Source organism: Schistocerca americana, chromosome 8, assembly GCF_021461395.2.
Source record: "Schistocerca americana isolate TAMUIC-IGC-003095 chromosome 8, iqSchAmer2.1, whole genome shotgun sequence".
Classification (NCBI taxonomy): domain Eukaryota; kingdom Metazoa; phylum Arthropoda; class Insecta; order Orthoptera; family Acrididae; genus Schistocerca; species Schistocerca americana.
Window position 1 is genome coordinate 82,325,177 of NC_060126.1, and position 72,089 is coordinate 82,397,265.

A 72,089-nucleotide genomic window follows, 5' to 3' on the forward strand; every position below is an offset into this window, starting at 1 on the left:
ACTTGGCATGGTTTGAAATGAAACAGAAGTGAACAAATACTAAAATCAGCAAGAACTACAAACTAGACTTCTTATTAAACAATGAGAGACGACAGCACCGGTTACACGTCAGACATTCACTGTTGCATTTCAGATTGTTGTGGTCCTCAGTCCTGAGATACGCTTGCAATCAAGATGGCGGTGAAAAAAGGTTCACGAAAATCGAGTTCCGCGAAAAACGTAAAAAAGAATGAGTCTTTATGTATTCAGTGCAAAAAAAGTATCGTTGTTCGACCTGGAAAATGTTACTGCTGCGAAGTTAAAGCAAAAAACGCAAACGAAATCATTACAAGATCAAAATCTAGTGAAAAAACCGTAGCAAATGCAAATTCAGTGACATCGACATGTAAACATTGCGATGATTTTCGTCTCGTTTTAACTGCAAAAAACAGTGAAATCAGTGAACTTAAAAGGACTGTAGCCTTATTGGAGAAACAGCTGCAACATCTTGGCTGTAAAACTCAACAAACAGAGCATGGTCTGAACCTGGAAGAAATATCAGCTACGAGTGATGTAATCAAAGGAAGAACTACTGTGGAAACCAGTACAAAACTTGGAAATAATAAAGTAAGTGCATCAAATAGTTATAATGACAAACGTGATTCCACAAACAATGTCAATCAGGAACATATGAGTCCAGATAATAATTACAAACAACAACAGCCGTCCACTGTAAATTTTTCGCGCATGTCGCATCCTAAACAAAGAAATATGATTAAAAAATCAGTCGACTGGCCTCAAGTGTGCAAAAAAGAACAAAAAGTGTTGATTTTTGCCGATAATCATGGACGTCAGATAGCAGAAAAGGTAGCAGATACACAAACTAACGCAAGTGTCCAAGCCTTTGTCAAACCAGGAGCAGGCATTGCAGAAGTGACAAAAACAGTGGTAAAATCGTGTGAAAACCTTAACACAAAAGACTGTGTCGTAATTTTTGCAGGTGCGAATGATGTTGCCAGAGATAAAGGTAGTGAACTCATCACTGTTCTTGAAAGTGTGCTACCCAAATTAGGCAACACAAATGTAGCTGTTGTAAATCAACCACACAGATACGACCTTCCTCCTTGGTCATGTGTAAATAAGTTAATAGAAAGAGTAAACAAAGAGATAGATACTGTATGCAAAAAGTTTCTGTACGTGAACTTAATAAATGTAAGCACGTTAGACAGGTCCATGCACACCAGCCATGGCCTTCATTTAAATCACATTGGGAAACAATTTTTGGTTGAAGAAATCTGTCATCTAGCAAATTGGAATCACAATAGGCCTAATATAGAAGCAGTCCAAAGTACTTTGGACAAATGGGTCATAAAGAAAGATGCAATGTCTTATAAAAAGGGTGAAAGGCATTTTTTAGGGAAGTAGACTGTATCACAAATAAATGTGATGCAGAATTAAATTGCAAATATAGACTGAAGATTGTACACCAGAATGTACAGTCATTAACAAACAAAGTTGATGAAATAAATATACTCCTCAATAGTGAATGGAAAGATGTTTCAGTGTTATGTTTTTGTGAGCATTGGTTACAAAATGAGTATTTTCAGTACTTAAAAATATTACATTTTAACCTTGCAAACTGCTTTTGTAGAATGGAATCAAAACATGGGGGAACTTGTATATATGTAAAAGAAAATGTAGATTATAAGAGTATAACATGTGTTTGCAAACTTGGTTGTGAAAGAGACTTTGAAATCTCAGCTGTAGAGTTAATGTCTGAAAACACTATTATTTTATGTGTGTATAGATCTCCTGTTAGCAAGATAAGTGTTTTTTTCAAAAAATTGGACCTTGCTTTAGGCAAACTTAAGACAACTGGGAAAACAGTGGTACTATGTGGTGATTTTAATATTGACTTTCTGAGCCATAGCCCTCACAGGGAAACGTTTTTAAATATTATAAAAGCCTACAATCTTTGTCTTACTGTTAGCTCTCCAACACATGTAACTAAAACTAGTGTCACTCTCCTTGATCAGGTATGTGTAAACATGGACAAGGGTACATCAGAAAACTTTGATACCGGCTATAGTGACCACCTTTCACAATTACTGACCATACCTGTAAATCACACTTCGACCAGTATAGAAAATGTTATCCATAAAAGGATTTATAGTGGGAAAAATATTGAATGCTTCCAGTACCTAATCAGTGAACAATCTTGGAGAGAAGTATATGATACCTCTAATACTAACGAAAAGATGGAACATTTTTTGAACATATTCAAGCATAACTTTGACATAGCTTTTCCACAAAGGAAAGTTATTTCCAAGAGCACAGATAGATTCAGAAACTGGATTACATCAGGCATCAGAGTATCTTGTAAAAGGAAGCGGGAACTTTTTCTGCAGTCAAAAACTAACAGCAGTCCAGAATTTATTAATTATTTCAAAAAATACAAGCTAATTTTGAAACACATCATAAAGGAGGCAAAAATTAAGGAAAACGACAAATATATTATGAAGTCATCCAATAAAACTAAGTCCATGTGGAAAGCTGTGCAGGATCTTACTGGGAAGAAGACAACTCACAAAAATATTGTGATATCACATGATGGCAATAATGTCACTGACCCTAGGGAAGTTGCAAATAGTTTCAATTCTTACTATGCAACTGTTGCTGGGAAATTAGTGAAGGAAAAATTTGGAAATCCACCTAATACAACATGGAAAGAACTTTCATCTATTGAAATAAATAATATATCCATGTTCCTCAGTCCAGTAAGCCCAACAGAACTCCTAAATACCATTAATTCACTAAAGAGTAAGTACTCAACTGGTATTGATGATATTCCAGATTATATTATAAAAATAACAGCAAGACAAATACTTTCACCTTTATTGGACATATGCAATTCATCCTTATCATGTGGTGTCTTCCCTCAGCAACTGAAAATGTCAAAAGTAATACCCCTATATAAAAAAGGTGATCATCAATGTATGGGTAACTATAGGCCTGTGTCTCTATTGTCAGGGTTTTCGAAAATTATTGAAAAAGTGTTCCTTTCAAAACTAATTACATTCTTCGACAAGAATAATATTATTTCTGGGTGTCAACATGGCTTCAGACCACAGAGATCAATTGAAGCTGCCACTTTCAATCTGATAAACCATGTCGTAAATGCAGTGGACAACCACAGAAATATCTCAGGTTTATTTTTGGACCTAACAAAAGCTTTTGATGTGATTGATCATTCTATACTCCTGAGGAAGCTCGAATGGTATGGTGTAAGAGGTGTGCCAAATCAGTGGATCAAATCATATTTGGAATATCGTTCTCAGGTAACCGAAATTAAGTACACAGAAGGAAATGAACTCCAGGTACACGTTTCAGAACCATGTGGACTAACTCATGGTGTTCCACAGGGCTCCATTTTAGGTCCCTTTCTTTTTTTGGTCTACATTAATGATTTCCCATCACACGTTAGGGATTCTGAACCAGTACTGTTTGCAGATGACACCAGTCTATTGATTGAAGGGAATAATGAAGAAAATCTTACTGCATCTGCAAAAGATATTACAAAAGGAGTGTCTGAATGGTTTACCAGAAACAGGCTATTAGTTAAACCCCAAAAAACTGTACTAATGAATTTCCACACTGATCAGAATAAAAATCCGGCACAACCTGTAATATGTATGGATAACCAAAACATTAGTTCTGTCAATGAAACTAAATTTCTCGGGATTCATATCCAGGAAAATCTTAAATGGAACACTCATATCACAGCCCTAAATTCAAAACTAGCAAAAATGAGCTATGTGGTAAGAATTCTCTGCAACAGTACTAGTGCAGAAACAGTTAGGGCTGTATACTTTGCTCGTGTACATTCAATACTGAAGTACGGTATCATTTTCTGGGGAAATGTACATCAGGCCATAACAGTTTTCAGGAAACAAAAGGCAATTATAAGAATAATGAAACAAGTGAGCAGCAGAAAATCATGCAAACCTTTCTTTAAAGATCTAAAGATCCTACCCCTTCCCTGCATTTATATACTGGAAATAGTCACGCATGTCAAAAAAAGCATACTGAGAAAAGAAAACCTTTTTCCTCAAAACAAAAGTGTCCATGATTACAGTACCAGGTCAGACAGTGACATACACGTCAATCATTGTAACACCACATTATTCCAAAAAGGTGTATATCATGCAGGAACAAAACTTTACAACAGATTACCAAGACATATAAAATCTCTTACTGAACTACAAAGCTTTAAAAAGTCTGTGACATCCTACCTTCTGAAAAACTGCTACTATTCAGTCTCACAGTATCTTATGCAAGAAAAAATGTAATTTGTATCTTTAATTGTAGAAATAAGTTATAAATATACAGTATTTCAAAAATTTGTAATTATTAACTGTATAGATCCAATTTGTCATAAAAATTTATAAAATTTATGTTTGATATTTGAAAATCCAATAGCCAAAAAATGTTTTCTGTCCAATATCCTGTGTACAATATATGTACTTAAAAAGAGATTTATATGGACAAATAAATAAATAAATAAATAAATAAATAAATAAACATTAGTTTTGCACCGTTGCAACGTTGCTCATGCTGCTTGCTCGTGCACATTTAGTCATTGGCTGGCTTCCTGCGGTCGCAACGAAACGACGCTGTCTATCTCCCAGACAAAAGACTGTAAGAAGGACGAGGAGCGGCCATCCTATGTCCGTCACAGATAAGGGTTAAGCTCTTCACTCATTTCAAAATAAGAAAAGAAAAACCGAGCAACACACAACAGAAAGTAAACCCACGGCCTAGACTATGGTAAAGCGCAGTACTCAAAACATGCGCAAACGGCTATAGCGCAATTTTTTGCTGAGGTTGCGGTATCGTAAATATGGTACGTTAGGCCCGACACCTACCGGTATCTTAAAAAAACAACCACAGATAAAAAACTTCCTCAATAAAGTGTCTGCATAACAAAGGCTGCTCTCCAATGTTATACGGATCCTTCAGTAGCACATCTTTTAAATGAACGCCCACGCACCACTGAGACGCCTGGAAGCGTGTATTTTCCACTAAGCGTGTTAACAATATAGCGATTACAGACATCAGTAACCAATGTGAACAACGCAAGAAGCCCACACCAACAGAATATACGTATATCAACACACACCGCACTGCTAGACGCAAAACCCAATTGGATTATAATCGAACTAGGTAGGTTGAAGAGGGAAAAAGATCTTGGGAACTGGGTAAAGGTAACAAGTAATGAACGAACAGGGTACAGTTCTTTAACTCCAACTACATTCGAGCTTATAGGTAGCTACTATCTAAATACTCTTCAAAACACGGAGAGGTGCATGGCAGAGGGTACGTCCCACTGGACCAATTATTAGGGTTTCTTCGTGTTCCATTCATGTACGGAGTGCGGGAAGAATGGTACGTTGTTAGAATGCCTCTATGTGTGCAGTAATTATCCTAATCTTATTATCATGAGCCCTGTGTAAGCGATACATAGGAGATTGTAGTATTTTTCTAGAGTAATCCTTTAAAGCTGGTTCTTAAAACTTTGTCTATAGACTTTCTCAGTATAGTTTATGTCTATCTTCAAGAGTCTTCCAGTTGAGTTCCCTCAGTATCTCTGTGACAACTCTCCTGTGTATCAGACAGACTTGTGACCATTTTTGCTGCTCTTCTCTGTATACTATCCACTGTTAGTCCTATTTGGTACAGGTCCCACACACTTGAGCAATATTCTTGAAGTAGTCGCACGAGTGATTTGTAAGCAGTCTCCTTTGTAGACTGATTACACTTTCCCAGTATTCTACCAATAACCTGAAATCTACCACCTGCTTTACCCATGACTGCATCTCTGTGATCATTCTATTTCATACTGCCACAAAGTGTTACATTCAGGTATTTGTATGAGTTGGCCAATTCCATCAGTGACCCGTTGATATTATAGTCACTGAATACTGCATTTTTTCGTTTTATGAAGTGCACAGTTTTACATTTCTGAACATTTAAAGGAAGTTGCCGATCTTTGCAACACTTTGAAATCTTATCGAGATATGACAGAATTTTTATGTAGCTTCTTTCAGACAGCACTTCATCATAAATAACTGCATCATCTGCAAACAAGTCTAAGGTTAATATTAATATTGTCTCCAAGGTCATTAATATACAACATGAACAGCAAGGATCCCAACACATTTCCCTGGGGCACACCTGAAGGTACTTCTACATCTGATGATGACTCTCCATCCAAAACAACATTCTGCATCCTAGATAACATTCTGCATTCTCACTACCAAAAAGTTCTCAGTCCAATCACAAATTTCACTTGATACCCCATATGATCATACTTTTGACAATAAGTGAAGATGTGGTACTGAGTCAAATGCATTTCAGGAATCAAGAAATACTGCCTCTACCTGATTGTCTTGGTCCAAAGCTTTCAGGATGTCATACGAGAAAAGTTGAGTTTCACATGATCAATTTTTTCAGAATCCATGGTGGTGGGCAAGATTCCTCATTATGTTTGAGATCGGAATATGCTCTAAGATTCTACAACAAATCAATGTCAAGAATATTGGTTGGTAGTTTTGTGGATCAGTTCTACTACATTTCTTGTAGGCAGGTGTGACCTGTACTTTTTTCCAAGAACTGTGCATGGTTTTTTGTTTGAGAGATCTACTGTAGATCAAGGACATTGTTTTCGTCGTCGCCGGCGAATGCTGGTTTACAAATCACTTGTCAATGTGGACGGCACTCTTGGTGCTCCGACATCTTCTGCGAAGGGTAAAAAGAATGAAGTAAGAGGAGTAGGTAAAACTACTCAATTTGTTCTTATAAATGGACCTACTTTATTTTGTGGTGCGAGGTTAAATTTTTCTTTAATGAAAGTTTCTTCTTCCTCTAGAGGGGCTAACTCAGCCGCAAATTCAATATAGAACCTTACAGAAATTCCATCAAGTCTTGGAGCTTTGTTCAATTTTAAAGATTTCTGGTGTTTCTCTTTTTCAGTGGTACAAGGATTAAATTGGGGCAATTCTCCTTTTTTTTTAGGAAAATGTGCAAATTACATTAAGCATTTCAGATTTTCCTCTGATGCCCTCAGTTTCAGTTCCTGTCTCATTTGCTACGGACTGGACACCTACTTTAGTGCCATTAACAACCTTTACATGTGATCAGAATTTCTTTGGGTTCTGCAAAATATCATTTGATGATACTTTTCTATGGTAGTCACTGAAGCCATCATGCATTGCTCTCTTGATGGCCAAACGCATTTCATTCAGCACCTATCTATAGCCGTACACTTTGTTTTAAACCTATTGGGAAGATCAATGTTGTGTTAAAGAAACTGTGGTGAAACCAAAACAATGTATGGTGCCTAAAAAGACATTTAAAACAATGAGAGGCATTTCAAAAGATTGTTCATCAATTAGAAGGACAAGCAACAGGTTTGAAGTTCTTCAAACAGAGGACAAAAATAATATTTCTGCAACTAGGCGTAATGTGAACAGTTTAGTGTTAGAGGAGAGTCCACAAAGCAAACAAATGGTGGTAGACCAAAAAAATTCATCCTTGCCATATAATACACAAGAAAAGCCTGTAGGTTTAAGTACTGAAAAATCCGGTTTGTTAATAACCAAAAAAAGTGTAGACAAGGACATTGTCACAAAAGTATCTAAAATCGCGACTGATAATCATGGATCTGTATTGAAATTATGTGACAGTAACATTGTGGACAGAAGTGTAAATATTACTATGAAAGCAGGACACTGTGAAACATAATGTTAATGGGTCAAAAAAGATTCTGCTGTTGTCAGATGCTCAAGGCAGACATTGTGCTTCAATTCTAAGGGAAACTCTGGAGACACAGTGCAGTGTGTCTGCAATGATCAAACCAAATGCATTGTTTGGGAATGTGATCAACAATGTAGACAAGTTAACAAAAGACTTTACCTTAGATGATGTAATTGTAATTCTTTCAGGCTCAAACAACTTTGATAAAAGCAGTAACAATCTCATGATTACCACAAAAAGATTATGTTCAGTAATTGCCAATACCAGAATTGTGATGTGTACAATTCCCAATCATTATGATAAATCAGAAAACAACCTAGCAATCTATACACTAAATAGTGCAATAATGGACGTGGAAGGTGTGTACTCCAATGTCAGTGCCTTGGATGTGAATGCTATATTGCACAGAGGGCACTTCATACATCATGGTTAAATAGAAGAGGAGCAAGGAAACTATGTGCAAGCATTGCCATATTAAAGAGGTCCTGCTGGAAGGTAAAACATACCTTAAAAACTATTCACCTACAAAAAAAAGGGGAAGACATTAGATTGATTGATTGATTTATTTTTATTGCCCAAAAATAAAACATTTACAGGGATGTAAAGCTTGTATAAGCAACGTTAATAAATGTACAAACAACAATGATAATTAATCTATGTTAGAAATTATGCTCACAGAAATCTTCCATCGTATAAAAACAATTTTGAATTAATAAAGTTCTTACAAATATCTTAAATTTTTTCAGCTCCAGACTCTTAACTGACTCTGGTAGTCTATTAAATAGCTTTGCAGATGTGTGTTTGAAGCTGTTTAGAGTTTTGGTATATGAGCAGTAGTCTTTTCTTACATCATTACAGTGTTGTGTGTTATAACTATGTACATCAGAATTCAGATCAAAACTAGACAAGTTCTTTTAAATGTACAGTAGACATTGAAATATGTATATACATGGCAAGGTCATAATACTAAGTTTAATAAATAATTCTCTACAGTGAGTTCTAGGTGGTGCTTTACATATCAGTCTGACAGCTTTTTTCTCGGCTGTAAATAAGAGAATTAGGCCTAGCAGTACCGGTAATAGTAGTATTAAATGAAAAACAAGAAACCACAATGGAAATGGTGAATACACTAGGAACAACAGCTACAGTATCAACAACAGCAGTAATACAACCATCAGATGCCACAACAGAATCACCGTCCGGAGCAGAGGTTAGTCAAGCCACAGCAGCAGTGGTGGCTTCAGCTCAAAAAGCAGTAACTGCAACAACAGCAGCAATACAAATACCAGATGCCACAGCAGAACCACCATCAGCAGCAGTAGCAGCAGAAACATCAGCAGATAGTCAAGCCACAGCTTCATCTCATAAAGAATTAATCACAGTGGAAACTGTGATATCACCATGAGCAACAACAGCAACAGTAGGCATAGTCACAACAGTAGCTGACAATCCACCATCAGCCATGGCAGAACCACTACCGCCACCAGCAGTAGCAGCAGTAGATGAATCAGCATCATCACTAATCCCAGTAACAAGACCAAATACTAACAGGGTGAGCAAATAGAAAACAGTGCTTCCCTCCCATCTAAATGATTTTTTAGTGGTAGGCTGAAAGGGGAGGAAGATCTCAAGGTAAACAGACTCAAGCACAGATCAGAGAGTTTTAATCTGCTTCATTGGAATGTACAATGATTATCTAATAAGTTGGAAGAAGTGGAAAATGTCATAGAGACTTACCACAAAGATGTAGTCTGTCTCGTAGAACACTGGTTTAAGCATGATGAAATAGGTCTATACTGCCCTGAGGCCTACACCCTAGCTCACAAATATTATAGAACTAATAAAATTCATGGTTGATGTGTGATATTTCTAAGAAAAGGGATTAAATATGAACCAATAGCAAAAGTTAAAGCATTATCTTTAGAAATGTTCTGTGAAATTGCAGCTGTTTGATTATCAGATTCAAATGTAATAGTTGTAGCTTTGTTCTCAGCTAATACTGGAGGCAATTCAACACATGATTTTGTTAACAAGTTAGTGTCTTTATGTGAGACAGTCTGTAAGTATAAGTGTAGGATAATAATCTGTGGAGATTTAAATTTGAATTTTCAGTTGTCCACTATCTATAACTCATATGTAAATAATTTATTAAATTCTTTTGGTCTTTATATTACAACCACTGAAATAACACATACTGTACATATTTAAAAGAGAATTAAAAAACATGTTATTAAACAATAGTTTTTACAGTATTGAAGAGTTTGTGAATCGTTGACAATAAAAGCGCAGTTAATATTTCCCTGACATACTAAATATGTGTAATTGCTCACATTTAAATACTTTCTGTTTCTATGAAAGTGTGAAACTGTTAATGTAAGAATGTAAATAATCTTTGATGTGAGAATCACTAACGTTTTTTTTTTTTTTTTTTTTTTGTACGTTGTTATCCTACTTGTGTATTTTTATGTTAATGTTCTAAAAGTTCTATTAAAATTGTAATGTCTAAGTGACATGTAAATTCAATTACAAATTTTCATGTATATGTATTTTAAATTGTAATGTTTATTGACAAGTCCTATATCATTTCGATGATGTACTACAAGGACGCTAAGAAATTGAATTGAATTGAATTAATACAAGACAGAAAACTGACTTTCATGTACTCCATACAAAAACCAGTTTGTGCCAAAAAGGAACATTACACCATGGAAAAATTATCTACAATAAATTGCCAAGAGAAATTAAAGTAAAGACTGATGTAAAAAATTTTAAAGCAGCATTAAAAGAATATCTGTTGACACATTGCTTTTATAGCATGGAAGAGTTCCTCCAAAATCCTCGAGAGTGTAAGTGATGATTATGCAAATACTGTAACCATTAATACTGGCCTATAAATACATTCAGATGTAATTCTCAAGTTTCTAATGGGGTTCAAGTATAAGTTGTATACCAACTTGCCCAGTATATGAAGTAAAATTCTGTGAATGTAATTCTCTAGTGTACATGTAAATTCATAGTGTAGAAGAGTTCCTCAAAAATCCTTAGAGCTTAAGTGAGGATCATGCAAATACTGTAATCGTTAATATTGGCTTATACATGTATTCAGTTGTAAACTTCAAGTTTCTAATGTGGTTTAATTATAACTTACACATTGACTTGCCCAGTATATGAAGTGCTGTAAAATTTTGTGAACATAATTTTCTAGTTTCTAAAGTGTTTTAATTGTAAGATATACTTTGACCTGCCCAATATCTGATGTGCTGTTCTGTACATGTAAGATTTACTGGACCAATAAATACAATACAATACAATACAAGGCCACATTATAAAGGTACAGGTACCTGTATTGACAATATAGTTGTATCAAATGAGTTAATACGCCTCAAGTCAGAAGTAATTAATGCCTGAGTATCTGACCACTGGCCACTATTTCTTAGAACAGATATAACAAGAAATTGTAACACTGACTCAGTGCACATGGCAGGAAAGAAAGTATGTGTAGTTAATTATGATAATCTAAATTTGTGTAAGTCTCATATTGATAAAAGTAATTAGTTACAGGTTTACCAAGAACATGCAATAGATGAAAAGGTTGAAGATCTTAATCTACTCTTTCTGTATATGCTAAGATGTTCTTTCCCAAATGTTGAAGATCAAGAGGGAGTGTGATCAATATTATGACTTGTATAGAAGTACAGGTTCTCAAGTCATTAAAAACATGCTCACGGTGGAAAAGAAAAGATTAAGACAGGCCTTAAAGGAAGCTAGGTGTAAAAAATGAAGATATAATATTAACATCTTAAAATAAGACATGTGCAGTGTGGAAGATCATTAATAGTCAGTGCAATAGGAAAATGACTTCACAGGCTGAAAGCAGTAATCTGAATGCTGCACAGTTAAATACATTCTTCCCTGAGAAGGTGCAATAAATAATAAAGGTGATTGGCACTTCCAATATAGCCACTGACCATAATTATTACCTGAGAAACACCACAAAGCCCGAAAGTACATTTATTTTTAAATTGGTCAAGGTACAAGATGTCACTAATATACTGAAAAAAATGAAGAACAGTTTCAGTAATGATGTTTATGGTTTAAGTTCAGCCATGTTAAAGTGTGATTCAGTTCGACTGGCAGATTTGATAACACATGTAGTAAATACATGTATATTGGAGGCTGAGTTCTCAAAGGCACTTAAGTTTGTTAAAGTCACTCCAATACACAAAAAAGGCAGCGTTTCAAGTTGTGGTAATTTTAGGCCTGTTTCAGTTGTGCCAATCTTGTCTAAAGTGATAGAATCTTTACTAAATAATCAAATAGTAGAATACTTTGAAGAAAACACAATCTTCACTGATAGTCAATTTGGCTTCATGTAAGGGTTAGGAACTTTTAAATCTGCCTTATCACTTTTAACACAGTGTGTGAAGCAACTAGAAAGCAAGCTAGTGGTTCAGAATAAACTCTGATTTATCAAAAGCTTTCGACACTGTGCCTCATGGAATCTTATTGAACAAACTGCAAATCTATGGCTTTACAGGACATGCTCTGGAACTGATAAAATCTTATCTAAGTGATAGAGTGCAGAAGGTGGTTTTTAATGTTACAGAATCAGATTACTTACCTGTGGGCAAGGGTGTCCCACAAAGTCCTGTACTTGGCCCAATTCTATTTATATAAATGACTTACCATGTAACATAGTTGGGCTGTCAACTAGGACTTACTTATTTGCAGATGATCTTGCAGTCTGTATGACTGCAGAAACAGCACAGAAGGTGAAATATGAAGCAGACCAAGTTGAAAATTGGTGTAAAGCTAGTTCCCTTTGTGTCAACCGAAAAAATACAAGACCTGTATGTATCGTGGAATAATAACACTGAATTTGAGCAGAGCTCAAATGCTGTTAATTTTATTGGAATATTAAGTGATTCAAAATTATCCTGGGGCAGCCAAACAGAAAAAGTGGAAAGCAACATTAGCAAAGGAATATTTGCTCTAAGGAAGTTTTGTCTTTGTCTAACTGTGCCAGTACTTAAAGTGGTTTATTTAGCTTTAATACACACTCACATTTCCTATGGCACAATACTGTGGGGACATCAAAGCAGGGCAGCTAATGTCTTCAAACTACAAAAGAAGGCAATAAGACTGATATGTAGCTTGGCACCCAGAGCTCGCTGTGGGCCAAGCTTTAAAAAATTACAGATCGTGACCCTACCATCCATATTTATATTACAGTGTGTAATGCATATTAAGGAAAACTATTCCAGTTATCAACAGTATGACATGCAACATAATTATAACACAAGAAACAAGCAGGACATAGTTTCTTTCCAATGTAACTATAAAAATACACAAAAATACTTCCTATACAAGTCCATAAATTTTTTTAATGCCATACCCCAACATATCAGTGATTTTCCAATCCAACAATCCGAAAAAAAAGTAAATGAATTTCTTCTTGAGCTCAGCATTTCTGAAACTGATGAGTATATGAGAGAGGCAAAGAATGTGGTATGACTACACTTTATGTGATCAGTTTGTATATGCTTCTATATCTGAGTAAGTCTGTAATTGGCTAAAATTACTATGCAATATCAATTTGTACCAGAAGTTTCTCTGTTTTGTATTTGTGTGAAGGTACTATAATTATTTGTGTAATATTTATATTTTGTAATAGTTTTCTCGTTTTTGTAATTATTTGTGTAACATTTATGCTGAGTAACATTGACTTCCGTAATGCCTCAGATGATCTCTGAGGTCTCTACAACAATAAAAATCAAATGAAATCAAATCAAATAATTGCTGTTTCTTTAGAAGCATCTTTACAGTCACTGTTTACCATGGAGGTTTCCTCCCATTACAAACTGTTCTACTGGTACATATCCATCTTGTGCATGGTTAACTATTCTTTTAAATTTGAGCCATAGTTCCTCTACATGCTTGTGCCCTGTGCAGAAAGTTTCAAGTTCCTCACCGAGATATAACACTATTGATTTTTTTTCTAGTTTACTGAACATATATATCTTTCTGCTTGTTTTAGTTGTCCTTTGTATTTTGACATCATTGTTGCTACAACCATGTCATGGTCACTGATACCAGTCTCAATGTGAATATCCTCAAAGAGGTCAAGTCTATTTGTTGCCATTAGGTCCAATAAATTTTCGTTATGAGTGGGGTTCCTAACTATCTGTTGGAGGTAGTAATGTTTAACAGGTTGACTCATCATGCCCACCACTAAAAAAAACCGCAATTTACCCAATCAATTGTTGGGTGATTAAAGTATCTGCTGATGATTACAGTATGACTAAGGAACTTACATACATGTGAACTGAGGTTTTCTCTAAAGTTTTCGGTTGCATTGGGAGATGAGTCTGGTAGGCGACTGAAGGATTCAGTTACCATTTTATGCCCTCCCCTGGCACTGAGTCTTGCCCAAACAATCTCAAACACGGATTTAATTTCTATCTCGGTGGATCTGAGTTTCTTTTCTACTGTGACAAATACACCACCTCCATTTCCCATTTGCCTATACTTTCAATATACTCTTAAATTTTCCCCAAAAATCTCACTCCTATCAATTTAAGGTTTCAGTCAGCTTTCTATATCTACTATTATGAGAGCTCCATTGCTTTTCATGAGCACTTCAAACTCTGGCATTCTGTTGTGAAGGCTTCGGCAGTTTACCACTAGGATTTTAATACTCTCATCTGTGGGAGGCATGTCCTTCAATCTTACACTGATAGCTCCTCTATTCCTACAGCTATCATTATCTGGATTGGATGGAGAGCAACGTAATCTAAAAAAAAACCTTTGTTCACCCCATGCACAGTCAGCTACCTGAGTAGCAGCCTTCGCTGTATTGTGCACAGCTGAACCATTTAGGGGGATCCTACAATTCTCAAAGCTGTGGAAAAGACCAGCAAGTCACCTAGTGTGTCATAGAACCTTCATAGTCTCTGGTTCAATCCTTCCACTCAACCCAGAATCAAAGAGCCACAATTAGTTCTTGGGACAATGCTGCAAGTTGTGAGCTTCATTGAAACTCCATGTGAAGGCTTGTCGTCTCAACCTTGTCTGCCAGTCACTGGAATGACCTCATGACCCAAGTATGACCTTACAGCCCAGACAACAGGCATCATTTGTTCCAATAAGTGCCACAGTCTGCAGTTGGTTGCACCCCGTTCCCTCAATGGCTGGAATAGAGGCTTCAACATGTTGAATGAGGCCCCAAGACATACACACTGAGTGCACCAGGTGTCCTTTCCTGCCCCTTGCTGTGGTTTGCCTAAGGGATACTACCATTTGCTATATGTTTCAACTGCTGGTGATTAATAGACTCCTTCCCTTTTGTGTTTGCCTCATCTTGACACTGGACAAAACAGGTTTCCCCAAAACAAGTGAAGTGAGTTCCATTGGCTCAGTTTCAGTTTCAGTGAAAGACAGAACCTCAAACTTGTTTGTTAGGGGCATTAGTACAACACCCTAGTCCTACCTGCTCCCCATCCACACTGCACAGGATGCCTGGATCTACCATTGACACGCTACTTGCAGTCAATTGGATGAGTAATGGCAGACCCTGTACTTTCTGCAGAGGAGACAGTGTACCTCAAGTGCCATCATCTCCTGTGGATCCTATGTGATTGAAAGTATCCAGACACTCACAGGCTTTAAATGTGGTCAGGTGATTGGGTGTCACTTGTGTCATACATCTGTATGCGAAATTTCCACACTCCTGAACATCCCTAGGTCAGCTGTTACCAATGTGATAGTGAAGTGGAAAAGTAAAGGGACACATACAGCACAAAAGCATACAGGCCTACCTATGTTGACTGACAGAGACTGCCGACAGTTGAAGAGGGTCATCAAGTGTAATAGGCAGACATCCATCCAGACCATCATACAGGAGTTCCATACTGCATCAGGATCCACTGCAAGTACTATGACAGTTAGGTGGGAGGTAAGAAAACTTGGATTTCATGGTTGAGCGACTGCTCATAAGTCACACATCATGCAGGTAAATACCAAACGACACCTCACTTGGTGTAAGGAGCATACACATTGGACTATTGAACAGTGGAAAAACATTGTGTGAAGTGACGAATCACAGTAACAATGTGGCCATCCAATGGCAGGGTGTGGGTATGGCGAATACCTGGTGAATGTCATCTGCCAGGGTGTGTGGTGCCAACAGTAAAATTCAGAGGCGGTGGTGTTATGGTGTGGTCGTGTTTTTCATGGAGGGGGTGGCACTCCTTGTTGTTTTGAGTGGCACTATCACAGCACAGGCCTACTTTGATGTTTTAAGCACATTCTTGCTTTCCACTGTTGAAGGGCAATTTGGGATAGGCGATTGCATCTTTCAACATGATCGAACACCTGCTCATAATGCATGGCCTGTGGCAGAGTAGCTACATGACAATAACATCCCTGTAATGGACTGGCCTGCACAGAGTCCTGACCTGCATCCTACAGAACACCTTTGGGATGTTTTGGAACGCCGACTTCATGCCAGATATTACTGACTGACATTGATACCTTTCCTCAGTGGAACACTCCATGAAAATTGGCCTGCCATTCCCCAAGAAACTTTCCAGCACCTGACTGAAAGTATGCCTGCGAGAGTGGAAACTGTCATCAAGGCCAAGGGTGGGCCAATACCATATTGAATTCCAGCATTACCGATAGAGGGCGTCACGAACTTGTAAGTCATTTTCAGCCAGATGTCCAGATACTTTTGATCACACCTTTGGTACTGATAGCACAGGTACATGACTCTTGGGAGCTCTTTCAACACACCGATTCACAGCAGCTGCCTATCATTTGACAGTAGTCTTGGTGATTTCCAGCTGCTTACAAATATCAACTAATGTGACTGACTTTGTAGAGTCTTGTACCATAGGGAAGCAAGGGAGAGGATGTTATTAGGGGTAGCTGATGTCCTCTTTCTACAACACAAATGCACATGTGGGTTAACACGGTTCTTTATGTATGAAAACAGGAAGATACTTGTCTTGAATAGAGTCCATGTGTTGTGGTACAAGCTCAGTAATAATAGTCCACTTGCAGACAATATCGGTAATTTGGCTATTACACTAATCTGGTCCTGCTATGTACTCTCACAGCCTAAGCTTGCTCTGGAATGAATGACAGACATCAAACTGGAGAGCAAGTTAATGCATCAGTGACTGAGTTAGTGAGGCTTTTCGGTCAGTAGTGGCAGCAGCCTAAATACTTGTGGCCGAGAGGGCACTGGTGTGTTGCTGGCCTCTCTTGTGTTACACATGCTTGATCAAGCACCTACTATTGATCTTTGCACTACATCTTTGGTGACCGGTGTGCTGGAAACATCTTACACCAAAACAGACCTGTTGCCTGAAGTAGGAAAGGAAGAGCCTCATCAGACTGTTAGTCGCAGTAGGGTGCAGCAACGTCAGGCAAAGAAACTGATGGACGTGTTTAGGAAGAAACAACTCTTTAAATAAGTTGAAACAACAGATAAGTCTTACAAAATGCTTAAGAATGCACAGAAAAGTAAAGTTGGCTTATTTCATCTGGATACTGGAGGACTGAGTGATAAAATACAGGAACTTTCTTGAATGTTTAGAAAATTTAGAAAGCTCTTAAAAGAAAAATATCCGGTGTCTATGTGAACATTACATAATCACAGCGTTAGAGAAGTTAAATATTAAAAAATATACTCCAGCATCTTACTCATGTAGAACTAATTTGGGAAATGGAGGAGTTGTTACATACACTCCAGGAAATTGAAATAAGAACACCGTGAATTCATTGTCCCAGGAAGGGGAAACTTTATTGACACATTCCTGGGGTCAGATACATCACATGATCACACTGACAGAACCACAGGCACATAGACACAGGCAACAGAGCATGCACAATGTCGGCACTAGTACAGTGTATATCCACCTTTCGCAGCAATGCAGGCTGCTATTCTCCCATGGAGACGATCGTAGAGATGCTGGATGTAGTCCTGTGGAACGGCTTGCCATGCCATTTCCACCTGGCGCCTCAGTTGGACCAGCGTTCGTGCTGGACGTGCAGACCGCGTGAGACGACGCTTCATCCAGTCCCAAACATGCTCAATGGGGGACAGATCCGGAGATCTTGCTGGCCAGGGTAGTTGACTTACACCTTCTAGAGCCGTGCACTATTCAGTGTCCCCTCGACGATCACCAGTGGTGTACGGCCAGTGTAGGAGATCGCTCCCCACACCATGATGCCGGGTGTTGGCCCTGTGTGCCTCGGTCGTATGCAGTCCTGATTGTGGCGCTCACCTGTACGGCGCCAAACACGCATACGACCATCATTGGCACCAAGGCAGAAGCGACTCTCATCGCTGAAGACGACACGTCTCCATTCGTCCCTCCATTCACGCCTGTCGCGACACCACTGGAGGCGGGCTGCACGATGCAGTCCTGATTGTGGCGCTCACCTGTACGGCGCCAAACACGCATACGACCATCATTGGCACCAAGGCAGAAGCGACTCTCATCGCTGAAGACGACACGTCTCCATTCGTCCCTCCATTCACGCCTGTCGCGACACCACTGGAGGCGGGCTGCACGATGTTGGGGCGTGAGCGGAAGACGGCCTAACGGTGTGCGGGACCGTAGCCCAGCTTCATGGAGACGGTTGCGAATGGTCCTCGCCGATACCCCAGGAGCAACAGTGTCCCTAATTTGCTGGGAAGTGGCGGTGCGGTCCCCTACGGCACTGCATAGGATCCTACAGTCTTGGCGTGCATCCGTGGGTCGCTGCGGTCCGGTCCCAGGTCGACGGGCACGTGCTCCTTCTGCCAACCACTGGCGACAACATCAATGTACTGTGGAGACCTCACGCCCCACGTGTTGAGCAATTCGGCAGTACGTCCACCCGGCCTCCCGCATGCCCACTATACGCCCTCGCTCAAAGTCCGTCAACTGCACATACAGTTCACGTCCACGCTGTCGCGGCATGCTACCAGTGTTAAAGACTGCGATGGAGCTCCGTGTGCCACGGCAAACTGGCTGACACTGACGGCGGCGGTGCACAAATGCTGCGCAGCTAGCGCCATTCGACGGCCAACACCGCGGTTCCTGGTGTGTCCGCTGTGCCGTGCGTGTGATCATTGCTTGTACAGCCCTCTCGCAGTGTCCGGAGCAAGTATGGTGGGTCTGACACACTGGTGTCAATGTGTTCTTTTTTCCATTTCCAGGAGTGTATATTAAGACAGAACACAAATTTAAAAATGCCGAAACAATTCTTTTCTGTAATGATCAGCACACAGAAGTGTGTGCTTGTAAATTAATACCAAAAAAAGTGTACATTTGATTGAAACTGTATTTGCATCCCCATTGCAGAATTTTGACCTATTTATGAGGCATATGGCTTTCTTACTGTGCTAAATGTTAGTCAACAGTAAGCAGTAAATAGTCAGTGCATATTTTCTAAATGGTTCTGAAAGGGAAAATGGTCTGTAAACCTTATTTGAGTTCCACAATTTGATCTCAGTAATTAACTTTCCAACATGTATCAATTTAGGCAATAGGATTCTAAATGATATTTTCTTCTTTGATTAAGGTGAAAGCAAGAAATAACTTATAACCATAATTAGTTAGGATAAATAACGTAGTGCCTTACAGCATGGTTACTATTCAGAGGAAATCATAATAGTTAATGATTCCAGGATAAACATTTTTAATAGTAGTTTAGAGGAGATGACATGGCCTGAAACTTGTAATGAACCAAATGCTCCCCTAAAATTTACTCTATAAATTCATATCGTTATTCTGAAAATCACTTCTTGCACAAGCAAATCATAAAGGACATTCATCCCTCCAGTGATCCATGTTTTTTTTACATGGGTGTTTAAAGTATCTTGTGAAACTAAAAGGAAAATGTATCTATTGGCAAGAACCAGTAAACAACTTGCAGTAGCAACACACTACGAAGACTACTCAAAATTACTAAGAAAACTTATTAAGAAATCAAGTAACATGCACATTACCTCAGAAATCAGTAATTCTTATAGCAAATTTCAGGCTGTATGGACTTAAGTAAAATAAGAGACAGGACAAGAAGCCACAGAACAGGGTAGCATCACTACTGATTTAAGAGGAAGGGCTATAAATGCAGGAACCTAACAGTTCCTATAAACCGATATTAAACACTTATAGCAGTATTGCTGAGAAAGACACTTTGTAATAAATAAATAAAGAATAAGTAAAACATGCAGTGTCCATCACATGCCGCAGGCTTCTGAATCTGCACATTGTCATTAAGTAGTGTTTACTTGTGAAAAGATGCATAGTGTCCTTTCCCCAGCATTTTCTCTCATTTGGTGCTGTCATTAACACCATTTGCACTGCTCTTCTTCATGCCACACTCTTATAAATTAACTTTTTTTTGCTTTGTCTGTAACTTCTTTTAAGTTTTGCCTCTCACTGATGAAGCCATAATCGAGAGTGAAATTTTCACTCTGCAGCGGAGTGTGTGATGATATGAGACTTCCTGGCAGATTAAAGCTATCTGCCAGACCAAGACTCGTAATTGGGACCTTTGCTTTTTGTGAGCAAGTGCTCTACCAACTGAGCTAGCCAAGCATGACTTGCGACATGCCCTCACAGCTTTACTTCCACCAGTACCTCGTCTCCTACCTTCCAAACTTGAGAGACGGTCTCCTGTGAAACTAAAATGACTAGCACTGCTGGGAGAAAGGATATTGCACACATGGCTTAGCCGCAGCCTGGGGGGTGTTTCTAGAATGAAATTTTCACTCTGCAGCAGGGTGCGCACTGATATGAAACTTCCTGGCAGATTAAAACTGTTTGCTGCACCAAGTCCTGCACTCAGGACCTCTGCCTTTTGCGGGAAAATGCCCTACCAGCTGAGCTGCCCAAGCCCACGAAACGCAAAGGTCATGAGTTCGAGCCCTGGTCAGGCACGCAGTTTTAATCTGCCAGGAAGTTTCATATCCGTGCACACTCCACTGCAAGGTGAAAATTTCATTCTGGAAACATCCCTCAGGCTTTGGTTAAGTCATGTCTCCACAATATCCTTTCTTCCAGAAGTGCTGGTCTTGCAAGTTCCGCAGGAGAACTTCTGTGAAGTTTGGAAGGTAGTAGACGAGGTACTGGTGGAAGTAAAGCTGTGAGGACTGGTTGTGAGTTGTGCTTGGATAGCATAGTTGGTAGAGCACTTGGCCACGAAAGGCAAAGGCAAAAGAGTATTTCACAAACTGCTGAGAGGACTTCAAAATCCAAGATTACTCACTACATGCTAATGAACTGGCAAACCAACTCATTATAAAAAATGTAACCATAGGTAGTAAAAAACAGACTCACAAGAGGCAGAAGCAGAAACAGTTCCAGTATGGAGGAGAAGATGAGAAAACTGAATATCTGGAAATGTATACAAAATAGAATTACTTTTTAAAGTACTAGATGTTACAATACATGCTATTAGTGAGAGATTTCAATAGCTTAAAAGTCACAGTAAATTTTTTAATTGTTTGTAAGAGATTACTTAAGTCAAGACATGTCCTGACATACTAAATGACATCTGTTCCAAACTGTAAAACAGTTTTAGTCATGAACAGGCCAAGGACACCAGCCTAGCCAATTTTAAAGATTAACTTAAATTGGTCTCCGCATTGGTAAAACCTGCTTGCACACGAGGTGGAACTTTGAAACTCACACAAAGAGAAAGAATTTGTGTGTAAAGTAAGTATAACCTTACAAGTTCTGCTAACTCAACTGGTGACAATGGCTAGTGTTGAAAGAAGTTTCTTGAAGCTTGAGCTGACATACCTGACATCAAGATGGGCCAGGTGCAATAATATGGGCTAGCAACAGTGTCGACTGAAAGTGAGCTGAATGTTTGGATTTTGACAAGGTCATACAAGAGTTCACTGATGCCAAAATAAAATAACTATTATATTAATATAATAGAGGGAAACACTCCACGTGGGAAAAATATATCTAAAAACAAAGATGATGTGACTTACCAAAAGAAAACGCTGGCAGGTCGATAGACACACAAACAAACACAAACATACACACAAAATTCAAGCTTTTGCAACCAATGGTTGCTTCGTCAGGAAAGAGGGAAGGAGAGAGAAAGATGAAAGGATGTGGGTTTTAGGGGAGAGGGTAAGGAGTCATTCCAATCCAGGGAGCGGAAAGACTCACTTTAGGGGGAGAAAAGGACGGGTATACATTCGCACGCACACACATATCCATCCACACATATACAGTCTGTATATGTGCGGTTGGATATGTGTGTGTGTGCAAGTGTATATCCGTCACCAGTTGAGTTAGCAGAACTTGTAAGGTTATACTTACTTTACACACAAATTCTCTCTCTTTGTGTGAGTTTCAAAGTTCCACGGGTATACACTCGCACGCACACACATATCCATCCACACATATACAGTCTGTATATGTGCGGTTGGATATGCGTGTGTGTGCAAGTGTATATCCGTCCTTTTCTCCCCATAAGGTGAGTCTCTCCACTCCCGGGATTGGAATGACTCCTTACCCTCTCCCTTAAAACCCACATCCTTTCTTCGTCTTTCTCTCTCCTTCCCTCTTTCCTGACGAAGCAACCGTTGGTTGCGAAAAATTGAATTTTGTGTGTATGTTTGTGTTTGTTTGTGTGTCTATCGACCTGCCATGGCTTTCTTTTGGTAAGTCACATCATCTTTGCTTTTAGATATAACTATTATATTAGTAATATGAGGTAAGTGTGTAAACATATGTTTGTCATTACTTTTGTTTTGATTTATTTATGTGTATTGTGCATTTTCGTTCATTTACTTAAGAAAGATTTTCCGTAGGGTAGGCCTACACTTGTGAAAATAGGTTGCATAATGTCATCCACCTGTTCAAACCCTGTGATGGAGGTGCTATTTCATATACTACAGCCTGATTACTTTCCCTTCTTTGTTGAGTACCTTAGTTCTGCTTGAAACTCACTGACATAATTTGGGACGTTTTGTCCGTTTCGCTACTTCTGCCAATGTATGCTATCTACCAATGTTCAGTACTACAGCGAACAGTCGCCCAGTGGTGTGTGTGTGTGTGTGTGTGTGTGTGTGTGTGTGTGTGTGTGTGTGTGTGTGTGGAAGATAAATGTCCATGTAAATACACCATTTATGTAAATACACCATTTCAAACAACCTGCCCCTTCTGCATGTCATTTACACCATAGGAAGCAGTTGACAAAGCACAAACAGTGAGCATTGGAAGTACTGTGAGAACTCTGCCCTCCTCTACCCATACTTGTGTCTCTCTCTGGGGCAGTGTGGTCCTTCTCTCTCCACGCTACATGCTCCCCTTTCCTCATGGAATGAGACAAAGTGAACAGATTATTGTTTGCCTACATTCTCTGAGAGTGACTTAGCGTGATTTTTGTTGACATAATTAGCTTTGGAGATATAACTCAAAATGTATTACACTATAAATGTTTCAGACCTGCTTCACTGCCTGGTAGCCAACTGGCTGTTGCCTTAAAATATATTCATGTCAGAAAGATGTGTGGATAAGTGTTATATGCAAAAATAAGATATCACAGGTGAACGACATTGTGAAAAAGGTTGATTGTGTTTGAAAATGATTGAAAAAATGGGGTGGAGGGGCGAGAGAGTGGCAGCTGAAATTTGTTTACTTCAGTGCTGTTAAATAAAAGAAATTCATAATGATCGGTATTATGAAGGATCTATGCTTTCAAGGACTGGAATACTCTCTTTCAAATTCTAAAGGTGGCAAGGGTAAAATAAAGCGAGCAAAAGGCTATTTACAATTTGTACAGAAACCAGATGGCAGTTATAAGAGTTGAGGGACATGAAAGGAAAGCAGTGGTTGGGAAGGGAGTGAGACAGGGCTGTATCCTCTCCCCGATGTTATTCAATCTGTATATTGAGCAAGCAGTAAAGGAAACAAAAGAAAAATTCGGAGTAGGTATTAGAATCCATGGAGATGAAATAAAAACTTTGAGGTTTGCCGATGACATTGTAATTGTGTCAGAGACAGCAAATGACTTGGAACAGCAGTTGAACGGAATGGACAGTGTCTTGAAAGGAGGATATAAGATGAACATCAACAAAAGCAAAACAAGGATAATGAAACATAGTCAAATTAAGTCAGGTGATGCTGAGGGAATTAGATTAGGGAATGAGACACTTAAAGTAGTAAAGGAGTTGTGCTATTTGGGGAGCAAAATAACTGATGATGATCGAAGTAGAAAGGATATAAAATGTAGACTGGAAATGGCGAGGAAAGCGTTTCTGAAGAAGAGAAATTTGTTAACATTGAGTATAGATTTAATTTAGCATTGGAGGGCAGTGTGGAGGGTAAAAATCGTAGAGGGAGACCAAGAGTTGAATACACTAAGCAGATTCAAAAGGATGTAGGTTGCAGTAAGTACTGGGACATGAAGAAGCTTGCACAGTATAGAGTAGCATGGAGAGCTGCATCAAACCAGTCTCAGGACTGAAGACCAAAACAACAACAACAACAACAACAACAACAACATGCTTTCAAGTATTATTTGCCATTTTAGAGTAGAGGAAACTTGTACTTTGATGACAGTGCACCTTAGAATTACTTTTGATGATCACCTGATGCTGCCTATGGCGGTCAACCTTCAGACCATTTCAGGCAAAAATTTTGATTTCGCTAGTGAAGATGATATAAATAAAAAGGAAGAAGATTATGACAAAAGCAATTAAAATAGGATAATCTCTGGGCTGTGGTGACAAAGATGTTCAAGAAGAGCTTCTTTTTCAAAGAAAGTCATCTGACACATGATGTTAAGCGTAAGCCAGTTACTTATCACTATGTGCGAAAATTGGCAGTAAAGATGTGGACAAGATAAGTTTTACAGTCACCAGATATTCTGATAAATTTCTGGCTGAGTACAGTGAAATTTATAATGTAAATGATGAAGCCATCCCTTCTTAAATAATCAAAACCAGCACATTTTTCAGTTTCCTATATTCAGTCTGAAGAAGTAGATTAAACCTGTCTTCAAGAAAATATCCATTACCTGCATTAAATATTTGTCCATATTAATGATAGAGCAGTTTGAGGCAGATAAAATGTTGTAGTTTAACTACGATATTTATTCTTGTCTTTCCTTACTGTGCACCACTCGAGTACAGTATGTGGTGATTCAAGGTGTCTGAGTGCCTCGTACCACTGATTATTTTAGAAATAATATTATCACACTATTTGCATAGTAACATTAAAAATGTTTTTCACAAGTGTGGAGAATATATCACACAATGACAAATTTCATCAACATAGGCACATCAGTAGTGTAGTGAGACGTAGCTGATGCTTTGTTTGCCATCTTGATTATGGTGCACAGTGATGCTGTATACAATCAACAAGTGTTAATAGTACACTTAACAAGATTACACACAGTGAACAAGAAAATCCACTGATAAGAAAGGAGAATATGCCACTGGAGGACAGATAATTCTGAATCTATGCCTCAAAACATACTGCACACACAAAATTATTTGACTAGGCAGGATAGGAGATAAATGTGTGCCATAGCAAGGGCACCTATATGATAGTTTGTAAGCATTTGCAGGGGTCTAGAAGTGGGGGTAGGAAGCATTTTTAAATATTGTGGAAAAGACTTGTAGTTAGCCACAAAAAAGTTCCAGTTCCAACTCTGTGAAAAACCTTCATGATATCACTTCTAAATCATTTTCTCAAAATAAAAACACCTCACTACACTATGCTATTTCCTTTCCCCGAATTCTCTGGTGACCCAATCACAACAAGAATTGCAGCCTTCAGAAATTCGGCTTCACAGAACGTCATGCGAAGCTTACCTAATGTAAGCCGATCTCTCAAATTATAACAACTGTGTATGCTTGATTTGAGGAAACCAGTTCCATACCTCCAGTACGTGAAGTGTCAACTACCAAGTAATTTTCATGGGACTATAGTGATTGCCGAATGCAATCAGTTGTGTTCCATTTTACTATAACCGACAACCATAAATTTTAATCAGTCATTTCTATGACAGGTATTTCCTGAACAGCGGTCAAGCACATTCCAGCAACAAATTTGTTTGGATTCTGTCCTCAACAGCGACCGCAAAAACAGGAAATGCGGTTTACCACCGCAGTGAAACGTTTGAAATATTTCCACAAACAGCTTGCACCTCACAGCTTCCTCGTTTTCCTTCTATTTCTGACCACATGAAACAATCTCCCCGTTTTGATAATACGCCGTACACTGTTACTGCTTGTAAAACAAAAGAAAACACTGTAAGTGGGATAAGTTGGTGCGAACAAAAGTTGCTGGAGATAAAAGCTGCAACTTAACAAAAGTTCAATCTGAGTTCTCTTCTGGTTCCCTGTCTCGGTTCTTCTCCTCTCAAACAGTGTCTTTTGCTAAAAGTCAGTATTGTAATTATAATAATTTATCTTTCTAGACCGCAAAAGCGTTGCCACAGTGGATACACCGGTTCCCGTGAGATCACCAAAGTTAAGCGCTGTCGGGAACGGTCGGCACTTGGATGGGTGACCATCCACGCCGCCATGCGCTGTGGCCGTTTTCCGGGGTGCCCTCAGCCTCGTGATGCCAATTGAGGAGCTACTGGACCGAATAGTAGCGGCTTCGGTCAAGAATACCATCACAACGACCAGGAGAGCCGTGTGCTGACCCCATGCCCCCCCCCCCCCCCCCCCCCCCCAATCCGCATCTTCCCCTGAGGATGACACGGCGGCCGGATGGTCTGGTAGGCCACTCGTGGCCTGAAGACGGAGTGCTTTATCTTTTTTGACTCCAGGGTTACTGTAGGCCAGGCACACAAGACACTGGTCAATTTTGGGATGATGAATACCGAAATTGTAATCCTCTGAAAACATCTTCCAGTAAATAGCATTAACTGCTTCAAGATTGTGTCGAGTGGTCGGGAACAAAGTGAAAACTAGGAAGCTGTGAGATAGCAAACTGTTTGTCTAGTAGGTAACTTGTCATCTGGACAAGTGCAGCAAGTACATATCTCGTACTTTGTTATAAGAAATCAGTTTTGAATGGAAAATCAGAACAAACGTTTAAGCACTGTAATTTTACAAGTAAATAAGAGCTTCAGATCAAAATTATTTCAAACACTTTGTCTATGGTACAATGAAGCTTCATAATTACGAGAAATTTTCAAACTCGTTTCTTTCAATAACAGCTGTTTTAAGTTATCTTAGTTGTTATATTAAGGTAACATTCCGAGCGCAGCGACAGGCGACAGGCGACAGTCGACACAGAGAGGCGACAGAGACAGGTGTCGCCCATGACAGCGACATGTTGCCGTACCCAGCGACAGACTCTACAGTGTGTCGTTCGAATTCGACGACGACGGTTGTCTGCGAAACATGTCGACTAATGAAATTGTGAGTTTAATTTTTGAAGAGGAGGTTGTTGATGATTTGTTTTTGTACCAATATTTAAAGAGGACACGCCCTGTTAACTCGACGTTCAAGGAACGACGCTAGGAACGCTTCTACATGTTAGAAAAACATTTACGAAGTGATGAAGAAAAATTTAGATCTTATTGCAGATTAAATAAAAAACAATTAATTTTATTTTGAATTTAATTTGTGAAGAATTACAACCGAGAACTACAAGAGATGTGATTACAGTCGAAGAAAAATTATGCTTAACGTTAATGTATTGTGTTTGTATCGCCTTGTATCGTATTTTCAATTTCTTCTACATTGAAATTACCGGTATGCTGTTCTTGAACAGGTGGTTGTGTCAAATCAGTAGGATTTGAGGCGAGTATGCAAACATGGCAACGGAATTGGTGGAAATAGAAGGCTCTGAAATTATGTAATCAGGAGTGCTCACAGTTTGACATGGGGAATCTGAGTGACATGAACTAGAGTTAAATGACACTTTGGTACTGAACTGTTGAATAGAAGGATCAGGATTCTCAGCTGCCATCATTTGATAATTAATCAGGATGTTAAAAATTTCTTGCTTCGCTTTAAGTTTGTAAATTTGTGGTACCGAGCCCAAGACATCTCCAACGTGATTGCCAAATGAATGTACCGCGTGATCAAAAAGTCAGTATTAATTTGAAAACTGAATAAATCACGGAATAATGTAGATAGAGAGGTACAAATTGACACACATGCTTAGAATTACATGGGGTTTTATTAGAATCAAAAAAACACAAAAGTTCAAAAATGTCCGACAGATGGCGCTTCATTTGATCAGAATAGCAACAATTAGCATAACAAAGTAAGACAAAGTAAAGATGATGTTCTTTACAGGAAATGCTCAATTTGTCCACCATCATTCGTCAACAACAGCTGTAGTCGAGGAATAATGTTGTGAACAGCACTGTAAAGCATGTTCGGAGTTATGGTGAGGCAGTGGTGTCGGATGTTGTCTTTCAGCATCCCTAGAGATGTCGGTCGATCACTATACACTTGCGACTTCAGGTAACCCCAAAGCCAATAAATGCACGGACTGAGGTCTGGGGACCTGGGAGGTCAAGCATTACGAAAGTGGCGGCTGAGCACACGATCATCACCAAACGACGCGCACAAGAGATCTTTCACGCGTCTAGCAATAGTTTGTGTGGTTTTTTTTTTTCTAATAAACCCTATGTCATTCCAAGCATGTGTGTCAGTTTTTACCTCTCTATCTACACTATTCCGTAGTTTATTAACTTTTCAAATTTATACTGACTTTTTGATCACCCGGTATTTCAATATCATGTTTCTGTGTTATTTTATTCAACAACGTCTGCCGACTGTCATTCCTCTTTTTTAAGTAATTGAGAATGGTATCGTCTTTTTTGTTTCAGCGTCGTCGTTTAGCATTAGCAGGCTCAGTCCTTGTTGTAGGTTGGCGGTCTGTAAGAGTTTCATTCGCAGCTCCTTCCTCATTCACCTCCCTGTAAGCGACCATACTCTCACCCCCAGATTGCTCAGCAGTATCATCTCCGACTACCATGCCTTTCACCACGTTAGTGCCGCCAGTTCTATGCTGAGATACGGTCTCAAGAAAACTCATCTGTTTATATATTGTCCATTTAGAGTTCTTAGGTGCATCAGATCCTGTTAGTGATTTATTGTTGCGCTTGAATCTATTGTAGGAGTCCTTAATATGTTTCCACCGCCTTTTACAATCCTCACCTGTAACGAAAATTATGACATGCATTTTACATGTTAACATTCAAATACTAATCACAGTTTCTTACGTATGTAGTGTACATTTACAAAACACGTATTGTCTATATAAATAATGATAAGGAATTCTTTTTTTCCATTTTTGCAGATTCATTGCCACAGGAGAAACGTTTAAGCCTTTGTCATATGCCTATTGCATATCAGACAGCTATATCTCCCGGATCGTTAGGAAAGTTTTGAACGTATTGAGACCAAAACTGATACTAGCCTAGCCCTCGCTAAATGAAAATACTTTTGAGCACTTCGAAAAAGATTTCTGGCAGAAATGGAATATGTGGGTAGTACCGATGGCAAAAATGTGTGCATAAAAGCACCAAGAAACAGTGATCTCTTTTTTTCAACTATAAAAATTGCTTTTCCATTGTTCTGCTTGCGATAGTTAACGCCAATTACAAATTATTTGTCGTAGATGTTGGTTCTTATGGCAAATAAGGTAAAAGCCGTATTTTTCAAAAAATACGAGATGGGGAAAAAGACTGCCACAAACAATTTTAATTTCCCTGCATATAAATGCCTTCCCAACACTGATATTTTAATGACGCACTTCATAATCGGCGATGAAGCATTTGCACTTAGTAATTACGTGATGAAGCCATATTCTCGAAGAGTTGCACGATTGGATTGGGAAAAAGAAATTGTGACGTGCTTGTCGAGCAGTAGAAAACGCCTTTGGGTTATTGTCTCAAGAATTTAGAGTGTTTTATACACCAATTGCAATTTTACCAGAATCAATTGAAGACCAAATTATAACAGCTTGTTGCCTACATAATATTCTGCGAGATGCTTATCTTGAAGATCAAGCAATTCCCTTCTATCAATGTGAAACACCGACTCAGTCAACAAGTATGACAGAATTGGCGCTTAACGGAGGTTTTGCAAACGGTGTTGGATTTGAGGTGAGGCACAAGCTTAAACGGCTCTTTTGTAGTACACAGGGCGGAGTACCATGGCAAGATATGCTGTAAATAATGCTAATTGAACTTCCGTGGTTAATTTGGATACTATTTACAAGAAACATACAAGAAACATATTTTTTTAATTTACGAAATTAATTTGATTATATATCACACTTGTACACACTTATATAAATGCGAGTACTTGGCAAATAAAATGTGTAGTTAAATAAATAACACTCACTGTTTTTATTGAGCTCCTTCCCTACAAAAATGGTTCAAATGGCTCTGAGCAGTATGGGACTTAACATCTGAGGTCATCAGTCCCCTAGAACTTCGAACTACTTAAACCTAACCAACCTAAGGACATCACACACATCCATGCCCGAGGCAGGACTCGAACCTGCGACCGTAGCGGTCGCGCGGTTCCAGACTGAAGCGCCTAGAACCGCTCGGCCACACCGGCCGGCCCTTCCCTACATCTTTCCATATATTGTCCTTCGCAAGCGTATTTTTGTATGCATCTAATTTGACGTCATATACCTGGGGGTTGACACAGACCAAATTGATCAGTTTTTCGTCTTCTTCGCGAGTAAAATCCATATTTACGCTCGGCGACACGCGACACTACTGGTCTGGCAGCAGCAGTGTCGCCCGTCGCGTGCGCGACAGGTACAGGCGTGACGTGCAGCGCCACACTTGTCGCGCCCTGCGAACGAGCTCGCATAAGAAATCATAGAAACCAGCAGTGTCGTTGTCGCCGGGTGACACTTCCTCTCAGTCGCCTGTCTCTGTCGACTGTCGTCGCTCCACTCGGAACGTTACCTGTAAGATGAAAACATGTTGCAAGTTTCTACAAGAAATAAATGTCTATGATATTGGAGGATATTCTGGATCATTTCTGCTGCCATTATTGTAGGCAAATGTGACCAGTGTTTGCCCCCCCCCCCCCCCCAAACTATAAAAAAATACTGGAAAGGTTTTTTGTTCAAAATAACTGCGGTAGATTATAGTTAAAAGACAGGTAAACTTAGCCGCAAATTCGTTGTTGGGCTTCAATCAACTCTGGAGCTTCCCTCAATTTTAGTGGTATCTGCTGTTTCTGAACACCATTGATATCTATCTACACAACTCATCTTTCCAGTGGTGCGAGGATTAAGTTGGGGGCAATACCTTTTGGATTTTAAATTGTAAAGGAATATAAATGAAACGTCACGAAACATGGGATGCTTATGAAAGCAAATAAATAAATAAAATATATAATAACGCTTGTGTGGTGGAGCGACACAATCGGCGTACTCTGCACTGGTTTTGAGTGCGCACCGTTTTGACTCAGTGGCAACCCCGAATTTCGTCTTCCCGAAAGACCTGATAGCACAGTGATTACAGGTCAGTTTCTCGACCACTGCCACGGAGTTGCTGTCTATTGGCTTATGAAGGAATCATCATGAGTTCATCGCCTCGGTTTCCCGAAGATGTGTGAGTTTTTGTCTTCTCTGATTTGGAACCGACGGCTCACCAAAATTTTCTGCGCTGTCATCTTCTGGAGTCCACCGCTGGACGAGGCACCGCGGGCGCTCCAGAGCTCAACGGCACGACCGAGACTGCGGTTAGACTACAGATCTCTCACACGACGGCTTTCCAGTCGCCTGGATTACAGGAGTATGCCCAACTCCCAATGGACAGCACAGCTCTTCTTATCGATTGACTTGACCGTCCCGCCTTTCAGAACATCCTCCCCCCTCCTGAAACATTCCATGGCGTTCACGTAATTTCAATTATCATTAACTCTATTGGAACCACTCAAAAAGTCAATATCGAGTGCAAGTAATGAAAATATAATGCAAAATTAAAAAAAAGAGTTATAAATACACAAAACTGGCGCTCGTCAGCATTTTATCCACCACGCAATACATTCATGTAGTATGGTACTCCGCCAAGAGTGCAATGTGTGTTTCTCGAAATATGTAATTTTCTTTCTGTTCCATTTGGCTGTTTCCACTGTCACCAACTATATAATATGGGGAGAGCGAACCGTGACGGTTGAGACTTGTGGAGTTTACAACGACGGCAGGAAGATGGCGCGCGCGTCGGCGCGCTACTAACGAGAGTCCCTGGTTCGTCCAGAAAAGTACTCACTGTTTATTGCAAACTTCGAAAGGACACTATAACGGCCCTTTCACATGGGAGGCCATGCATCCAGCTGCAGAGAACTGAAGCGATTCGCCTTACATTGGACCTTACTCCTCGTTTCCTGTGAGAGACTCAGAGCTTCGAATTCGGATCACTGAACCATAGTGTACGTTATCAAATGTCAAGTGAATCGCTTTACTCAGAGCATTATGGGAACTTTTACACAAGACACAGTGAGCCTCCTGTCTCCCTCTGCACGCTGTTTCGATATACGTTATTCATTCGGCCAGATTTTAAGTGCATGTAAGAAGAATAGTTTTACATAAATGTATTTTTACAGAATGATATGCGAAAGAAATGGAAGAACCTGAGATTATAGTACGAAAGCGATATTAAAAGATCTAGAGAAGTAAAGACTGGTTCTGCAGCAACTGACAAGACTAAATACACTCCTGGAAATTGAAATAAGAACACCGTGAATTCATTGTCCCAGGAAGGGGAAACTTTATTGACACATTCCTGGGGTCAGATACATCACATGATCACACTGACAGAACCACAGGCACATAGACACAGGCAACAGAGCATGCACAATGTCGGCACTAGTACAGTGTATATCCACCTTTCGCAGCAATGCAGGCTGCTATTCTCCCATGGAGACGATCGTAGAGATGCTGGATGTAGTCCTGTGGAACGGCTTGCCATGCCATTTCCACCTGGCGCCTCAGTTGGACCAGCGTTCGTGCTGGACGTGCAGACCGCGTGAGACGACGCTTCATCCAGTCCCAAACATGCTCAATGGGGGACAGATCCGGAGATCTTGCTGGCCAGGGTAGTTGACTTACACCTTCTAGAGCCGTGCACTATTCAGTGTCCCCTCGACGATCACCAGTGGTGTACGGCCAGTGTAGGAGATCGCTCCCCACACCATGATGCCGGGTGTTGGCCCTGTGTGCCTCGGTCGTATGCAGTCCTGATTGTGGCGCTCACCTGCACGGCGCCAAACACGCATACGACCATCATTGGCACCAAGGCAGAAGCGACTCTCATCGCTGAAGGCGACACGTCTCCATTCGTCCCTCCATTCACGCCTGTCGCGACACCACTGCACGATGTTGGGGCGTGAGCGGAAGACGGCCTAACGGTGTGCGGGACCGTAGCCCAGCTGCATGGAGACGGTTGCGAATGGTCCTCGGCGATACCCCAGGAGCAACAGTGTCCCTAATTTGCTGGGAAGTGGCGGTGCGGTCCCCTACGGCACTGCGTAGGATCCTACGGTCTTGGCGTGCATTCGTGCGTCGCTGCGGTCCGGTCCCAGGTCGACGGGCACGTGCACCTTCCGCCGACCACTGGCGACAACATCGATGTACTGTGGAGACCTCACGCCCCACGTTTTGAGCAATTCGGCGGTACGTCCACCCGGCCTCCAGCATGCCCACTATACGCCCTCGCTCAAAGTCCGTCAACTGCACATACGGTTCACGTCCACGCTGTCGCGGCATGCTACCAGTGTTAAAGACTGCGATGGAGCTCCGTATGCCACGGCAAACTGCCTGACACTGACGGCAGCGGTGCACAAATGCTGCGCAGCTAGCGCCATTCGACGGCCAACACCGCGGTTCCTGGTGTGTCCGCTGTGCCGTGCGTGTGATCATTGCTTGTACAGCCCTCTCGCAGTGTCCGGAGCAAGTATGGTGGGTCTGACACACCGGTGTCAATGTGTTCTTTTTTCCATTTCCAGGAGTGTACATTTATCAGGTTGCCCTCCATGGGGTGGGTGCACGCAACGACTGTGGTTATATTGGGTTAGTTAGAGCAGCAATCAGTCGTAGAATTAAGTTGCTTTAATATGAAATTTATAGTCACAACGCAGATCAGATTTCGACCTGTGTCAGGTCATTATCAATGCTAAAACAAATACAAGAGTATATATTACAATGTGATTTACAAAAGTTATAAGTCCATCACATCGTTGTCTTTTAATGTTAATATTACCTACCAGTGCGGAATTGTAGCAGTTGTTCGTGCTCAAATGAATGCTTACACTGTTCAACCATTACTGTCGTAAAATTATATGTTGGTTTCACAGTACACATCGGTTTTGCGTATGGCGCCCTCTATGAGCTGCGCCTGAAGATTACGGTTTTGACGACATTTATTGTAATATTTATGTTGCATAGTAACTAAGTAGTAACATGAAATTATTATGAGTAAAACTATGTAAAATTACAATTCTTACTTTTTCTCACGCCTGTAATGTGCTCGGTGTTTAAAATTACTATAGCACGTAACACTGACTGTTTATGCCTCATGGGCTAAAATTAATTGTAAAACTGATATGACTACGTAATGCACGTTATAGGAAGTATTGCATGTTTTTTCGTGTTGGGACTTGTCCTAACTTAATTAGTTGTTACTTGACAAAAGATCTAACGCGAACTTTATTTACAAAATGCACTTTGTTGGCGCTAGTAGCGCTTGTAAGCATCATTTCAATATGTCGCACTTAGGGGCCGAGAAATAACAACCATATGATAAAGCGTGATCTTTTGAACACTTATTTTGAAAAATGACAATTTTACGTATTAATTGTTGCCTATAGTAACCCTCATGTGTTTGTGTGTTTTTCTAATGCAATAAGTTATGTAAATATAGTGTTATGAAAGTGGTACTCGTTTAGATCTTATGCAAGTGGCTGCTACATAATCCTGATCTCCTGTCATTTTTATCACCTGTTATAAGTAAAAAAAAGGGTACTTGAGTATTATCGTATTCTATATAACTGAACGCATTTAAATTACTTTCTTTTTTAATACTGTACATATATGATTCTTTGCAGAACATACTGTAACCTACACAACACGATTAGAAGCGACGAATCTGAAGGGGACAGCGATGAATACCGAGATGTATTTGTGAGGGAGAAAGGATCCCTTCAAAAACGAGGAGAATTACAGAGCAAGGTCCAAAATCAGATAGACGAGTTGTGTAATATTTTACATGGAAGTGGAAAGCATAATCTGATAAGGATAAATTTTTTTATTATTTTTGCTGAAAGACTTGGCAGCTATTCCAGAACACGGAGAGCTTCAGGCAAAATGTGAAATAAAGCAAGTGATTGCTAAGTGTAAGCTAAAGACTTCTAGGACTAGGCATCAGCCAGATTATCAGAGCTTCGCAGCACACACGCTACAACGATGTGATGGTCGCCCAGTCGCTTTTTACCCACCCCAGCGGTTTCTCACAAACGCCTTTGAATTGTATCATCCAACTTCCTACTTCCCCCTTCCCACCCCCCACCACTCCTCTCCCACCGCTCCACACCAATCGGTCCTCAGTAATGGTAAATAACAGCTACAATGTTCCTCTCAATCCTCTCCACCGAAAACATACCTGATAATTCGTCAATTCTGAGCCTTTGAAAAAAGTCTTGCCCTGTTAATGCATACAATTGTCGCACAGTTCGTAAAAACTTCTGTTTCGACATACGTGTATCTATGACAACTAACTTGTTACAATTCCAACAAAATCTTCGAGGTTTTTGCGATAAAGAAGTTCGGTTTGCATCCACCTAAAAGTAAAATGCACCCACCCTCTCTTCCAGTGTTAAATGCTTCCTCGTGTTGGTGTCCACCAGCTGGAGTGTCTCAGTGTTGCACGCAGTTCATCGAATGAAGTTAATGATATACGACAGAAACTGCAAAATTTCTCAGGATCTGCTCGAAGTGTCCTGTGAAGGCAATAAAAAGCTCCTAAGCTTAAGCGAGAACTATTTATTTGGTGGCACCAATGTTTTCTCTTCAGTATATTGCGTTTTTTCCATAGCAACTGCAGCAGCAGCAGCAACAACTGCTTCTTCTACAGGAAACATTTCGTTGCTGACTGGTTCTAGAAACAACACGTCAACAGGCGAAGACAGGCTGTAGTGAGCGGGACATAGTGTCTGTGTGCCGAACTCTGGCGCCGAAAAGCGGCTCACTGCATCCGGATGCGAGACCTCCCGTGAGGGGCCGACCGCGCTGGCATAGCGAGCACACCCGCTGTGCCACTGAGACGCCACGCAGAAGTATGGGACGCAACTGCAATCGCTTTTAAGATATTGTTAAAACTAACAATATTGTTGCTGTACTTATTATTATTATTGTCATTGTAATTGTTATTATGTTATTGTTTACGATTATCCGTTATTGCGTTGCATCACGCGCTAATATTACACTGAATAATATAGTATGCCGTCTATTGAAGTACAAGGCACAATCTTGTAAAGATTAGGCCTACTGAACGATACCGGATACCCAGAAAATATCTGTTATCACGTCTAAACAAATAAGGATAATATTAAAATTTCCGGTATTTATATTTGTATTTGAGGTCAATATTGTGATCCTTCTTGTTGAAAACTTTAAATCACGGAGTCGCAGAGTGACACTTGTTGCTCCTCGAACTTGAGCAATCGTTTCTCAATGGAAATCAATGGAAGGTGAGAAAGTTTGGTTTACGACTGTGCATTTCGAAGATTAGTTTCGATTATCTTTAGCGCCGAAAATTATCTTTCTGCCGAAGCATTGTTTGCAGGAAAGGTTATAATGATGCTGCAGGTACCGCTTCACTGAAATTACAGGAGGTGAGACGTTGATTGTGTCTAAATACTGGCTGGGTTCGGAACTCGTGTCAAGAATATATCACAGGTAGTTCCGTCCTTAGTCGAGGGATAGCAAAATGTCCACCGTAGGATACCTCCAACGAATTAAACGCAGCCTCAGGGAAGTCATCTGTACATTGGTTTTACTTTTCATAATTCATAGGTGAAAGAAATTCCAAATTATCCAATTCAGCACACCTATCAGTCGACTGCCGCGAGACGTTATCAACGAGTTCACAAAACAGAGCGTGGTAGACTTACGATGTGTCTCTGCACGCCATCCCATGGCTTCTTTCTTCGAGGCTCACTGTCGCTTTCTTCTGACCCGGGTTTAGACAAAACTTCTTCAAATTTACCGAGGAGTTCCTGCAGTGTCAAACTGGCCAACTTTCTTCAAACAACGGTCGACACCCAAGTTTTTACGTGTAGCATTTTGAAAAGTGCTGCTTACTTGACAAGTATACACGAAAAAACATTAAGTAAGTAAATGAAACTAAACTGATAAAGTGTCATGTAAAGGCCTTTGGCACACGCATTAGTATCATGTTTCATAGACTTCAAAAGTTCTTCGAGGCCAGCCTCATAGTTCGCCACTAGCTCTATTAATCTGCTGTTATACAACCGTCTGGCGTTGGATATTTTAGACGATGTGAAGAAAAAAAGAGGCAAAACCAGAAATTGCCTGAAAAAGTATTTTGCATTCCTGTATGCGTTCAACAGACTGTTTCAGTACGAAATTCAGTTTATGAGCATAGCAATGTACGAAGAGAGATGGGTATTTGCCTCTAACAACTTGTAGCCCATTTTGTTGCTCAGCCACGACAGCATAGCCGTCGTATGTCTGAGCTACAAGTTTTCTGTCACACTCAGATTCACTCATGCAGCAAAACAGGTGCTCCGCTAAGCTAGCAGCATTTCGGTTATCGCAGACGTAAAAAAATCTCAAAAATCTCTCCCACACTTTAGCAGTGGATAATGTTGTTGTTGTGGTCTTCAGTCCAGAGACTGGTTTGATGCAGCTCTCCATACTATTCTATCCTGTGCAATCTTCTTCATCTCCCAGTACCTACTGCAACCTACATCCTTCTGAATCTACTTAGCGTATTCATCTCTTGGTCTCCCTCTGCGATTTTTACCCTCCACGCTGCCCTTCGATAGTAAATTGGTGATCCCTTGATGACTCAGAACATGTCCTACCAACCGATCCTTTCTTCTAGTCAAGTTGTGCCACAAATTTCTCTTATCCCCAGTTCTGTTCAATTTATGAAGTAATGAAAATTCGGAAACAGTTTGGGGTTTCCAGGGAAGCTACGTAACTACAAGTTTTTGTAACATTGTTGTTTGTCATAACACCATCTGCTTTATTTATTCAAATGTACATGTGTGAACGTGACCACCCAACAAATCAAACAACTAACAACAACAAAATTGACTCAAAATTATTCCCTGTTGGCATAATTTCAATGAATCAACTCGTTTTGGATCAAGTTTAATTCGTCTATCCGAGATAGCATTCCAGACCACAATGAAATTTCTTTGCTATTCTATTTTAGGCTGGAACACGAAACATTTTTTCGCTAGATCTGGTAGTTTGGGAAATAAAATATGGTTACTCTTTCACCCCTCAAGCGGATGTGCGTTGTCACGACTGTCGAGTCAGGTTAAATACTCATCACTCATCAACACGTCGGCAGATCGAGTGTGAAGTAAGTATTAGGGCAAGGCCAGTTCTGAGCCACTCTGCATTGTTGCGAGATGTATTCAAGATGGCGGCGATGACGTCATTCCAAATGGCAGCGTGCAGACTTGGCAACAGTGCATGAGGTCATCCAAGATGGCAGCTGTGACATCATCCAAGATGACCGATTTTGGCGGGAAGATAGGATAATTGGACAACCTCCACTAATCTAACACCTCTCTCCTCTCCTCCCTCAGAAGAATGGCGGGAAGTTCAAATTCCAACAGGATAATGAATCACACCACAGTTATCACTACTAACCTAAGAAAAATCGTGGGAAGATAGGTCACCTGGGATACCTCCACTAACCTAAGTCACCCAACTGCCACCTCTTCCTATAGATTGGGAAAAGGACTGACCCTGCACTGGGCTGCTGGAGAGAGGAAGGAGTGTACTTTATTTATTTTGTAACAATTTATTTAGTGATGGAGTATATTTATCAGAGTGATACAGAACACACGCTCTGACATGCCACAAAGCATACAGACCTGCAAACTACTCTTAAATAACTCACTTACTGGGTGACACATGGGAGACGGACAGTTTTGAACTGCGTAGTACTGAGGACGCAGTGGTGGGAGGTGGTCGTGGTGGGTATAGTTCTGATCCACACACGACACCATTTCATTTACTCAGTCACTATGGAGCAGTGGGACTTATAATGTCGAGTGTTTGTCTATGACAGTTTCGAGAAAAGTGGTGAGTCCGTTATTGCTATGCAGCGATTGTTTTGTGCACGGTTTAATGTCAGTTGACAAGGTGCTGTACCGAGCGATGGGTGGAAAACTTCAGATCAACTGGAAACATACTGGATAAGAAGGATCCTCGCCCGAGACGCAGAGTAACGACACCAGAAAATGTTGAAAGAGTAAGGCAAGTACAGTCAGAAGCCCAGGACGGTCAGCTAGACGTCATGCTACTGAGTAACGAATCAATCGTGAATCGTTTAGACGAATTTTGCATAAAGAATTAAAATTCCATTCCTACAAAATGCTCATTGTCCAACAACTTAAGGAAACTGATTTTGCTGTATGAGAAGACTTCGCTTATAGAATGCAAGTGATTTTGGGATCGAATGAAAATGAAATTTTATTGATGAGCGATGAAGCTCATTTTCATTTAAATGGGACTGTGATTAAGCAACACTTACGTTACTGGGCTCCAGAGCATCCACACCTTATCCACCAGCGTCCTCTACACTTAGACTGGTGTGCTCTTGGCTCTGTTGGCATTATTGGACCTTATCTTTTTGAAGAGAATGGGGCCACAGTTTATGTTAATTCAGTTCGTTACATTTATATGCTTGAAACATTCTTGAAACCAGAACTAAGAAGACGATGAATCCCTTTAGAATGCGTTTGGTTCCAGAACGATGGGGCAACATCGCACACCACAAACACTTCAATGACACTCCTTAGATGCATGTTTCCTGGCCGGATTATCTCACGTTTTGGCAATGTTCCTTGGCCTCCCTGGTCTCCCGACTTGTCAGTATGTGACTTTTTTCTATGGGGGTACCTTAAGAATTGTGTCTATAACCACAAACCACGAAATTTGGACAAGTTGAACAATGCAATCATTTAAGAAATTGCTGCCATCCCTGCAGAGATTTTAGTCCATGTGATGGAGGATTTCCAGAAGAGGCTTGAGTCCTGCATTCGAAATGCTGGACATCACCTTGACGACATTATTTCTCACAAATATTTTGTTAATTAAAATGGCAAATAATGAGCTTTGATTTTGTGTAAATAAACATGCATTAATTTTAAAGTTGGCTGAGTATTATTTCATTAAAAACCGTCTGTCTCCCGTGTGTCACCCTGTAGAATGCTCTACACACAAATGCTCACAGCATACAGACATGCAAAACACTCGTAAATAATGCAATACATTTACATGTAGAGAGTCAAACAACTCGTAAATTGTCAAAATAATAATCCATCTAAAAGACTCTGCAAACATGCTTGCTAATCTTCAACTGTCGAAACCATGCACCAGCCTTTATTTAAACAATTTCATGCAGTACAACCATCCAGTGTGTTCACCATGAGGTCTGGACTCCAACTGACCTAGCACACTGCACCACCAGCAGAGGGCGCTGTCGTCCATTCCGTGACTTAATCCAAGATGGCAGCCATGACGTCAGCTGATGACGCAAGTACCGTTATCCAAGATGGTGGCAACCAATGTGTTCACCACGACGTCTGGGCCTAGTACACAGTACCACCATCAGAGAGCGCTGTCGTCCATTTCCTCTTGTTGCCATATACTTATTCGCATGTACAAATTGTTTGGCATGAACCAGAAGATATGCAAGTGCTTCCTTAATTTCCCCGTATTTCGGTGTATATTCGGTCAATTTATACCTATTCCCTCATCATTTTTCGCAATTCTATCGATTTTATGTCAGATCTATCCATGCGATCATGACAGAACCTCTCGTTCTGTATTCTAAAATTGCTTGTAAATGTAACACAGCTGCCAAAACCTAGCCCAAATGCACTGTTTGGCAGGCGTAATATAGCACTGTACTCGACTGCATCCAGAAACCTCCACATTTGGAGAGCATTTGCTCTGTTTTCTGTACGTCTGTGTATATGCATGTCTCGCAGAAGGCTCCCAGGACCCGCAGTAGACCCGAGTCAGCATTCAAATGTGGATCCGCCACACATTATATCCAAAGCAATGTTGAGATGTGGATCCACAATATGCTGGGAACGGGACAGGTTTTGAAGGTGGATCCACCAAGCTCATTGTGCGAAGCGGTACTGGGATGCAGATCCACAATATACCACATCTGAGTTAGTGATCGAATGTGGATTTGCCACAGACTATATATCTGGAACTATGTTTGGAGGTGGATCCAACATATGTCACGTTTGCAATAGGTTTCGTGGGTCGACCAACCATGCGTTACATCCGGACACATATTCTATGTTTGAAGTTTGGTCCACCGTTGGGGGGACTGGTTCCTGGGAGCCTGGCTAAGTGTTGAGATGGAGCTGTAATAAGATACAAATTAATGGTTCACTGATACATTCTAGAGAAGGAGAAATTGCTGCAGGTCCACTGTTCTGTCCGGATGAATCAGTCATGTGACATAGCCTACATTTTACTCGTATACAGCCACATGTTCTGTATGTGGTTTAAAGCACTGTCCACTTGCGATCGTTAGTGGTAAACCTGTCGGCATTAAAGGATTTCCATCTCATGTGTGATGAAACTTGACACATTCCTCTCAATGAACACTGATGTATGCGATGTACTCCATCCCCCCTGTCGCATCTTGGATGTAAAATCGAGAATTCAGTGTCATAACTAAGTTAGCGATAGGTGCTTGTGAGGCACTGCAATTCCTGTGTACACATTTGCCTGACAGATGTTCTATTTACAGAGTTAGTGGCGGAATGACTTGTAATTTTCACATGTTGGACACTGCTGCTGTGTGTTTACCACTTTCCTTGTAGAAGGTATCCCCCACCACTAACGATAGTTTTATATAGGCCCGATGCTGGCATTGTATAATTTCTGAACCAATGTTCGGATGTGAACTGTGGACACTATACGTCTCCAGAAAGCTATATTGTGCTCATATCACACAGAGCAAATGTTTGATGGAAGTAGTTTTTTCGTTTTATGGTTCAATAACATAGTTTATCGCAGAAAAACCGGGAAGAATGATGTATGTCATGGTCTTGAAATATGTTTCTTACATTGGAATATTAACAGCGCTACACTCCATATGACAGATAGGTCAGAAAAGCAGACGATCTAACATTATACCCCATTTTAAGTGCAGAACATTGTACCCTTAGAAGTGCAAGTGTTTATGTTACCAGTACCTTCCAGGTATCGATCCTAGACTCCATAACAATACTTTAGAGTTTATAGCTTGGTTGATATACATAAAAATGTGCCAAACTCCATCCATCTCGAGCTCCATCATGCGTAAAAATTATTTGTTTGTAGTTCTTCTTACCCGTATGCTATTACATCCTGCCACTTTGAAATCTGTTACTATATATCGATAAGGAGTGCAAAGCTCCTCGACATGGGCGCATCTGGAGAAAACGCATGCACTTGGATGGGTGGGGACGTGGAAAGCTCCATTCATTCACACGACGTGGAGTGTAGGGGTCTTCTTCTGGCCGGTTCCAGATTAATTCGCTAACAGCGCTGTGGGACAGACTGGTCAGTGACAGTGTGAGGAGGGTCTTTCACTCTCTAGTTTTACCCCAAGACAGCGAGAATGCTCTGTGACTCCAATACACAGAGAGAGAGATCATAAATTAAGTTCTGTGCTTGAGGTGAGCGCTGTCTGGTATACTCTGATGATTTATGTGTTTGAGAACTATCTATCCATGTTCACAATGATACTGGCAAAGTGGAGAAGGGGTCGTTTAGCTATGATACTAAAATTGGGGAAACATGTTGTCACATCATTGGCCGGTGTTGAAGTTACTGTAAAATTGCTAAAACTGTTTGCACTATCACCTGTGATGCTTATTATTAGAGTACATCAATGGTGTCTTTTCCGCTACATCCGTGCACTGGCATGCTCTTGGTTACCACATAATGATTGACTGATATCGCTTGTTTCAGTTGGGGAAAGAGTTTTTGTGGATGGACAGCACCGAAACACTAATCGCGTACATGAGTGCAATATGACAAATCAGGCAAAAGGGGACACACACCCATCAGCTATTCCATGACTATGACAGATGAGTTTAAATGTAGTTTGGAAACCTATGCCAAAGCTGTAAAAATATTCCAGTTTGCATATGTTGTAACTCTTTTTTATTTAAAATCATCCAGTGTTTGTGGTGTGTTATGGTAGCCACAGTAACAATGTGATTTACTACGTGCAGTAACAATGTGATTTACTACGTGCAATGTCTAGTTTTCTGCGAGAGGCTATGGATCAGAGCATCTCAACGTCAGTTTATGTCCTGACATAGACATCGATGTTGTGGCAGAAAAACAAAATGTATGAGAGTGTGCAAAGTGTGTTAGAACATATTGTTTCAAACAACAACACAGGGTCACAGGGACTTACAGTATAGTCTGTAGGATATGGCCATCCTCCTGTAGTATGAGTGATATAACTTTAAACTGCCCTCTGCAATGGATCAAAAGCTGTATATTTAATAGGATAATTAGTAGTTACATTTTGCCGGTTCCAGGCCAATAGAACAACTTTAAAATAAATTTAGTATTATATAATTAAAACAACTGGCTTTTAAAAAATTAGTATGTTTAATTAACTTAATGGATTTTATAATGTTAACTAAATACCGGTTTTTTACAAGAACAAAACTAAATACAATAAACAGTCGATTACTAACTGCATTTATTTCGTTTACAACACAATTTAACGCAATAACATGTATTAGTTAACAAAAGTAAGTTATTTTTAAAATTTTACACTGTGAATGTAATTAAATAAATTAAAATGCACCAGTAAAAAAGTAAATTATTGTTTAAAAATTACATTGTGAACATAAGGAAATTAATTAAAATGCATTAGTTCACAAAAGTAAATTATTTTTAAAAATCACATTTTGAACATAAGTAAATTAATTAAAATGTATTAATTAACAAAGTTCATTTTCAAAAAAAATTACATTATGAATTAAAGTAAATAATTAAAATGTATTAGTTAACAGAACTACATCATATTAAAAATTTTACATTGTGAACATAAATAAATAAATAAAATTACTCACCAAAGTTAGTTATTTTAAAATTTTACATTGTGAACATAAGTAAATAATTGAAATGTATTAGTTAACAAAAGTACATTATTTTAAAAATCGCGTTGCGAATTTAAGTAAACAATTAAAATGTATTATGTAACAAAAGTAAATGACATCAAATATTTTACATCGTGAATTCTATATCATTAGATTCTTTATTTCTAACTTTCTTCATTCCTTTATAATGCAATTTCATTAGATCTTTTTAATTATTTCAAAATCAAAATCATCAATTAGTTTACAAAATCTATTTGATAAAATGACTTTAAAGCATTATTAAGTTGTAGACAAATGTTTTCTACATATATTTTAATGAAATATTCACAGTTCGTAATATTATATAAAACATTTATCTCCAGCTCAATTACTTTTTTAATTTCTTTAGAAATACTTACATTGTTGGGTTTCTTGATTAAAGTAGTGTATATAGAAAAAAATTTTATTAGACTTACAAACATAAATTTATAGTTTGTATTCAACATATTTTTAAAAAATTGTAATTTTGAACTTATAGCTAATTCATTGAAAAATATTCTTTTTTATTTTTTACAAATCTGGTAAAAATTATTTCTTATAAATGGAGAACATAAAAGAAATGCAAACTAAACTAAAAGAAACTTATGAACTAATTGAGCAATCTGAAAAACATACTGATTGTCCTATTTGTTTAAATAATTAAAATAATAATCAACTTGTCAAAATAGGCTGTAATCATATTTTTCAAAAAGAATGTTTTGATAAATGGTTAAGAGAAAAAGAAAATTGTCCACTTGGTAGAGCTATTATTAAAAATAAATTATCAGAAAAAGTTAGAATGATTAATATTTTCGACTTGTTTGATGCTCAAGATGAAGCAGCATATTATGGTGAAGCAGCATATTATGCTGCAGATTAATTATATATTTAAATTGTAAAAATTAATAAAGTACAAAAATTTACTTTTTCAAAAATTTAATAAATAATTTTTATACTTAAATGGAACAAGTTCAACAAGAGTCTTCTGTGAAATCTAAATTTTGTAAATATTGTAATACAGAGATATCAATTGATAATTTTACATTACAAATATATACAACAGATGGTTATAGAACTATATCTAGAACATGTCTAAATAAATATCATGTAAAAAATTACAATAAAAATCGAATTCCTTGTGTATGTGGAAAAAGTGTTGCTAAATATTATTTTAAGGAACATTTACGACAAAATCCAGTTGATGAATATTCAAAAATATTATTAACAATGAATAATGAATAAAAATCTACAGCTACAATGAATAATGAAGTTGTAAATGAAGACACATCTACATCTACAATGAAATGTAAAAGTTGTCAAGAAATTAAAGGTTTAAATTGTTTTTAAATAATCCCTCACATAAAGATAAACATAATAATGAATGTAAGAAGTGAACCTTATAATATATTAAGAACAAGAAAGCTCTAAGTTTACGATTTTATATTTACTAAATAATAATACTTTTTGATTACTTAAGTAAATCATTAAAACAAATTCCTTAAAAAGTAATTGATTGTTAAACTAAATAGTAAACTAATTAATTGTTAAACTAAATAATAATCTAATACTTTAAAAATCTAAATGTTTAAAAACTAATTGTTTGTTAAACATACTAATTCCCTTTTTGATTAATTATCTATTAAATAATAACACTTATCCATTTATTAAATAATTATCCTATTGTTAAAAAATATTTTTTACAAATTTAATGAATTTTTTTGTGGATTAATATGTGATTGAGCAAAATGGAAACATACATTGCTACTGAAATACAACAACAACAACAATATAAAGTTGCTACTCAATGTGAATTTTGCAAATAATTTATGTGCATATTCAAATTTACACAAAGCTGATTTAATTAGATTTATTATTAGAAATCGTTCAAGTATTGTTAGAAATAATATCCCTGAAGTAAGTGAAAAATCATACAAATATGGTTACAACTTATACACCTGAAGTTACTGAAAATCATAGAAATATTGTTAAAATTTATGCACCTTAAGTAAGTGAAAATCATACAAATATTGTTAAAAATTATATACATGAAGTAAGTAAAAATTATACAAATATTCTTAACATTTATATACCTGAAGTAAGCGAAAATAATACAAATATTGTTAGAAATTATACACCTGAAGTAAGTGAAAAGCTTTGGATCATGTTACCATAATATAATGTTGATGATGTTTTCCTAACTAACGAAGATAAACCATTAAAAAGAATATTTCCATTACAACAAATACAACTGTAAAACTGAAACGAAGAGAGAGAAATATATTTAAAGATTGCTTAGTTGGAAAAGCATTTGAAAACTGATTACAAACTATAAATTTTGAAAATAGTATGGATATACTTGATCCTAATCAATTCTTAACTGCAGTAAAAAAATTTTTTTCAGTTCTTAAAGACTATTTGAAAGTATATCATGGTTTAAAGATAAAGTTCTACAACTTGGACAACAGGTAAAAGACATATTTTAGAAAAACATCTAAATTTCAAGCACAAGATCAGGATGGTCATTAAAAAGAATTATTGGTTTGCAACTACGAATTAATAAATAAATTCCACTAAAAGGATCGTCTTACATTGATTTACCAGATAATTTAGAAATAAAAAAACTTGTATTAATGTCAAAAATAACGATGAAAAAGTTTTCTATGGTCTATAAAAGCAGCTTTGTTTCCTGTAGATGAACATTCTTAAAGAATAACAAAACATAAAAATGTTGATCTTGCTCTTTATAAAAAACTTGAAAATATTGAATTCCCTGCATTAGTTGAACATATTCCAAAAATAGAAAACATAGTTATCGTATCTATTAATGTTGATTTATTTGACGGTGAAGAATATCAAGTGTATACAACAAAAGTTACAAAACGTAAAAAGGAAAAACATGTAAATCTACTTTATTTCAAGAAAGATGGTAATTCTCACTATTGTTACATAAAAAATTTATCTAGTCTTGTATCAAGTCAACTTACCAAAGATGAAGAAGTAAAATTTAATTGTCATTTATGTTTAGAACATTTTAATAGTAAAGAAAAGTTAGATAATCATACACCACGTTGTTTAACCAAAAAACCATTAAAAGTTTAAATGCCAAATAAAGGAAAATGTGAATATTTTAAAAATTATCAATATACACAAAAAGTCGCAATTGTTATTTATGCAGATTTTGAAAGTTTACTTTTAAATATGGACAATTTGAACCAAATCCAGAAAAACCATATACAATAAAGTATCAAATCATGCAGCAAGAGGATTTTGTAATGATGTAAAATATATGCATGGAAATTGTGAAAAACTGTTAGTTATAGATGGCCAAATTGTCATACACAGTTTATTGAATGTATAAAACATTAGGTTGAAGAAAATGGAAAAATTTATTTTGAATTGGAAGAAATGAATCGACTTACATTTGAAGAAAATGTTGTTGTGGTCTTCAGTCCTGAGACTGGTTTGATGCAGCTCTCCATGCTAGTCTATCCTGTGCAAGCTTCTTCATCTCCCAGTACCTACTGCAACCTACATCCTTCTGAATCTGCTTAGTGTATTCATCCCTTGGTCTCCCTTTACGATTTTTACCCTCCACGCTGCCCTCCAATGGTAAATTTGTGATCCCTTGATGCCTCAGAACATGTCCTACCAACCGATCCCTTCTTCTAGTCAAGTTGTGCCACAAACTTCTCATCTCCTCAATCCTATTCAATACCTCCTCATTAGTTACGTGATCTACCCACCTTATCTTCAGCATTCTTCTGAAGCACCACATTTCGAAAGCTTCTATTCTCTTCCTGTTCAAACTGGTTATCGTCCATGTTTCACTTCCATACATGGCAACACTCCATACAAATACTTTTAGAAACGCCTTCCTGACACTTATATCTATACTCGATGTTAACAAATTTCTCTTCAGAAACGATTTCCTTGCCATTTCCAGTCTACATTTTATATCCTCTCTACTTCGACCATCATCACTTATTTTGCTACCTAAATAGCAAAACTCCTTTACTACTTTAAGTGTCTCATTTCCTAATCTAATTCCCTCAGCATCACCCGATTTAATTTGACTACATCCCATTATCCTCGTTTTGCTTTTGTTGATGTTCATCTTATATCCTCCTTTCAAGACACTGTCCATTCCGTTCAACTGCTCTTCCAAGTCCTTTGCTGTCTCCGACAGAATTATAATGTCATCGGCGAACCTCAAAGTTTTTACTTCTTCTCCATGAATTTTAATACCTACTCCGAATTTTTCTTTTGTTTCCTTTACTGCTTGCTCAATATACAGATTGAGTAACATCGGGGAGAGGCTACAACCCTGTCTCACTCCCTTCCCAACCACTGCTTCCCTTTCATGCCCCTCGACTCTTATAACTGCCATCTGGTTTCTGTACAAATTGTAGATAGCCTTTCGCTCCCTGTATTTTACCCCTGTCAACTTCAGAATTTGAAAGAGTATACCAGTTAACGTTGTCAAAAGCTTTCTCTAAGTCTACAAATGCTAGAAACGTAGGTTTGCCTTTTCTTAATCTTTCTTCTAAGATAAGTCGTAAGGTTAGTATTGCATCACGTGTTCCAACATTTCTACAGAATCCAAACTGATCTTCCCCGAGGTCTGCTTCTACCAGTTTTTCTATATGATGATATGGAATCATTGTTTTCCAACCTCCCTATTTTCTTCAATTGCTTTTAAAACATCACCTAAACCTACAATACCATGTTTGACTTTTTCAGTAGCATCAATAACATGTTGATCTTTCTTTTTATATTCCTCACACTCTGTCCTTGGTTGTTTTCTCAAAACTTAAATTGTTCTTTTAGTTTCAAAATTTCCTTCTATTTTGTTTAGCTTGTTTAACAATCTTTTCTTCATACTTTGCAAGTATTTATTAATGAAGAAAAAAAATTAATTACATTTATGTTTATATTTATGTTTATGCTAAACTTACTGTTTAATGTTTATGTTGTTAAGAAATTTTTATTTTATGTTTAAACTTGTGTTCATTTGGTTTTGTAGACATGTGTATTGTTAAAAACCAAATTCTTCATTTCAACATTTACTAGACGATTCTTTAATATTGCCAAACTTTAAATCTCCATCAACAAACTCCTGGTAAATATGATTTAAATTTGTATCATTATGTATAAAAATATTTAAATAATTTTAACTCTCTTTAACTAAGTGTTTTGCTTTTTTGAATAAGGTTGAGCTAAGTAAAAGCAATCTAGAACTTTGTGTCGACCTCTAGAAAAATTATTTCTAACAATATCTTGATTTTCTGTAATAAAGTCATCAAGTACAACTAAATTATCTTCACATTCATCTAATGGAATAATTTCTTTATATTTTTCAAGAAAACTACCAATTTGTTTATAAATTTTATTTTCAATTTTTTGCATTGTTTTATAATTTCTTGACACTTTGATTATTACATTTTAGCTACAGGATGGTTGAATCGGAATAAAATTATACATCTGATTGTCTATTCAAAAACTTTAGAACAACCAATCATTAACGTTGCTTTACCACATCCTATTGGTCCAATTATTGCACATCTCATAGACTTTGGTAGAAGTTTATCATGTTTGTTTTTTAACTTGTTTTATGGAATTATTACTTTAGTTTCCCAATATGTTTTGTTCATTTATTAATAATTTTTTCAGTAGTAAAAGAGTAGTTTATTTCAACTTAGTGATTAATCATCTGTACTTCAACTGTTGCAATACATGAAAATTATACCAATATTTCATTAGTTGGTTTTTATTCAACTTTTTAACACCAAATATTACAACAAAAAATAATAAACTTTATTGTGATGAAGAAACAAGAAAAATTCCTGTAGGTCAATATAGTTTAAAAATTTAAAAAAGTTATACATTAAAAAAGTCAATATACACATTAAAGCAGATGAAATTTTAAACAGAATTGTTATTGAAAGAGATGTAAAATTGTATATGGATATAGAAGATAGTATTGGAAGTTTACTTGGTGCTAATAATCAAGTTGTTCAAGCTAGTGTTAAAGCTGTAGCTAAAGATGTTCCTAAAATAATTTCTTTAGAATTTATCAGTATAAATTTTTATCTTGCTAGTGGAATGTATGCAAAACATAATGATCATTTAATAAAGAAACTATTATTATTGCTTCATTTAAACATAATGCAGAGTTTGGAGGGCCAATAATTTATGAACCAAATTACCCTGTGAATTTTCCTGTTTTTAATTGACTTTAATGGTGCTACTATAACAGTTATTTTGAAATATCTTAATTTTTTCCTTGATAAATAACCAATTAGTAAAACAATAATGAATAAAATTGAAACTTATCAGTTTTGTTATTTCCAGTTCATGACAAAACTAAAAATAATTTAAATGTCCCTAACAAAGATACTGAAATTTAAATTGGTGATGGTTGGCTTCATACAAATTATACACAATTGTACATAAATTTTAGTATCATGTGAAATGATGGTATCCAACTTATGATGGGAAATTTAAAAAAATTGTTAATTAAGTAACTAAATTGTTTGACTTTATAACAATAATAAAGGAAATAATATATTATCTAGAATCGAATATCCTTTTTTCGTTAACAGTTTAACTACATCTAATTACATCTGTTACGACAAAAACATATATAAGGACATATCCTTAATACAGGAAAAATAAATAGTAAAGTACTTTATCTATTGTCGTTACTTGGTGGATTTTTTAAAAGATTATAAAGAAATTAAGTTTGAAGGAAACTTAAGTGCTCTTTTTACATGTACTTCATCTTCTGGAGATGCAATTCTACATTGGTTTGATAAAAATGATGCAGGAGTTGAAATAAATACACTAAAGATGGTAAAATAGTTATAGAATCTATGGAAGTACGTGTACAAGTTGTTAAATATGAATCAAATTCTGAACTTGAACAACATGAAAATATTCATAAAAATCCGAAAATTCCTATTTCTTTTTATGAACTTCAAACAAAAGAAGTTGCTAGATTATCTGGTAAAAACAATTTTGAACTGGATATAACAAATTACTATAACTCTACAGAATTTGATATACCATATTTTGTTTTTCTTGTATTTCAGACAAATCTTAAAAATAATCAATTAGTTGATTCATCAGTATTTTGTCATGTTAAACTACAGAATATATATTTGAACATAGTAAAAATGCAGTTCTTCCTCAATAAATGTGGATTATTAATCCACCAAATAATTTTTTAAAGGCGTATGATGCATTTCTTGATTTTAAATGAATTACTTTACTAAAATCAGATATTTAAACCATTTAGTTTTATAACTTACTATCCAACTTACGTAATCAATATGAAACATAGAAAAAATGTTATAACTACACAAAAATATGATACTTTGTGCTACTTTTAATTATAAAATTCCAAACGATACACTTGCTTATGTAATTATGTATGGTAAAAAAACCTTACATATGATGCACAACATAATTACTTACTGAAAATTTTTAATTATTAACATTTGCTTCTATATAAATGCATGAAAAACTTAAAAAATAAATAATAGTGTTAACTTCATGCTTATATACATTTATGAAACATTATAAGAAAGATAGAAAAAATAAAAACTGAAAATTTAAAGATAATTTACTTTTCATAGCATGTAAGCTAATAATTTACTTTTGTTAACTAATACATTTTAATTAATTTACTCACACTCACAATGTGATTTTTAAAATAATGTACTTTGTTAACTAATACATTTAAAATAATTTACTTACATTCACAATGTAAACTTTTTAATATAACTCAATATTGTTAATTAACGCATTTTAATTAATTTACTTACGTTTACAATGTGATTTTTTACAATAATGTATTTTGGTAACTAATACATTTTCATTGATTTACTTATGTTTACAATGTGATTTAAAAAAATAATGTTCTTTGTTTACTAATACATTTTAATTAATTCACTATGTAAAATGTTTAAAATAATGTACTTTTGTTAACTAATACATTTTAATTAATTTACTTACATTCACAGTTAGAAATTTTAAAAATAACTTACTTTTGTTAACTAATACATGTTATAGCGTTAAATCGTGTTGTAAATGAAGTAAGTGAAGTTAAAAATCAATTGTTTATTGTATTTAGTTGTGTTATTGTGAAAAATAGGTATTTAGTTAACGTTATAAATTCTGTTTAGTTAATTAAGTATACTGAATTTTTTAAAAATCAGTTGTTTTAATTATAAAATACTGAATTTGTTTTAAAGTTGTCCTATTGGCCTAGAATTAGCAAAATGTAACTACTATCATTCTGCATTAGCAACAGCAGCAGTTTGACAGGTAAATTCGATGATGGACTGGGTGTCACGTTAGTAATGCTATTCTGAGAAGCATCTCAACAGTTCTGTCTCTACACTGGACCCATATCACAGCTATGCATCATTGTGCTAGCAACAGCATCTAGGTGAGTTCTATATAAGGTGAAGTTAGTGGAGCTTTTATAGTTCGTTAATTTTTCTCTGTTGGATGGTACAGAATAACGATGGTAGATTGTTGGGGAGATAGATGTGAATGGGCGCAGATCTGCTTCAGACTGTAGTATCTGTATCCAGTTTGGAGGCGCACCACAATGCCCGCATTTGAAATGAATGGTTAAAACATGCTCCTGTTGCACTAACTCAAGTCATTCTGTTTCTACACGGGTTGCAGAAAGTGGTGGATATGTCTTTCTCTGACTTCTGCTCAGTTCCAACTCAACTGGAACAATCACATGTTAAAGCAGTAGAAATGGGAGCAGTTGCAAGATGTGTAGGGGGCTGACTAAAACCAGGTTGGAATTTTACTGTAGCAGACAGGTTTGAGAAAGGTGACTCATTTCGAGTTATGAGAGTGCCAGAAATATGATTCACTTTTGGGTGTGATCCAACGCAAGTATGTGGCTGAATGGAAAGACTTGATTGCAACTAATGGACACCATTTCTAGCTGATAGTGTAACACTAGAGATCTGAAAAGCTAGTGTACATATTCTCACGACCGCAATCAGCACATCATCTACGACTACTGTTTGTGTTCCCTCTCAATCAGTCATTGCCTGTAACTCGTTGGAGAACCTCTGATATAGTATCGAGTCAGAATATATTACAAGTACTATAGAAATGGGGTGGTGTGAGGGAGTCGCAAATACTACTTACATACAATGTTCCTTAGCCAAATGACTTACAAAATTGAGCGATTTTATAACGAGATTGCATTGTGGGCTATGTGTAACTGGAGTGCTGGTCTGATAATATACACTCCAGCGATCACCGTCTTGGTATTTGACCAGATAGAAAAACCACCTCATTCAGAGCGAGCTAATGTCGTACCTTGATTTATAAAGCCAGTTAAGCTTTTAACATGGATACTTGTGTGGACATGCAGAACCATGACCACTTGTGAGTGTAACATACAGTAGTTGCTGGGATCGAGTTTTTTTTTAGCATCTGGCAGATTACGTCTCTCTTTCTAGGACATGGTGGTAGCACTTGCAAGAAAAACTTATGAGACATGTCCATCCATGACCCATGGTTGGTTTTCTATCAGTATTATTATGCATCACCAGTGATCAGTTATTGACGAAGTATCATACTTAGTAGTAGGGGGAGCGTGATATGTTTGAATTTCAGCATCTGGTTTATAAAGTATGTGTTTGTGTTCCGACATGTGCAAAGGAAATAACTATGTCCAGTCGTAAGGAAGGAATGGATTTGGCGTGGAGTACTGTGATAGCATAAGAATGGTACTGATATTTCTATTTCTGGAGCCACAGCTTTCTAGAGAGTGTATTTCCGATACTTCGATCATTGTCAAATATCATTCAACTGAGACTGCAATCGTAACATTTAGTTGTAAGTACAGGGATAAAATATAAGACCGAGTGCTTAGGATAAACATTCTACCTGTGCATGTTCGGCCTACAGCGCATGTGACCAGTGCGGGGGGGATTAAAGCTCCTGTCCTCAGTGTGAGATCAGTGTAATTGAGTAGGAGTCTTTCCGTGTTTGACGTTATGTAAGGTATGCGGTGATGTATTGATGGGTTGCAGGTCGGTTTCATGTTCTAATATTCAAGCTCCTGTCCTCGGTGGGAGAGCAGTGTAAATGAGTAAGAGTCTTTCCATATTTGACGATATGTACGGTATTTCTAAGAATTAATTGCCAGTGCAATGTGGCGATCTGTGTAAAATAACATCCAAAAGTCTCGTCAGCAGAAGGAAAAAAGGAGGACCATCCTTTGATACCAGCGGCATCAGTAATACAGTGGGTAGAATTGATAAGAGCCATTCATAATGCTCGATTCATTCACATCCTTTCTGCTTTGATATAGGAGCCTCTACATAGCGGAGGGAACATTCATGAGAGTTGAAAACAGGAAGGGTAACACGTGATGGACGGAGAACCACATTAAGTCTGCGAGGAAGACTGCATTCGACGTTATTCTGCGTTATTTTCGTAGACGTTATTCTGCGCTATTTTCGTAAACAGGTTCTGTTAGGGCAAGAATATCCATGCATACAAGCTGAGACACCAGGAAAGCGAGGGGTAACTACTTCTGGGACACTATACAATTTCCACGAGGTCAACTCGGTTCTTATTTTTTACGTAGTCATGTAACATCTGTATAAGATTGAGAACCTTGTTAGATGCACTTGCAATGGTCTGTAGCTACGCGCTCGGACTTTGCGGCATTGTGTTAGTGACGTTGGGCAGTTAAGCACGCTTAGACACGTCTCTCATGTCGCACTAGGAACAATGCGACCTGTGCTACTCTGTCATCAATGGTAAAGACACATGCTGCCCAAAGGCGTCTCGCGTATGAGAATGGCGTGAGCGTGGCTTGGAGTTCTGTGACGTCAGTATAACACTGACTGTATACTCGAAAACAGAAACAACTTTCACCTACACTGGCATTAGAGCAATGGGTCGCGTCTGGTGGTGGCTGACGGCGGTGTAGGCGCACACACACCTGGAGCGTCTGCTCCCCCACCCAGTCGCGTCAGCAATGCTGCCTAGGTGAACACGTATTTTGAGAGGAATTTCTCAGGTACTAAGTATGAAAGGGATGTCGCTACCTCATGCTTGAGGGCATCTGTGAGTGGTTTGACAGCCGACGGCTGTGTCACTTTGCAGGGCTGCACGTAGCCTCCTGTGCGGTCTACTGGACAGGGGGTGGCAGATGGTGTCTGTGTATGTTGTTTGCATGTCTGTTGCATTATTTTACAAGCGGTTCTGTAGGCTGCGCTATGCATTATTTTGACATTTAATGAGTACTGAGCGTGTCTACATATCAGTGTACTGCATTAATTAGGAGCAGTCTGCAAGTCTGTATTGAAATTATTTCGGTAGATTAGGAGGAGGAGATTAGTGTTTAACGTCCCGTCGACAACGAGGTCATTAGAGACGGAGCGCAAGCTCGGGTTAGGGAAGGATGGGGAAGGAAATCGGCCGTGCCCTTTCAAAGGAACCATCCCGGCATTTGCCTGAAGCGATTTAGGGAAATCACGGAAAACCTAAATCAGGATGGCCGGAGACGGGACTGAACCGTCGTCCTCCCGAATGCGAGTCCAGTGTGCTAACCACTGCGCCACCTCGCTCGGTAGTGGTAGATTAGGAGTTGTTTGTGTGTCTGCAGAGTGTTATTTAGGAGTAGCTTACAGGTCTGTGGGCTGTGTGACATGACCCCAAGCATGTGTTTTGTATCAGTGTGATAAATATACTCCATCCTTAAATAAATTGTTCCAAAATAAATAAAGTACACTCCTTCCTTGCTCTCTCCAGCAGCCTAGCGCAGGCTGAGTCATTTTCGCGCCATTTTCCCCCTCTAGACCGCCATCTTGGATTACATCATGAAATGGCCGACAGTGCTCTCTGGTGGTGGTACTGTGCACAAGGTCCAGACCTCATGGTGAACACACTATTTGCCGCCATCTTGGATTACGTCACGGAATGGATGACAGTGCCCTCTGGTGGTGGTACTGTGTACTAGGTCAGTTGGAGTCTGGACCTCGTGGTGAACACACTGGGTGGCTGTACTGCATGAAATTGTTTAAATAAAGACTGGTGCATGATTTCGACAGTTAGCAATTAGCAAGTATGTTTGCAGAGTCTTTTAGATGGATTATTATTTTGACAATTTACGTGTTGTTTGGCTCTCTGGACGTAAATGTATTACATCATTTACGAATGTTTTGCACGTCTGTACGCTGTGGCAATGTGTTATTATGATAGTTTACAACTAGCAAGCATGTGTGTAGAGCATTATACATGAGTTATCTAGGAGCAGTTTGCAGGTCTGTATGCTTTGTGGCATGTCAGAGCATGTGTTCTGTATCACTGTGATAAATACACTCCATCCCTAAATAGATTGTCACAAAACAAAGTATACTCCTTCCGCTCTCCAGCAGCCCAGTGCAGGATGAGTCCATTTCCCACAAATCCCTAGGAAGAGGTGGCAGTCGGGTGACTTAGGTTAGTGGAGCTATCCCAAGTGACCTATCTTCCAGCGATTTTCTAAGGTTAGTAGAGATAGCCCAATTGCACTATCTTTACAGCCAACATTCAAACTTGGCGCCAGTTCCTAGGAAGAGGTTAGTGGAGGTAGCCAAAGTGACCTATCTTCCCACGATTTTTCTTAGGATAGTAGAGATAACTGTGGTGTGATGCATTATCCTGTTGGAATTTGAACTTCCTGCCATTCTTGTGGGGGAAGGGTGTAGGTTAGTGGAGGTTGCCCAACAACCTATCTTCCCGCCAAAATCTGGGATCTTGGATGACGTCATGAGATGTTGCCAAGTCAGCATGCCGCCATCTTGGATACATCTGGCATGGCAACGATGCAGAGTGGCTCACTATTGGTCTCGCCCCAATGCTGATGTAGCCCACAGTCTAGTCATTTCGAAAATACAGACTTCATTTTTTTGGCTCCCGAGTGCGCCTTACATTCTCTCAAAGGTCACAAATAAATATTAACAGATATAACAAAAATGGAGTAAGATAATACTGGCAAGTAATAATTTTGTTCTAGCTTATCAAAAGCTGAGATTTCATCACACAATTGGCGCACAGTCTTCAACGTTCCATCTCTGTCAGAAACCGATATAGTTTCCATCAATCAGAAGGGCGATCACAGAGTTGTTACTGTCCTGTGCAACGTTGGAATTTCGACTGTCTCATTTGGAAGATGGGGACAGTGATGTTTCCGCACTCATAGTATCTACAGTTAATACATGATAATCAGACCGTTGTACTGTACTGCAAAATTATTGGTAACACTGAAACTGCCGTTTTGCAATTAAGCGCAATTTTCATTTGCTGATTTAAAAGTGTGTACATCTGTATCCTCATGGCCTGTATAACAATGACATTTCAGTTTGTGCTCCCAAAACGAAACGAATTGTACTGCTTTAAACTTCTCGCTTTCCAGCATTCCTATTACATCCTTAAATGGCTCTACAATGTCAAGAATTCATTTATAGTGTTGTTGTCGTAACTAGTAAGTTTTTCAGAAATGCCTCTCTCTGGAAGCAGTTCCAGGATTTTTTCATAGTGCCTTAGCACATACTGTAGCATTCTAAACAAGTTAGTACAGTTACTCTACGTTTCTTGCATCAAGCTGGTCTGCATAGAATTCACGTCACCGGTTTCTTAATGAAACGGACGCTACCTTTAGCAGCATAAGGGGGACTACTCAGGAGGACGTCGTTATCAGGAGAAAGAAAACTGGCGTTCTACGGATCGGAGTGTGGAATGTCAGATCCCTTAATCGAGCAGGTAGGTTAGAAAATTTAAAAAGGGAAATGGATAGGTTAAAGTTAGATATAGTAGGAATTAGTGAAGCTCGCTGGCTCTTCAGTGTAAGAGTATGCGTAGGAGGAGAATGCTGGTGGTCAGAGTGAAAGACTCAGAGGTGGACAGACACAATTTTTGCGTAATAGCAATGTGGACATTAATAATGACAACGCATGTGTTTTATTTAACGAACGTAATATTAATACGTGAGCACCGAAAATTGAAATACCGATTTTTAAAATTAATTATACCACGAGGCCAATGAAACTCATACAATGTCAAAGGAACTTTGTCGTAGATATACACAAGAAGTAATGTGTATACATAGCCGTTACGAGAGGTAAAAGGAAATAGACACACACATGTGAAAAGTTTTCCTTTGTCTCTGACACTGTTGCTAGCTTCTATGACTCGTAACGATGAGGTGCTATGGCAGAAACGAGTTTCATTCTAGGGACGTTCATTTTTAAATGTTGCAGATAGTTCACTTGCAGTAACACATTCATGCAGGACAGCTACAATGCCAAAACTGCTACGTCGTTGATGTTGTCAAAAGGGGAAAACGAAACGTAGTAACGAAGCTGTCGGGGACAACAAACGTTGTTAGTAGCGTTGTTTTTCACTTACTTTGGTCTAAGAGTAAACGGAACTAAGTTTGTGTTCGTTTGCCACCGTCAGCACAAAATTTAGAGCGTTCCTAATTCCCAGTATCTCCATTTTGAGTAGCTACAATGTCCCGTATTATAAGAAAACTATATATTTGTTTTAGGCTGTGTCTCGAAGAAGAACACTGACGGGTCGGACTGATAGCGGTGACGTAGACAGACACAATTTTTGCGTAGAGAAAGTAATAGGAGTAATGCAGATGTTGACAACGATAATTTTATTATCGTTCTAAAAGATAAATTTAAATGTGCACAGTACATAATTCAAAATAACTCTGAGAGCTGTAATTAGGGTTTGACGAATTTACAGTGCCGATTTTGTGAGGTGACTTTAAGCGATATAACGGAATTCACACGGTGTTGTTGTAAGAGTAAGGTTAATTTGCCACCATTAACACAAAATTTATTGTTCAACGCTGTGTGTCTAAGCCTCCCTTCAAATGACCGACTAATTAAAGAGAAATCGAAGAATTCTTTCGAGAATACACGTAGCTACAATGTAACATTCGCCACGGGTCAGTTCTGCGGCTAAAATTTCAGACACTTAAATACACATGACATCTGCTATCACAGATCAGGTCCACTGATGCAATTTGTCGAATTTCGATCACAGGCAATACTAGTAAAACATTAATATTCGCCACAGCAATTCTGAGACATAGCTCTTTGCTCGGATCCCAAATGCCCTTACTGTTTGCACGTGACTACTGGAAAGTCGCTCCATAGGTGGGAAAACAACAATATGGTGTGCTGGCACCTGGGGTACAGAATAATTTTCTACACTCGTCAGACCACGAGTCTGACAGGAAGTGGTGGGCTCAGCAGCTTCGGCGCAGATGCTGGGAACGGGCCTCTCCCTGAACACATCTGTTGCCAATTTAATGACCTCATCGTGAACTCCATGCAATGATATAGCAGACCCTCACACTGCGCATCCGTGATCAAGCCAGGACCGAACAGGAGCTCTACAAAACTGGCGCAGACGCACTCGGTCTGTGACCCATACCAAACGTGCAACATAATTTAATACGTCACGACATCTCAGGGATCGACTTCTAAAATCCCTCAGGTGTGGCAACCATGTAAGATTTTGTCTGAAACGGAGGCACAGATATCTCACCGACTCTATCAACAGGAAGACGAGAACGGTTAAAAAGAATATACGAAGAGTTTACTGATGAAAAGTTAAAACCAGTGTTTAGTGCCCATTCCTCCAGTCTCTCGATCATTATCTGCAATTGGTGCGTATTTCCCGCAAGGTAGGAAGATGAACAAAATACTGAAAAGTCGTCTACAAATAAAGGATAGTTAACAGGTGTTCTTACTGTGGACACAGCGATACACATAACTATTAAACATAGAGCCACACTTAAAAAACTGCCTTGAGAGACATGTTTCTTTGGTATAAAACAATCCAATAAACATCCCCATTCGATATCTAAAATAACATGAAGAGAGGAGACATAAAGATGTCCCCAGAAGACACCTGCATGCAGTTGTCGGACGATATCATGCCTCGAGTTGGTATCACAGACCTTCGCAAGGCAAAAAACAAAAACGCATGTCAAGTGCTGGTTGTGTAGCAAAGCCCGTTGTGTAGCCGCCTCTAGCAGTGTCAGATCATCAGCGGCGAAGTGGCACCCGGGAACCCACGCGGACAGCGACGAAAGACCTGCCTGGACTCAAATTTTCAGACAAAGCGAAGAAAATAGTTTTCTTCCGTGATTCAGAAAATTGCCCATTTTGCGATATTAAGTTGAAACGTTCGAGGAGAATATCCTTAGCATTCCCAGTCAGGTGTCGAAACACGCAGTAACCGATTTTTTTGTGACCTGGTGCCATGCCGCATGTTGCAGTCAACGCTAAACCCATCTCTCACATGGAGTGGTAACGGTAATATTTTAGTTTTGGCTCTGAGCACTATGGGACTTAACATATGAGGTCATCAGTTCCCTAGAACTTAGAACTACTTAAACCTAACTAACCTAAGGACATCACACACAACCATGCCCGAGGCAGGACTCTAACCTGCGACCGTAGCAGTCGCGAGATTCCGGATTGTAGCGCCTAGAACCGCTCGGTCACAGAGGCCGTCCGCTAACTTAGTGGTCAAACTAAACTTTTACGAGACGACTGAAGATAAAAATTAAAAACTAATGAAACTTCAACTAAATTTGAAACACAAAAGTTACAGTACCTAAAAACACGTGCACATCATACGAACATAATTTTTTTCTCAGCTCTAAAACTTAGTACGGAAAAGGCAATGGAAAGAATTAAAACAGTGTAGGAGATAACTGTGGCTGGCTGATCGCTGGACTAAATTGTGTGAGCCAGCCGCTCCGCATGCCAACATGTAGAGGGAACATTTCTAATTACTGCCTGAACTAAAATTCCGACTGCCCCTCTCATCGAGCAGTCAGTAGCAACAGCTACCAGAAGATGTGATTTGAGTGAAAAGCTTTGCCATGGTCTGCACAGTGTGTCACTTGCTGGTAGAGAGACTCCCTTTTATCAGTACAGCTTTCATAAGGGACCTCCCACCACTCCTTATAATCCTCATATTGGGATCTGTGGGCTGGGAAGAAGGTCCAGAACATGTCCTACAGCTGAGTCAACATTATGCTGATATGATGACCTATGTTGAATAGCATTAGTCTTAAATGTTATTGTTGTAACTAAGAATCTTTCAGTCGTATACTGAATGTTCCTTTTGTGTTCATTCCATGTCGAGCAAAGGCGCCATCACTTGCACTCGTTAAGAGTCCTCGACGCCGTCGCCAATGACGGTGAGCTGGACGCTATTACCGTCCGCGCGAAGGCCGGCGTGTGAAAGATATTGTAGCCACGTGTTATCTGTCGCCTTTGACTTAAAGCAAATTAGTGAATGAAAATAATTGTCAATATATCTTGTAGTAATGGAAAGCTGTGTTGGAAATGAAAGAATGCCGTGTTTAAGATCAGATCTCGTTTAAACTTGACATTAAGAACATGCGGTACTGTATGACTTCGGATGTGAAAATATACATCAATAACTGTGAAAGTTATCGTGTTTCTCAATCAAGAGCATTGAGATGCTCGAATATGATAAAAACGTGTATGATTTTTTTTAGGCTATCGTCATCATGTGATGATTACTTTGAGGACCGAATGTCGTTGATGAATTTTGGAGGGTCATTGAAAATTTAAGTGAGGTTCCTATCGATACACTGACTCTTGCCAGCAGATGTAATAGGCAATTGGTGCAATTTGGTAAAAGCCTAGGAGTTTTCTGAACGTTTGAGACACATATAACCGAATCGTCGTCTCTGAACTTTTAATCAAAACAAGTCTTTGAGTTAATTCAAATTTTCGTTGTGGCATCGCTCTGGAAAAGAAGTCTGCTACGCACTGAGATGTGAGCCTAGATTCGCGGAAGTGAAGCTCACTGGAAGAGAGAGAGACAGACTTTTTGACCAGTGAACAACGAATACGAGGCACCGTGTGCTGGTGTGGCAGGCGAGCGCTGTCGGCGATCGAACAGCACTTCCTGGTGGTGCCAGGCGACGTCGCGGGCGACGGCCACGCGGCGCAGCGGGTTCCGGGGAGTGGAAGGAGGGTGCTGTCGCCAGAGGAGTTTAGAATCCTGGGTAGCAGCAGCCAGGACGAGCCGACGTCAACTCGTCGCGTCCTGGAGGTGGAGGTAGCTGCCGGTGCCGAGCAACGCGTCATGGTGCGGAGGGGGGGGGGGGGGCAGGGGGAGCTGTCTGTGAGCTGCCTTTATGGGCGACCAAATATACACATCGCAACCAGGTGGTGGCAACCGGGCGAAAATACAGTGAATAGCAGTAGATGAATGGCGGGGCTCCCACCACAAATCCAAGATGGCAGCCGTGACGTCACAGGCACCCCCAACATGGCGGCCGTGACGCCACATGATGACGCAAGTACTGTTAGACTTGTGATGTCGTAGAGACACCCCCAAGATAGCGACTGTGATGTCACATGATGGTGCAAGTACTGTTAGCCCTGTGACATCACAGACACACTGACACGGTTACCACCCCAAATCCAAATTGGCGGCAGCGGCAAATTCAAAAAGTGCCACGCCCCCTCCCAGGCGGGAAATACAATATTTGACAGATTTTCGCGAGTGCCACACCCGCCTGGACTTGGAAGGGATAGTTAATGTCTCCATCACGATCCTCAACCGACCGCCACGTCCCCTTACCAACCCATGGTGGCGAGCTAACATTCACTAATGTGCACAAATGTGTACTAGAGGGCACAGCGCATGACGTCATCCAAAATGGCGGCCGTGACGTCAATTGATGATGCGAATGCCACACCCCTCTGGCGGAAAGTTTGAATTTTGGGGGGAAGATAGGTCAACTGGGCTACTTCCTCTAACCTACCCCACTCTCCTCCCCCAGAAAAACGGTGGGAAGTTCAGATTCCAACAGGATAATGCATAATACCACAGTTATCTATACTAACCTAAGAAAATCGAGGGAAAATACGTCACTTGGGATACCCCCACTAACCTAAGTCATCCGACCACTACCTGTTCCTAGGAACTGGCGCCAACTTTGAATTTTGGTGGTAAAGAAAGGTCAATTTGCGTATCTCTACTAGGCTAAGAAAATGGCGCTAAAGAAAGGACACTTGGACTACCTCCACTAGCCTAAGTCACTCGACCACCACCTCCTCCTAGAGATTCGTGGAAGAGGGACTCAGCCTGCACTGGGCTGTTGGAGAGAGAAAGGAGTGTACTTTATTTATTTTGGAAAAATTTATTTAGGGATGGAGTATATTTATTACACTAATACAAAACACATGCTCGGACATGCTTGGGGTCACGTCACACAGCCTACAGACTTGTGAACCACTAAAAGACTGTGCAAACATGCTTGCTAATCGTCAACTGCCGAAATAATGCACCAGTATTTATTCATACAATTTGTGCCACTACCGCCATCCGGTGTGTTTTCCACGAGGTCCAGAGACCCAAGTGACCTAGTGCACAGCACCGCCACCAGAGCACGCTATCATCCCTCTCTCGTGTTCGACTGCTTTTTCTCTATCGTCATTCTAACGGGACACCTCTGACACGCATGTTTGTGTCGCCCATACTGACATCACAGACCATGCTGTTCCACCGTTCGACTCGTGTCTGTCTGTCTGTCTGTGTGTCTGTGTGTCTGTGTGTGTGTGTGTGTGTGTGTTGCACATGCGGGTGTCACAGATTGTGCTATACAAAAACTGTTGCATCACTCCTAAATAATTCAGTACACTGATGTGCGGACACGAAATCAACTCGTAAACTGTCCAAATAATGCATAGCATGGCCTGCAGACCTGCTCGCAAAATAATCCAAGACATGCGCAAGCACCGCTCACAGCCCCCTGTCCACTGCATTGCACTGGAGGCTACCAGCAAAGTGACGCGACCGTCAGCTGCCAAGTCACGCACAGCTGCCTGCAATCATGAGGCAGTGAGATCCCATTCATACTCCATACCTGAGAAATTAATCTCAAAATACATCTTCACCTGGGCACAGTTGCTGACATGACTGGACGAGAGTGAAGACCTATTTTTTCAGAGCGTGCTCACGCTGGGTCTGGACCGCATGCTCGTGTGTTTTTTTAACATTGCTGGTGCGATCACACTATAGCTGCGGTACAGGTCCACTGGGAGCACCATTCACCATTGTTTTCTGCAGAGGAAACTTTCAGCAATAAAATTATTTTCCACAAATCGCTAAACTGCATTGACAATTAAACCCACAAAAGTTGTGTACTGATCATCAAATTCATACTAGACTCGCAGGAATATTGGAAGCCAGGAACATATTTACCAGTCTAACTACAATTAAATATTATCACGATTGCTGCAACAGTCTGACACCAATTGATATACACGTAATTCCTGCTCTTGATGGTTGTAGTTCGGGAATGAATATTCATATCTATAGCGCGAATAATTTTCCACGTAAAAAATCTCTCTCATAGCCTCATGGTTATCTATGTGCTGAATCTATACGTCCCTCATATTGGACACACACTCATCTTCTATAGTCATGCCGCAACATAACTCAAACAAGTCTTATGATGAACAGGCGTCAGGTGCTATGCGTGATAATGAATACCGCACCTGTGGACATAATACTTGGAAAGACATCACCGACGTGGGTTGGTGTACTGTAATCATCATCACTATCGACAGAACAACAAGGAAAAAGCGAATTCGTTCTTCCTTGAGGTTCTAATGAGGCACTCAGTCCATCACGCATTACCCTTCATGCTTTCAACATACGCAAACGTTCTCGCCACTATTTAGAGACTCCTATATCCGACCACAAAGGATGAATCGTGTACTACCATTGGCTCTTATCGAATTACTGATGCAGCTGGTGTGGAAGCAACGTCCACATTTTCTTTCTTTCTGCAGACGTGACTTTCAATGGCAAAACACTATTTTACACTGATCGCTATATCGCACTGGCAACTAAATCTTACAAACTACCATACATATAGTCAGACTCCTACTCAGTTACACTGCTCTCCCACCGAGGACAGGAGCTTGAATATTACAACGTGAAACCGACCTGCAACCCATTGGTATATCACATCGTACCCTACATAAGGTCAAGTACGGAAAGACTCCTACTCAATTACAGTGCTTTCCCACCGAGGTCAGTAGCTTGAATATTAGTGCATGAAACCGATCTCCAACCCAGCAATATATCACCGCGTACCGTGCCGATGAAGTACACATACAATTCGTATCCTGTACCTAAGAAAATCATCCCATTTACATCATTCGTACATATACCGTCAAGATGTACAGTACCATATATATACTCCTCACAGCACTAGATTTTTCCCACAGTCGACGATCACAAGTGATCCACCCCCAACACGCGATTAGAGCACCCTAGGCGACCGAAGTCGCTCTCAGAACTGTTCTACAAATTTGGGATCGTTCCCATTGGCAAAAACACGTTAATGTTTCTGCTCCAAACCTGCTTCCTTGTTTGCTCGCTTTTCTACACACATCTCCAGACAGATTTTTGCATGGTTCGCCGTAATATAATACCATTTTCACAGTACTTCTCGATATCAAGCATTAGGCAGCATCCTTCTGATCACTCACACAACATAATACCGAAGATATAGACTGGGAATTATTTCTATACAAACGCGAAATTTTAGCTAGGTGCAACATTCTCTAGACTGCTGAGTAACTACAAACAAACGAAAAATGATATTTTCACCTGAGAATTCCGATCTCGGTGATGTAACAGATTCAAAATCATCCATATAATTTACAAGGTCAACTAAGGTGTTTCTCATATCTAGAGAACTGGCAAACGTGTCTTCCACATGCTAGATACGCACTCCACAATCTATCTTCTTTCAACTAAATAAAGGCACGGAATGTGCAGAAGCAGTCAACCGAGCAATTTACATGGGAGGGAATAATGGTCCAGCGCAAACGCACCTCCATACACAATCTTCTCAAATTTCCACTTGGTCACGAAAGTCCAGTTGAATACAGTGCTATATTACACCTTCCGATTAGTGCATTTGGGCTAGGTGTTGGCAGCTGTGTTACATTTACAGGCAATTTTAGAACACAGAACGAGAGGTTATGTCCTGATTGCATGGATAGATCTGACATTAAATTGAGTGACGAGTGAATAAGTACAAATTGACCAAATATACACCGAAATGCGGGGAAATTGAAGAAATACTTGCGTATCTTCTGGTTCGCGGAGAACAATTTGTACATGGGAACAAGTATGCGGCAGCAAGAGGAATCCGAGAAAACGTCGACATCGAAACGAAGGGAATAAGGGCAGCAGTCAATTTTTTTCTGTCGAGGCATCATCATACTGTATGTGTATTGGGGCAGCAGTGATACACGCTAGTTTACCACTTTATTTGATGCTTTTCAGGAGGACAGAGAACCTTCCACCTCTAACCTTACTTGCATCTGCCTTAAATGCTAACAGCAAGTGGATGTGGTGATCGATTGAGAGGGAGCTGTAACGACGTACGATTTAATGGTTGACTGATGCATTCTAGGGAAAGAGAAGTTACTGCAGGTCAATTTTTCCAGATACATCAGTCGTGTGACATAGCCTGCGTTCTACTCGTATGCAGCCACGTGTTCTGTATGTGGTTTAAAGCACTGTCAACTTGCGATTGTTAACGGTAAACCTGTCGGTCATTAGAGGACTTCCATCTCTCTCTTGACACATTCCTTTAAAAGAACTTTGATGTATGCGATGTACTCCAGCCCCCCCCCCCCCCCCCCCCCCTCACATCTTGGGTGTAAAATCGAGACTTCAGCATCATAACTAAGTCAGCGACAGGAGCTTGTGAGGCACTGCAATCCCTGTGTACACATTTGCCAGACAGATTGCTGTTTACAGAATTAGTGATGGAATGACATGTAATTTTAACATGTCTGACACTGCTGCTGTATGTTTATCCGTTTCCTTGTAGGAGGTTTCCCCCGCTACTAACGATCATTTTATATAGGTCTGATGCAGGCTCCATATAATTTCTAATCCGTGATCGGATGTGAACAGTGGACACTATATGTCTCCAGAAAGCTATATTGTGCTCGTATTATGCAGAGCAAATGTTTTACGGAAGTAGTTTTTTCGTTTTACGGTTCAATAACATAGTTTATCGCAGAGAATCCAGGAAGGAGGATGTATGTCATGCGCTTGAAATACATTTCTTACATTGTAATATTAACAGCGCTACATTCCATACGACTGATAGGTCAGAAAAGCAGGCGATCTAACACTATAGCCTATTTTAAGTGCAGAACGTTGTAGCCTTAGGAGAGCATGTGTTTATGTTATCTCTTACGAATACCTTCCAGGTACTGACCCTAGACTATAGAACAGTCGAGTTGAAAGCTTGGTTGGCTTACATAAAAATGTGTCGAACTCCATCCGTCTGGAGCTCCGTTGCGCATAAAAATCATTTATTTCCTGTTCTTCTTAACTGTCTGCTATTACATCACAGCACTTCGAAATCTGTTACTATACATCGATAAGGAGTGCTAATTTCCTCGACATGGGCGCATCTCGAGATGGGTGAGGACTCAGAAAGCTCCATTCATTCATGAGGCGTGGAGTGTACCGGTCTTTTTCTGGTCGCTTGCAGATTAATTTTGTAATGGTGCTGCAGGGCAGGTTGGTCAGTGACAGTGTGAGGATGGCCTTTCACTCTATAATTTTACCTTAAGACAGCGAGAATGCTCTGTGACTCCCATACGCAGGGAGATAGATCGTAAATTAAGCACTATGCTCGAGGTGATAGAAATATGTGGAGCGCTGTCTGGTATACTCTGATAATTTGTGTGTTTGAGAATTAACACTGAATGGAAGTACTGTACAGTCATCTACTCATGTTCGCAATGATAATCGCAAAGTGGAGAAGGGGTGGTTTAGCTATGATACTGAAATTGGGGAAACATGCTGTCACACCATTGGCCGGTGTTGAAGTTACTGTAAAATTGCTAAAATTGTTCGTGCTATCAACTGTGATGCTTATTATTAGAGTACATCAATGGTGTCTTTTCCATCCCAGCTGTGCACTGGCACGCTGTTTGTTACAGCATAATGACTGACTGATATCCTTTGTTTGAGTGAAGGAAAGAGTTTTGGTGGATGGATAGCACCTTCTCGCGTGGATAGCACTGAAACACTGATTGCGTACATGAGAGCAATATGAGGAATCAGTTGTGAGGGAACGTAGAGCCATCAGCTATTCCATCAGTGTGGGAGACGAGTCTAAATGTAGAGCTTGTCATTCACTTTCGGACTGTAGTTTGGAGACCTACGCCAACGCCTTAAAACTCTTCCAGTTTGCTTATTTTGTAATTGTCTTTTATTTAAAATCAGCCAATGTGTGATGTGTTATGCTATCCACCATAAAAGCATGATTTAAACTGTGCAACATCTAGTTTCCTGCGAAGGGCCGTGGATCAGAACTTCTTGATGTCAATTTAGAACCTGGCACAGGCCTCGAAGTCGTGGCAGAAAAACGAAATGTTTGGAATTGTATAAAAGTGTGTTAGAAAACAGTGTTTCAAGCAACTAATCAGGACCAGAGGGAGCGTCTTTTGCGACTTAGTATAGCCTGTGGGATACGATCATTCGCCTAGAGTATAGGTGATCAAATTTTAAAATGGCCTCTGCAGTGCCTGTATATTCAATCTCCTGGCCCCAAGAGCATATCACTTCTGCACCTCAAACACCTGCCACCAAATTCATTGGAAGTTCTGACGAATATCTGTAACGCTTGCCTGAGAATGCTCTATTTCCCTAAACAATGGAAAATAGTGATCATGCTACGAAAACTTGGAAAAGACTTCTTATTCCCGCAGAATTATCGCCATATCTCCCTTCTCAGCTGTGCTGGGAAGATTCTGGATGGTACAATCATTTCACACCTCAAGCTTTTCCTTTCCGAGCATAGCATCATAATCCCACAGCAGTTAGGTTTCCGCGAACAGCACAGCACCATCTATCAAACGAAAAGTCTGGCTGAACATGTCTGCAACACCCGAAAAATCGACATAGCACTGGTGCCGTATCCTTGGATATTCAAAAGGCGTTCGACAAGATGTGGCACCAGGGCCACCTTAATAAACTCCTAAATTACCATTGTCCCCTGCACACTGCCAAAATCATACACTCCTTCTTATGCAACAGGCAGTTTGAACTGAGATTATGCTTTCTGAACTCTACTTGCAACATTTGTGTTTAGAGCACACAAAGTTGTACCACTATACCTAGAAGCAAGAGTCTAGCTCTCTTACATTAGGAACAGTGGACTGCCAAACTTGACGATTTCTTCACAACTTTTCGGTTTCTGTAAAAGTGGTCTTCACAAAAATGGCTCTAGCACCTTAAACAAGTTACAGGTGAGCCTGAAACTTTGCTAAGTTCGTGTAGGGCCCTCAGGTACATCCTGTACAAATTTCATCAAAATTGAAGATGGTCGAGCTGGGAGCCCAAGGACACCTCTCGTTGAATGACCCAATATATACTTTTAATTTTTTATATTATAAGCTTCTGTGACTTTTTCATATGTAACTGTTATTTGTCTGCTCACGTTAAAACTTCAAGTTTAACTTATATCCTTTTTTTCTAAATCAGGTTTTTAGAAATAGCCTTAATAAACTGGCAAATTTAACATACAGCATGGCATCACATCCCTTGCAGCAACGTTTACAGAGCACAGGCAGCCGCATGTCACTTCCTGTCATCTATGAAGGACAGCTGTTTCTCACAATGTTGCCAGTGAATCGAGTCGTCACACTCAGTGCCTGCGAGTACATCAATTCTAGTATGAACAGACAGCGAAGTCCTGTCCAGTATGAAGAAAGGTTATGGAAACTGATTTTGGATTCAGGTGAACGAAAACATTAGTGATGAGTAAGAACTAATAAAGAGCCCTCAGCACTTTAGCCTGAAAATTTTCCATCTTAGGCACTGATATGAAGCTATCACATGTCCTGCATATGGACTACATGACATCATTTATAAAATGAAATTACTACTTCCAATTGACTATGTTTTTATTATTTATTTATTTCACCATGGTGATTTTGGCTGTCAAGCCATTTTAAAGTGCAAGGTAAAAACTAAAACCAATAAAACTTAAGGATAATGAAGTGCAAGGTATAACGTAACAACATTTGATAAAGACAATTTAAGGTACATTACTTTAGTTTTCACCTTGCACTCTAAAATGGCTCTACAACTGAAACTGTGAAAGTGAAATAAATATATAATAAAAACCTGCAGCAAAATGGTGGCAATGACTTCCTTTAAAAATATATTATGACTAACTGTGAGGTTCCCAACCAAGGAAAAGTCACTGTATGATGGTATTTATGTGTTCTAAAACTTGCTGTATTCTAGAAGGAATGGAAGTGAACATGACTGAACAAGTGTAAGGCCTAGTTTACACCACAGGAAATGGAAGAGAACACACACAGCTCACAATTCTTCACTACTATTCGTCCGTATCTGTGAACAAGTGTTCGCACTGGAGGGAAGGGATGGGAAGGAGTGTTGCATGTCAAATCTACTAACACTGTCTACTTTTGTGTGTGTGTGTGTGTGTGTGTGTGTGTGTGTGTGTGTGTGTGTGTTGTAAAACTTTGCACATATTATGTCAGTTGACACCTTTTGCTGGGTCCTCATTACACTGTAAGACAAAATTTAAAAACAGTGCATTAATTACCAACAGGTAACCTAAAACAGAGTATTCATGTGCTGTTTTATGTGTAAACTATGAGGTTAAGAGTTGAAGTGGAGGGGACATGAACTTGCCAAAGCATAGAGGACACAAGCTTCCTTTGACACTTCACTAAAAGACTGACAAACAGCTGAACATGAGCGAACAGCAGTGAATATGTACCAAACATGATCAGATGTTTTCCTGCATTTACCCTCTGTTTGCACCAGAGAGAATTCCCATTTGTTTGCATTTCCTATAGTATGATGATTTTAAGTGAGCAGTTCATTACTGCTCTCTACCATTCTTTTCTATTACTTCATGACTGTTCCACAAGCATTTACTCAGTAGTGAATGAAAGAGGATATGACAGAACAAGAGTTTCATTGGGCTAATTCTTGCAAACATTATGATTTTCTGTTTGCTATTGAATTATTTCTCACTCTGAATGTGTGTTAAATTGCGTAATGATCTGGAAACCAATATATTTAAAGTCAAACAAAGCTCGAAAGTGAAGCATCTTGTTAGCAAAGCATGAATGTGAAAATGGCAGTTCAGGTCCTCAGCTGCCAGAACTTGCATAGTAACTGAAGCAGTGCACAGTGATACAGCAGAGAACATAGGTTGTATTATAGAATTTATAAATACTTTCCAGAATGAGAATTTTCACTCTGCAGCGGAGTGTGCGCTGATATGAAACTTCCTGGCAGATTAAAACTGTGTGCCCGACCGAGACTCGAACTCGGGACCTTTGCCTTTCGCGGGCAAGAGCTCTACCAACTGAGCTACCGAAGCACGACTCACGCCCGGTACTCACAGCTTTACTTCTGCCAGTACCTCGTCTCCTACCTTCCAAACTTTACAGAAGCTCTCCTGCGAACCTTGCAGAACTAGCACTCCTGAAAGAAAGGATATTGCGGAGACATGGCTTAGCCACAGCCTGGGGGATGTTTCCAGAATGCTCGGTAGCTCAGTTGGTAGAGCTCTTGCCCGCGAAAGGCAAAGGTCCCGAGTTCGAGTCTCGGTCGGGCACACAGTTTTAATCTGCCAGGAAGTTTCGTTTTATAAATACTTTGTTTGACTTTCTAATTGCATGACAGCATAATGCAGCCATATAGGTGTGCATCATCATAATGGAAACAATAGAGAGGACAATAGAGGTTTCAAGTA

At 39.2% G+C, this 72,089-nt stretch overlaps 1 non-coding gene across 1 annotated transcript; it reads left to right on the forward strand.

Annotated features, from left to right (window-relative positions):
* The first annotated feature begins 71,878 nt into the window (after positions 1 to 71,878).
* On the forward strand, positions 71,879 to 71,952 carry Trnas-cga. Its single transcript has one exon. It is a non-coding gene; the product is annotated as a tRNA-Ser (tRNA).
* Positions 71,953 to 72,089: the final 137 nt, after the last annotated feature.